Source organism: Lissotriton helveticus, chromosome 7, assembly GCF_964261635.1.
Source record: "Lissotriton helveticus chromosome 7, aLisHel1.1, whole genome shotgun sequence".
In the NCBI taxonomy this organism is placed as follows: Eukaryota; Metazoa; Chordata; class Amphibia; order Caudata; family Salamandridae; genus Lissotriton; species Lissotriton helveticus.
This window is the reverse complement of record NC_136068.1, coordinates 931384151-931456239: the sequence shown is the minus strand read 5'-3', so window position 1 is coordinate 931456239 and position 72089 is coordinate 931384151.

Genomic DNA, 72089 nt, shown 5'->3' with positions numbered 1-72089 from the left:
AAGGAATCTATCCGTTTTGAGGAGGCTCAGCACACACACCCATGCAGCTGCTACTTTCCTTGAGGGTTTTGGCTTATTGTAGGAGTCCTTACATGCATGGCATGCTAGAGCTGGAATCTGATAGGTGCTGTCCACTCTGCCGGTTTCATCTCCACTGGCCTCAGCAGGCCCGCGTTCACCCTTTGAGTCACGGTACGACAGCCAGGGATCTTGGCTCTGCTTTGTATCTTATTTGCTTCATTGGTCATTCGATAATTGTGATTAATCTTACAGAGAACTGTCTTTTCATCGTGGCCTTACTACCCATTTCCCATATGGAGCTAATGGACACGTGCCAAAGTGATCATAGTCTTATCATCTTGGGTATGGTGCTTGGTCAACGGAGGGGCATCAGGTGTGGCTAAGTCATATGTGCACTTCCCTACTTTGGACAAGCCTCTCCTCGTTACATACATTAGTTAGGGAGCTCGTTTATAGCATAACACTCATTTGTAAAGCACACGTTCACCCATCTTTGCACTAAATACAGATGTTTATTGATACCCAACTCAATGGTACTCAATTCAATTCAATTTCAAAATTCTTTATTCGACTGTCTAAAATGCAGTCATAAAAGCAAGTAAAAATACATATATATACAGTTCATTGTCAGAAAAGTGCAGCGAGAAGGATATAAACAGGTAATCACAAATAGATTAAATGATAACACAATCCAATGTAAGTATACTTATAAGAGACTTAATTATTAGGATAAAAACAGTTCAGCTGGGGGTCAGCCTTCCATACTTTGTCTAAATTTCAGGGCTGTTTTTAAAAAGTTACAAGTAAAAAAGTGCTATCATAGTGCAGCATTTGAAGGTATAGTAGAGCTGGCTTGATTTGCACAAAATTCAATTTTTTAAGTAGAGGTTTTAAAAATATATTCCGTGGTCTCGAGTAAAAAGTGCACAAGAATAAAAAGTGAGCCAGGTCTTGCGGAGACTTATTGTCGCAGCCGCAAGGTGGCAACACTTGACCTCTGTGGGCTCCGCTCGGCACAGCTAACAATAGGTGATATAAACCAAAACGGAATCTGCTCAACAGGAAACGCTCATGTCTTGATATATGCCAGGATAGATAGGGTTCTGAGCATATACAAGTCTTGGTTAAAATATGACTCATTACACTGCCCTTCTTCAACTCAGTTTCTTCCCTATCCAGTTGTCGATTTAATAAAAAAGTATCCTTTACATAGTTAGCGTCTTTCTTGGATATAAGCTGAGGTGTTGAATAAAGGTCCAACCTGCCCAGATCTTTAAAGCAGTTTCTAATATATTTCAGCCAGGGTATCTTGAGTTGCCCTTCCCAGGTGAGGGCCTCAAGAAGGATATTATGGGTTAATGGTATTGAGTCATTCATCCAACAATTCAACCAGCAGAGCAGGGGATTTACAGCAATTTTATCTCCTAAATGTGGTGTGCCGAGTTCCTCATGGACAGAAAAATTAGCAATACTTTTTGGTAAACACAGGACCTGTTTCAGGAAGTTATTTTCAAGAACTGTAAGGGCATCCACTGGAGCAAAGCCCCAGAGTTCGCTTCCGTAACAGGCAACCGCAATGCTTTTTGCTTGGTATAACTTCATTATGGCGGACACCGGTGTGTTACCCATTTTGCGTGCAAAGTCCATTATTCCGGCATTGGTCCTTAGCATTTCACCTTTCTTTTTGTGTATGGCGGGGCCCCATGATAATTTATGATCAAACAATACTCCAAGGTATGAAAAGGTTTTTGTAGATGGTATTTTTTCCCCGTTGACGGAGAAGGGGTAATGTTTTTTTGATCCTGAACCTACCATCATAACAAATGATTTGGAATTGTTGATATTCAGGCCACGTAAGGTCATAAATTGAAGAAAGGAATCTAATAATTTTTGAAGTCCAAGTGCAGTTCTGGATAAAAGGACGGCGTCATCTGCGTAGAGCAGAACAGGCACGCCCTTTTTTCCAATGCGAGGATAGTCCGTATCAATTTTTAAAAGGTGTTCCTCGAGTCCATTTATATATAGATTAAAAAGAAAAGGTGCTAAAATACAGCCCTGCCTGACCCCCCGGTTGATTTTGAAGTCTCTCGTTACTTTCAGATCTTTAGTGTAACGGACATTGGCACGTGTGTCATTATGGAGGTCAGCCAGAAAGTTGATCAAGTTGTTTTCAACGCCCATGTTCTGCAAGACTACCCAAAGTTTACTTCTATCGACACAATCAAAGGCCGAAGAAAGGTCCATGAAGGCCATATATAATGTTCCTTTTCTGGCTTGAGTATATTTGCCACTGATTAAATATAAGTTCACGCATTGGGTAGTTGTAGAATGCCCTGGTCTGAATCCATACTGGGCAGGGGCCATTATGCTGTTTTGTTTGGCCCAAGCGTTCAGCCGGTTTAAGAGGATCGCTCCCACTACCTTTGCAACTGAATTTATCAGGGAAATTGGTCTATAGCAAGCCGCTTTTGTTCTGTCGCCCTTTTTATATACAGGGACGATAGTGGATGCTCCCCAAGACTTGGGAGCCCCAATTTCGACCCCCGCGTTGATGACAGCTGTGAGGATAGGGGCCCAAAAGGGAATATTAGATTTAAATAAATCCGGTGGAAGACCGTCTGGGCCCGGGGCTTTATTACTAGTAAGACCATGGATCCCTAGTTCAACTTCTTTGATAGTAAAGTGCAGAGGTGTGTTTTCAGGAAGTTTGAGAGTTAGCATTGTCTGTGGGGCGTCACTCATAAAGATGGAACTGAAATGAGAGATCCATTCGTTCTCAGGTATGACGGTTCCGAGGCTGTCCGCATTCGGGTCATCAAAGAGTGGCTTGTTGATTATGCTCCAGAATTTCGAACTATTGCCCAGAATTGAAGGATCTAGCAGAGACTCCCAGATTTTAGTTTTTATAGTCTTTTTGCGAAATGCAAGGGTGTTTTTATATTCTGCGCGTAGGGCCTTGATAAGTGCAGAGTCTCTTGGCTTATTCTTGAGGGCAGCTTTTAGTTTTCGATTAACTAAGGAACAGGCATGATCGAACCAGCGTGGTTGTTGGGCGAATGTTCCCTTTACGGGTACAGAGAGCAATTGATCAATCTTTTTTGTCACCACTGTAAATGCAGATAGGATGGATTCCGGAGGAGTGGAGTTTTATCCACAAAGGTTGAGTTCTGGATCACAGTGCTTTACAACGGACTCGTGCAATTTATCGCTATTTATCAAGTTCCATTTCAAGCGGCAGTTGTTATTAACCGGTTTTAACACTCCCGGGCCCTTGATATTTTTCCGAAGTGCAAAAGGACCACGTTGTAGCTCAAGATAGAGAGGATTGTGGTCACTGTAAATACTTTCGAGTATATCAAAGCTGAGAACCTGATTAACCACACCAGCTGAAAGAAGGATGTGATCTATAAAAGAACCTGACTCTGAGCCTTTATAAGTTGGATTTTTAAAGGTAAAGGAGTCGACCTTCAGAGATAATGCCATGGTCAGGTTCAGGGCGTCCATTAAAGTGTTCAATCTTGTTCCACGTTGGCAATGAGCAAAGTGAGGACCTACTTTATTTCCACAACCCAAAGAGCCCAGAGATGTTATAAGAGGATTTCCACAGATGTGTGTGTTGTAATCGCCAACAATTATTTTATCCTGGGACAATTTTGTCTGGCTTTCACTTAGATAATTTTGAAGAGTGACGATATTACATTCGCCCGGTGAAGAAACAGAATTATAGAAATTGACCAGGGTTATTCCTTTCTTCCCCTTTCTAAGGTCCAGGATCTGGATGTTTCTACTTTCCAGTTGCAAATAGTTTATCTCAGATTTAAAGGACAGACTAATAAATATTGCTAAACCCCCCTTTGCCCTGCCATTGGGTGAGGGGGATGCATGGACAAAGAAACTTTGGAATCCCTCAATGAAAACATTACTGTCTACTAACCAGGTTTCCTGGAAACATAATATGGTGTAGTTTTTAACAAAGGATACCCACGTCGGGTCATTAGTTTTAGAAGCCAGTCCTGCGATATTCCATGTCAGTATTTTAATTGAGTTGAAGTCATTATGCTCTAGTGATAATGCAGGGATTAATTTGATAGTAGCTAAAGATTGAGAGACTATATCGGTAGGAAGGTTGCATGCTTCAGGTAAAGAAGGGGTAGGGATGTGGTCTGGGGAAGAGCTAACTGGGTGGGTAGAGCTCGTCATTGTGGCAGTATTGTCTAAATTGACCTCAGAGAGGTTAGAGGTTATTAATGAATCGACCTTGGATACTACGGGGTTATACACCATGTCAGAGCAGTAAACAAAGGGCAAGTCAGATGGCAGTCAATCAACCTCGTCCAGTTGGTCGTAGTTATAAATTACATCATATCTATTTGATGTTGAGAGCCCGTAATTATTATATTGAAAGTTAGGATGATTATGGGCTCGATGATGAGTGGGCCCTGCTCTCTCAGATGTTGCTGAGGGTTGATGATTATATGTTTTACTTCCCCAAGGGTAAGCATATGGGTATGGTTCAAAGCCCACTGGCATGCCTTGAGGGGGAACAAAAGGGGCCGACCAGGATTGAGGATATAGCTGCGTGTTATAGGGTCCTTCTTGAACATGGTGATGTTTATATTTATTCCTTTGGCTATTGGATCGAACAGGATAAAAGTAACTAAGACCCATTGTACGAATCAGACTGTTTGTCGAAGGGCTCCTCCAGTCTGTAATAAATTTCGCCACTCCTGCGTATTTAAAGGTGACCACAATGCAGTCGCCCTCTGTGGATTTAAAACGTGTGCCCACCCACTCTACTCTCTTAACATGCAAGATGGTTCCTATTATATGGGAGGGAAGAGGCCTGTTTTTAGTTAGCCATTGCATCACTTTGTTCTTTAATTCCTCGTGTGTTTCCTCCCTATTTTCATCTGCTTTAGGTACCCCAATCATAACTATTGTGTAAGGGTTAGACTGTGGTGGTAAATTTATATGTGATGGTATTCGTATTATGGAGGGTCTAGGTTGCTGTGCACCTGTTACTTTAGTTGAGATGTTAACATTTGGTGGAGCTGCGTGTTTTATACTCTCCGCAATGCCTATCTTTATATTAGAAGGATAACCCTCTGTTGCCCACTCACTATCATCATCATCCTCACATACCTGGATATTTTGCGTATTATCTATAGATGTAACTGTGAGCTTATCCATAGGATGAGCGTTTTGTGGGTTTAATGCTAAATCAATAGTGGGGGGATTCTGATGCTGTGACTCTTTCTTTTTATCTGTGTCCCTTGATGGACCACTTGACTTTTTTGCGGTTTTTGGATTTTTAACGTTGAGGGTTGTAGAGGCTGGAACAAAAGTAGGGAGTGTATTGGGTAATTTGCGGAGTTTGAGAATACTAGATGATATATCATTTTGAGCCCTCTCGAACTTGCTCAAAGCCTTTTCGATATGAGCGATCTGATGGCTAATAGGTTGTAAGAGTGATTTAATCAGGGTTTCAATCTCACTCATGGACGGTATGTTCGTAGTGCGATTCTTATCTATGTGGCCTGTTTCCTCGTTGACCAGAGAACTCCCTTTGTTGTTTTTGTCATTTCCGTGTGTATCGTAATCCTGTAAAGATATTAGGGAGGGCCCTCCACGTGTTGGTTCAGTGGGTTTCCCCAAAGTTGTTTGCTGCCACATGTCTTTAATAGAGCGTTTGGGTTTACCTGATAGGAGATGAGTTTTCCTCATAGGGTGTTTTATTTTTCGTTTTCTCCTAGTGCCCTTGTGAATATTGGTCTGTTTAGGGATTTGAGACTCTGTTAAGTCAGTAGCCAGTGGTTGTCTCTCCACTAAGTGGGCAACCAAAGCTGGAGAAATAGCATTTTCATCATTTATATTGCTTACATGGTTAGTTAGAATCAAGAGGCTATTGTCCAGATTGATTGTTGGGTCGTTAAACAAGGATTTAGATGTATTATCTTTAACGTGTGATCTTGGTAAATCCGAGAATGATTGCATCAATAAAGACTCCTGTGATGAAGCAGTATCATCCATATTTTGGGTGTTGTTAGTAGTGTGCGAGGACAAATTTGGAAAGCATAAGTCTGGTGTCAAAGAGAGTCGCCTCTCCGAGTCCTGGATGGCATCCGCCACGACATTAATAGTTTTTTGCAACATTATGTCTATTGCAGTTATGGTTGGCAAAGGTGTACTCACATTTTTCAATCTGCTGGTAGATCTTGTTGCAATCGGTGTTTTCAAAGTTTTGCTCATCCTTATGCAGTTTATAATGCCCCACACTCCGTCTGTTTCTTATGATGGCTTTAGCATGCTAATCCTGCCGGACAATATTGGGGAGGTAGCCCGACCCGGCCACTTCAGGCCCCTGAGGGCCCGCCCTTTGCCCGGGCTTAGCCCCGAGCACTCCCGCGCGCTCCCGCGACGCGGGGGTGACGCTTCCTTTATGCGCCGCCTGGCGCGATGAAGAGGCGGCTGGCGCCGCTAGGCCTGCTGGGGGGTGTAGTTTTAGAGTCCCCCTCCGCTCGGCGGCCGCAGGTCTTACTCAATAGCGGCGGCGGGAGGGGGTCACTGCAGGCGGCAGGCAGGCAGGCTTATGGGGGTCAGCACTCCTTCGTGGGGATCCTTGATTAGGCTCTCGGTCTCTGGCGCTGCTCTGGGAAGTTTCTCCGCGTCACCCGCTCTGCCGGGGTGACGCTTCCTTTATGCGCCGCCTGGCGCGATGAAGAGGCGGCTGGCGCCGCTAGGCCTGCTGGGGGGTGTAGTTTTAGAGTCCCCCTCCGCTCGGCAGCCGCAGGTCTTACTCAATAACGGCGGCGGGAGGGGGTCACTGCAGGCGGCAGGCAGGCAGGCTTATGGGGGTCAGCACTCCTTCGTGGGGATCCTTGATTAGGCTCTCGGTCTCTGGCGCTGCTCTGGGAAGTTTCTCTGCGTCACCCGCTCTGCCGGGGTGACGCTTCCTTTATGCGCCGCCTGGCGCGATGAAGAGGCGGCTGGCGCCGCTAGGCCTGCTGGGGGGTGTAGTTTTAGAGTCCCCCTCCGCTCGGTGGCCGCAGGTCTTACTCAATAGCGGCGGCGGGAGGGGGTCACTGCAGGCGGCAGGCAGGCAGGCTTATGGGGGTCAGCACTCCTTCGTGGGGATCCTTGATTAGGCTCTCGGTCTCTGGCGCTGCTCTGGGAAGTTTCTCCGCGTCACCCGCTCTGCCGGGGTGACGCTTCCTTTATGCGCCGCCTGGCACGATGAAGAGGCGGCTGGCGCCGCTAGGCCTGCTGGGGGGTGTAGTTTTAGAGTCCCCCTCCGCTCGGCGGCCGCAGGTCTTACTCAATAGCGGCGGCGGGAAGGGGTCACTGCAGGCGGCAGGCAGGCAGGCTTATGAGGGTCAGAACTCCTTCGTGGGGATCCTTGATTAGGCTCTCGGTCTCTGGCGCTGCTCTGGGAAGTTTCTCCGCGTCCTCATTTTATCGACCTCATATGGATGAAAAGCTGAGTGGACTGAGTGAGATTTGAACCTGTGGCTATGAGGTCAAACACAGGCCCATGAAGTGAATGCATTAGTCCACTAGTCACAGGTGGCCTCCTGACCCAGTTCAGGAGGCCACCTGTGACCGACGTGGTGAGAGACTGTAGGTGCTGCCACTACAATACATGAGAGAGGCTGCTTGGACACTTAGGGGCATATTTACAAGCCGCTATCACTACCACAACGTCACTTTCAGGGATGTTGTGATGGTGATTGGGGCCTTGCCTTATTTACAAGGCATCGTTAAGCCAATTAAGGTGGCTTAAAGCTGCTTTGTAAATAAGGCACCATTTCACGCTGTGTTTAGCGTGAACGGGGAGGGCAATGTGTGTTGGGGTGAGTTTTCCACCGCAACAACCATTGCTCTTGAGGCTGCCCCCTATTTACAAGGACAGCGTAAAAAGGAGGCAGCGCCAAAATTAACACCAGGGAACACTTGGTCTTAAACAGGCGGAACGAGGAGAAATTCTTCATTTCTCCTCGTTTTTGCTGTTTCCAAGTGTGCTGTGCAGCACACATAGAAGCAGCAAATTACCTATGGTTATTTATGTGCAGGAAGGACCCCCCTTCCTGCACATAAACATCAATTTAAAAAAAATCAGTTTTGCAACTGCTATGTGTGCTGCATTAAGCAGCACACATAGAAGTTACAATGCAACATTTAAAGATTGTTTATGTGTAGGAAGAGTAACCTTCCTGCACATAAACAATCTTCTCCCCAATGCAGACACCCTTGCACTATGTTGCAAGGCTTCCTGGTTGGCACTAGGCAGCTGAACTCAGCGCAAGTGCTACAGGAAACACCAGGGTGCACCGCATTCTTGCGCTTTCAGAATGGAGAAGCGTGGTGTTAGCAATGTTTACTTAATGTCAAGCTTCTCCATTCTGCTGTAAATGTACCCCTCCCAGTCTTTCTTGGGGTTGTGGGTGCATTGTAATGCAATTGTAATTGAATTCATTTAGCACTACATGCCCTTGTTGAGGCGCCAAAGTGCATTAGTGGACGGAAAGAACACTAGACTATACCACCCTCCACTGCACACTGCAGTGTGGGCATCACAGATCAATATGTTCAAATAACTTGATTAATGCCCACTCTTCCATATCTAAATCAATAACACATAATACACTACCTATCAGAGATGCCTATATATACTCTATATATACTCTATAAACTGTAGTCTGTAATTTCCAGTTCAGCAGCCATCCCATCCTTCATTGAAAACAACCCAGTGACTTGGTCACACTCACAGAAACATGGCTCACAACCTCATTCACACTTCTCTCTTACCTTCTTCTGCCAGTTACAAGATAATACACCTAGAAAGAACAGATAAAACCGATGGTGAGAAATAAAATTATTTCTACGGAATCACTATCCTACATATGATCTATAACCTCTCAGCTAAAACATTCTTATCTCTTACTTTGACATTGGTACCCACTACATTTTATTAATGCTAAAAAACAGATTATTTGTCATATCCTACCAACGTAGAGGCAAATTTACAAGCCCCTTGCGTCATTTTTGCGCTGCCGTTGCATCACTTTTTGAAACACAGCAGCTGCCCATTTACAACGTGACGCATCTAGGGAGATGCGTCACATTGTAAAGCCCTGCGTCACATTATACTTGCGTCAGGTATCATGTATGCAGGGTGGGTGTTCCCACTCACAAAAGCCTCCTAGAAGTAACGCAGTGAAATCTACAAGATTTCACTGCACCACTTCTAGGACACCACTGCGTCAAAACCTTACGCCTGCTCCAAGCAGACGTAAGGGGTGACGCAGCACAATGAGGATAGGCCTCCCCATGCATTGCTGAAGTTGCGTCGTGCTTGCGACAAGACTTCAGCAATGCGTGACTTTTGCGCCAACAGAATTTCTGACGCATCTGTCAGTCCTTACGCCATGGTGCGCTGTATTGTTATTTACGGTGCATTCATGGTGGCGTAAGGGTTTCTCAGGGTATCACTGGGAAAGTGACAAATCTCTTCAGATGCGTCACTTTCTTGTAAATCTGCCCCGTAATATTCTGCAGGAAGAATTTCCGACTTCATGAAACCTCAGCTACTATCAACCTGTAAACACAGCTTGAACCTCCGGCACAACAAACTGACAGACACTAAGCAGGAATTGACTTCCACCGGTATTTCAACAATATGCCGCTGTACCTCAAGACTGATAGCACAGAAGACATGGACACTCTTGCCCAATGTCTATCTGGCATACGTAAAAGTAACCATCAAAAGAATAAATTACTGTGATTATCACATAACAGATCTAAGATCCTCCCTCATGGCTGGATTGCTAAGCTACCTAAGTCTTGGTTAAACCCCCTCAATGACTTTCTCCACGCTGCAACCAGGCTGAAAACACACATAAACAAGCATTGGCATAGCCAATAGGTCTTGCCCTTGGGGCCCTATAACTGTTTAGCCATAGCTATTGACTTGCCAATGTGTTTAAGCTGTGCTGTACAGAAGTGTGGCTGCTGTGCAGCATGCTGAAAAGTTGTAATAAAAAAGTGCCAGAAGCATTTTTGGTACCTTATAGATGACCAAGAAGGCATTATCAATCAATTCAATCAATCAATTTAAGCTTATAAAGTGGCTGGTTGCACAGCCTGTGCGTCCCCGCACTGCGACAAGGTCCCATCCGAAGAAAAGAAGAAATAAAAATCAGACAATGCAATTATCCGCTGGAAAGAGCCATGTCTTAAGTTTTTGTCGAAAGACCCTCTCAGATAGTTCCAGTCGGAGCTCCTCCGGGAACTTGTTCCAGTAGGATGCTGCAAGGAACCTAAAAAAGCGACCGCCCATCCTGGCTCTTCTGATGGCAGGGATGCGTAATAGACCCGTACCACTAGATCTTAACCCTCGAGCGGGGACATACGGGATTAGAAGATTGTGTAGATAGGAGGGGCCTCTCTTCTGCAGGATCCGATGACTAAAGCACATGGCCTTAAACAGAACACGTTTCCTCATAGGAAGCCAATGTAGCGATTCAAGAGCTTTGCTAGAGGCTGCTCTCTTGGGAAGCCTTAAAACCAGACGGACGGCTGCGTTCTGAATGTGCTGGAGTCTCTGAACGCACTTGATATTAGCCCCCAGGTACAGAACATTCCCATAGTCCAGCCGAGATGTCACAAGGGCATGAACCATTGACTTTCTTGCTGACACTGGGAGAACATCTAAGGTCTTGCGAAGAGTGAGTAGGACCCCCACACAGTTACCCATCACCCATCTGGAGGGGTAGAGGGGTAGAAGAGGGGTAGAGGGGTAGAAGAGGGGCAGAGGGGTAGAAGAGGGGTAGAGGGATAGAAGAGGGGTATTAGAGTGGTACTTATAAGGTCCCAAAGGCGAGACCTATTGGCTATGCCAATACTTGTTTTTTAAGGACTTGAGCCCTGGGCCTGAGGGCCGGCAACAGAGGTAAAGCAGTCAGTAGCAAGTTGTAGCCATGAATCTGCTAGATGATACAATCTCTCCCAACTAACATTCAGCCACTTCACCGAGTACAGCCAAATGTGAATCTTTGATAACCGAGATAGGGATTAATATTAATTTGCCATTGAGATTACATTTTAAAGTGACAATAAATAACCGTCAAAATGCTCCCCGACTACGTGCGGGGACTAAACTGTTTTTAAATAAAACTGCGGCCAGGCTACTCCAAAAACAGTGTGAGGTACGCCTGTTTGTTGGGGTTGTGGTAGGATGGTCGTGTTGGCCCGAATGCACAGGTGGTTACTTTTGGTATATGCTGACCATCTGCGCCGTTCTTTTGACTCAGTGTGAAGTGCCCCCCTCGCCTCTGTTGGAAAGATGTCTGTTATATAAGGCACCCAGCTAGTGTACACTCCACTGCACTGAACTCCCGGTAGGAGAGGAGTGTAAAACGTTGTTGCATCGCCACCAACGTGCTAACTATTTTGTAATTTTAGACAGTGTTTACAGTCAGGTTGTGGAATGACACATAAGACACGATTCCACAGGCTCGCTAGCAAGCAGAGCGCCTAGTGAGTCGCCTCATAGACATATGACTACAAGATATTTTTTGTTCTGATGAAGGAAAGGGTACTTAGTCTTCTGTAACACTGTTATTTCTTGATGCACAGATCAGTATCCACTCGCACAAACAGGTGGGTGCACTGTAGGCAACGTCCATGTGCTGAACTTAAGGCAAGGGGGCACTTGGAGATTCACCAGTGATCTCACATAGAGAAAGACCCGAGGCACGGACGTCAATGCCCTAAAATGCAAGAGTAGCGAAAATAACATCACACACATTGTTACCCGCTATGACATCCGGATTGGCCCCTGGGTAAGGAGAGGAAGGTGCAGACAATAACGTTTGCTGGGAGCTCTGTTTGCTTTCTGTTCTAGCCGGTTAGAGATGAAAAGCAGAGCAGGGACTGCAGTTAAAAGCTATGCTGTTCCTCTTTCTTAATATTTTTATTAGTAGGTATGATTGTATTGGTAATAAAGAGATCTCAAGAATAGTTTATTCCTTAACGTCCTCGAGTCAACCTCAAATGCAAAATAAGAAGGTTATCATGGATTTCACCACGTATGAAAAAAACATTCCTCCAATCAGTGCACAATGTGTGCAAGAGACGCTGTGAAGTAAATAAATGTAGGACTGCGGACTATACAATAAATCCAGCATTCATGAAACGTGACTACTGAATTCATCGGCATGCATGGGTTAACTAATAAGAGTGATAAAAAAAGAATTACGACTTACTACGATCACAATAATCTATTGCAATATTTTCTGTCTCATTGAAAGCTTCTTGAGCACATAAAAAACAAGGAAGCTATCGGCTTCAGGAATGTGAAAGAAAGCTCTTGTATCTTGAAAGCTGATGATCAGAGAGGAAAGGAAAGCCATATGGCGCCTCTGCTGGTAAGCGCGCGGCTGCACACGTAACCACAAGCTCTAGGCCACAGTGGTAGCATTTTCTGAAGCCCTTACTAAAAGTCTCGCCTGAGCAAGCGTATGCATGCGCTGGCTCAGGCGAGACCTAAAAACCTTTAAAGAATTTCTCCAGTTCTAAACTTTCTGAAAAGGTTAACAGTTGAATCTCGCTTCCCTTATAAAACAGCTTCTATCACATACAAATACATTAAATTAAATTCACCTGCCTTCCCTCACCTCACATAAACCTCTGTCTTATAGAACCCAGAACCTATGAAACTGATGTAAACTACTTCTCAAAACACCTTGGGGCATATTTACAAGAAACTGGCATATCATGGTGTTATGTCAAAATTGGTAACGCAGGCTCCGTCAGTTTCAAAATGCAGGGGTGCGCCATATTGACAAGAATGCGGCGCACCCCTGCATTTCCCCTAGCGCCCCCGTGCGCCATGTTGCAAGTTTTCCTGTGCTGCAGGGGTGATTGTTTATATTCAGGAAGCAATCTTTACAGGCGATTCGCCGTTTCTCTGTGTGCTGCAGAATGCAGCACACATGGAAAGAGCAAAATACGAGGAGAAATTAAACAGTTCTCCTTGGAACCCTTGCTTAAGATCAGATATTCCCTGGCGATAGTTTTGGTGCAGCCCCATACCTTGTAAATATGGGGCAGCATCAAAAAGCAATGGGTGTTGCAGCGGAATTCCCACTGCAACACCCATTGCACAACCCTTTCACGCTAAGTGCTGCGTAAATAGGGGCATTATTTACAAGGCGCTGTTAAAACTCGTTAAGGGGCTTAACACCGCCTTATAAATTAGGCAAAGTATTTCATGCCACCAGAATGTCGATAAAAGGGATGTTCTGGTGGTGTTAACTCCTTGTAAATATGCCCCCTTGTTTCAAAGAAATGTCCTAAATTAAAACGCCCCTTCAAAGGGAATGTACCTAGAATCTGGAATGCCCTTCAATCTTACAGAATACTTGCCTCTCATTGCAAATCTTCAAAGTCAATCCAAAGCTTCACCTGTTATGCTGGCACCAACATTGATCACTTAGTTCATGTCAATAAAGCACCCTGCTGATGACCTAGGTTTCCCACTGTTGCGCTACAATTGTACTGCTGCTGACCACAAATGTATATAATCTCTGTTGCATCTTTTCTAGACACATTAGGGGCCTTACTTAGATTTTGGCAGAGTGGATACTCTGTCACAAACATGGCAGATGTCTCATTATGTGCATTGCAAGTCAATATAGCCTATGAAACTTGTGAAACAGTGGAAGGGGTATAAGCTACATTTTGGCAAAGTATCTCATCCGTATCAAATGCTTATCACCAAGCAGGGTTTCAAATGAGCTCCATGTCTTCTTTATGTGCTTAGAATACCCTCACCCCATCCACTTGTCCACAACTGCTGCTTTATACAAATGCATATATCTAGATGTTGTAAAAGTTTGTGTCCTATTAGCCTTTGTCATAAAATGCCCTGTCACTTATTGCGGTCTAGAAACACTATAACAAAAACTGTCAAATAAATAAATAAAGTGTTTCACAAGTGTTGAATTTCAGTGTTTGTTTATGTTGAACGGGTTTTTGTGCTCTGTGTGAATAACCAAAGTGGTACTCTCATCTTGTCTTAGGTTGCAGTGTGTATGCATGTAATGGCGGGAAGATGAGTGAAAGTTGGAATGCATGCAGTTTAAAGAGGAGCTCTTTAGAATCCACCCCAAAGGTTGAGAGGAGCAGTCCAGGGCATGCGCTGGGTTGTCAGTCCTGGTAGATGCTTTTTGTCAACCCTATGAGTGTCAGGTGTGCAACCCATAGGTAGCTAGCATGAGGAATTACCTACATGTTTGTAAAAGCAGTCATTGTAGATTCTCTTTATGGACTGCAAGAGCCTTAATTTTTCCAAAATGTTCCCTGCTGCACACATAGCAGACACTGGATCTGGTGGCCTTGTTGCCTGCTTTCGGCCTTGCAACAAGGCTGCAGTTTCATAAAGCTCCATCAGAGCACAATTGCTAATGGAGTGCAGCGTTGCTCCCCTTGCAATGTACTAGCAAGGTAGAAGCCCCACACCCAAAAACACTGGTACCATTCCATTGCACGCTACCAGTACCATGCAATTAAAAGTTAAACCCCACCCTATAGGGATTAACTGTGCAGATCTGGGATTACTAGGCATCATTTTGCACATAATTCCCATACCCTTGGGGTTTAACACACGCTAAGTAGGAAGTAACTTTGTTAGAGAGCCAAAGAGGGTGGGTGGTTGGGTCTTGGGTATGAAGGGAGGAAGAGAAAAGGGAAGAATGTTGTTTGCAGGGTGCATGCTTTCCTGTGCATTGGGAGGGGCGCAGGTAGGGGCATGGTGTCCTGCAGCCCATTCCCAAGGTAATTTTACTGGTCGGATTTTCTGGCTGGTAAATTAGGGTCTTGTGTTCCCACACCTGGAAAATTTTAAAAAACTCTCTAAATAAGTCCAGAATCGTTGGCCCACTTATAATATAACTGAGCAGCGCTCGGGCCTACGTGGGAACTATGGGGAGGGGCTAGCATCAGCAGAGGCGGCTGCTGTCAATCAATCCGAGATGGGGGTGTGTGGGAAAAAAAAGAATAATACAAATAGAAACTTACCTTTCCTGCCGACCGCCTCGATCTTCTCGTCCTACACCACGCTGCTTCACTGTTCCCGTCCGGACAACATTACAATTCTCATGGGCAGAGGCTGCGAAGCCCCACCCAATCCTAGCACTTCTCCCAGCATTAGAGAAATGCTGGGATTGGGCGGAGCAGGCCCGTTTTGCGCTCCAGCAGGGTCTTGGTGCCTGTGCCCCTGGGCATTAGGATAGCTCCAAGTGAATAGCCTTGAGATATCCAAGTGCCCATGTGAGTTTGCCCGGCAGTGGCAGGTCGGCCAAACCCACATGCGCACTTTTAGTGCCTGCCTACCACCCCCCCCCCCCTGCTGTGTGACGCTGCTGCCTGTTCCTGCCCTGCCCTCCATCCTGACTGGGCGGGCTGGAAGTGTAAATACTTAACAAACAAAGGGGGGAGAGAGAGATTAGAATGGATTCATTCTCCCTGGGCATACATAAATAAACAGTTAGAATCCACTCCTTGGAAACGAGGGGGTCACCTCCACAGTGGGGAATCACCCTTATGTTTTTAGGTCCCCTCACACACCAACAGGCTCCTTGGTGTCATGCTTCATCATCGGGGCCATCGTACCCCTCTACGGGGTACGGCGTGCTGCGACCTACGAAGACGCGGGAGCTCTTGTATGGGACTATATGTGATGTTGGTGTAGGTGGGGTTTTTTGAATGTGAGTGTTACGTGGGGTTTGGGGAATAGTGAAAGTTAAAAAGAACCTGGCTCGTGGGGTAACTAAAATTATTTAATAAGCCCCCGGGCTGGTGCTGTTAAAAAAAGAGGATAGGAGGTCTCTACGCTAACAATGTGCGTTACCTCCTTTTTGTGTGCGTCAGCATGTTTCGGTGCCCGAGGCACCTTCTTCAGGACGGGGTGCACAAATCCCCACCTTACTCACGTTTCTCTAACTGATACTAGAAAATTTCTAATAAAAGTGAGGGAAAAATATTAATAGTGCTGATTATGTGCCTATCAAGAAAAGAACGTTGTCTTTCAATCAACCTGCAAAGGAAAGGTGGTCTCTCTTTCCAACTCCAATGGTAAAATGTCCAACGGTTTACAGGTGACAAACTATAGCCGTATTATAGTGCTATTGGTGAAGAAAAAATGTTTTCTTTTATAAAAAGAACACACTAGACACACTAAGGCACAACATAAAATACACACACTTGATGAGGAAATTTTTGGTCCGGTGTTAAAAAACATCTTGTGGTCATAACACCCTTGTTGGTAAATACAGAAAGACACGGGCACTGCATTACCGAGGGGAGGTGACCCCCTCGTTTCCAAGGAGTGGATTCTTACTGTTTATTTATGGAAGTGTAAATAAACTGACAATAGAATAGTTTTGTTGTCATTTTATTTTTCTTCTCACTGCTCCGTTTTAGCAGTGGGGTGATGCCCCTCTGCCATTGCGAAGGAGCCGCGCCTGAGCATCAGAGAACCTGATTGCTTGAAACTACCTTTCTGCTTCTGAATGTCATTGGCCGATGAGAAAGTAGGGTTTGGCCTACACACTTACACTTGCCCTTCTGCCTCCCCACTCAACCCCTTTGTAATATGCACGACAGGCACAGGGGGCTAAGGGCTTCAGGGGACATGGACATCCCCCTGTAAAATAAGATGACACACCCTTATACTACTTTCCCAGTGACAACATGTATCCTCCCTCTGTACTCTCACTTTCCCACGAATATGCCCTTCTGTGTCTCAGAGCTTTTTTGAATTTTCAGTTTTTTGCACGATCGCATCTGCTGGAAGATATTTCCAGTCAGTCACGACAATTTCTGCGAATCCCAGCCTTTCAAACCGAGAAGCTCTCTTCTCTGCGCAGAGGCTCAGTGGTGGCGCTGATAAAACATGTTATTAGCCATTCCGCTTGCAAGCATACATTAAAATGTCTTCATTAATTATAAAGTGCGTATCTGTGCAGCAACACTGACTATTTCATCACTTCCACTTGCAAAGACGGTATCTGCTCATAATATCAAAGTGCCTGCGCCATGGCCCGGACAGAAGCTATTTTTGAAAAAAACATCTATTTAAACCTTTTTTTTCCGAGTCGAACACGACTTTATTTTGTATTGTTACACGATAAATAAACAGGACCAAACGACATAATCTTGAAAAATGTTACGACACATAATTGTACATCTATATTATCCTTGTTGTGAGATAAATGCCATTCTCTGATAACGAATGCAAGTGATAGGGACGCGAGGCACAGAGCAGAGGGCAGCCGATTATCAACAGGTTACTTAAGAAGCCTGCTGTTCATTCAAGTGGATTGCCATTTTTACATCATCTGTAATAACAGTATGAGTATACACAAGGAAGTAAAATAAATAAACCAGGAATTCCCACGGATTGAGCATAGGAGGCGCGGCTCCTTTGTATGTTCACTGGGGGGCTGTTTGTTTTCTCTGCAGAGATGCAACTCTCGGTAGCAGATCCAGTTTCAGCCCATCATCTCACTGCCATGAGAAATATATTTGTTTTCGTTTCTAAGCCATACTCAGAGACCAGTCGCCCTTTGTTTCTCATAATTACTGTGCATTGTAGCCAGATCCAATTGCAGAACCGCCTTACCTTCAAGCCACGTAGATGGTATGTATGAGCGCATTCACATCCACTGTAAAGAATCTCATACCTTTCAACTCACTCTCATTTGCAGGGACCGACAGTCACTCACAAGTCAGAGCTTGGCTTTGTGCTACTTGTCTGCAGTCCGCTCTATTGCTTTGTAACTCAGGAGCCTGTTCGCAAACAGCCCTTTGTAGTATGTTTACTAGTACTACAATAGTATGACTTGTACAGCAAAATGCTATTCACAAACATACATGCCAAGATCTTCGCCTTTCGTATATTTTTTATGCGGAGGTTAAGTAATGAATATTTGTAGAGCACAGTACTACCCGGAGGGGCATCCTGGTGCGGAGCAGGAGTGAGCCTTGCCAAGCATCAGGTCTAGTTGGACTACTAAATCCAGGTCTTCAGCTTCTTGTGGAATTCAAGAAGTAAGGAGGAGGCTCTTATGTGCATTAACAGGTCATTGTACGCTTTAGGTTCGAAGTAGGCAAAGGCTCGACCGCCGCAACTGTTTTATCATTTATGGGAGTCCGGACGAGTGGAGGTGCATGGAAGGTTGAGAAAGCAGATGCAATTGTTGAAGTATGCTGGGCCAGTGCTATGTAGTGTCATGAGGAGTTTGAATTGTGCTCGCTTCTGTATGGGGAGCCACTGGAGCTCCTCCAGGTGCAGTGCGAAGTTAGTGAGGAATGAGAACAGAGAGATTCTGATTGCTGAGTTCTGAAGGTCTGCAGCCTTCAAGTGAGTTTTTTTTTCTCTGATCCTGGCATACAGGGAGTCCAGTTGTCCAGCTTCCTTGTGACCAGGATGTGCGTGATGGTTTTATGGATGTGATTGGGAGCCATTTAAAAATCTTCCTCAGCATCTTTCAGGTATGAAAGCATGAGGTGGTGAAGTTGTTGACTTGGATAGTCATGTCTAGTTTGCTTTTGATTATTATTCAAAGGTTCTTGGCACAGGTGGTTGAGGGCAGATGATGGTCATAGCTCTGTTAGCCACCAGTTGGAGTCCCAAGGTGAAATGCTCTTTCCAACATCACTATTTCGGTCTTGTTGGTCGCTCTTCATCCAATGGGTGATTTCAGTCATGCAGGCATTGAACTTGATCGGGGTACTGAGCGTCTTGTCTGTGAGGGAGAAAATTAGTTGTGCATTGCCAACGTAGGTGAGTATGTAGATGTTGTGAGATCGGATTATGCTGGCTAGAGGGTTTATGTATGCATTGGAGAAGGTCGGTCTCAGGGAGGTTCCTTGCGGAATGATGCAGATGAGGTTGCAGGCGTTCGAGGTGTGTGGTGCCAAGCTGACTGACTGGATCCTTCCAGTAAGGAAGGAGCAGATCCATCTCCTTGGAGTCCAATGTAGTGTAGGCATTGAATGAAGATGGGGTGGGAGACCGTGTCCAAAGCTGCAGAGAGGTCCAGGAGGATGGGGCCAGTGTGTCTCCTCTGTCCAGAGTCATGCAGGTATCCTCTGTGTTGGCGATGAGGGCAGTTTCTGTGCTGTGGTATGGTCTGAACCAGACAGAGTAGTGTTGAGGAGTTGGTGGTTGTTGAGGTATTTGGTGAAGCATCTGCTGATTATTTTCTTTGAGACCTTGGCCAGGATGGTAGCGTTGCAAGGAGATCGGCCTGTAGTTGGTGAGCGTTCAAGGCAGTAGAGGGTTTCGCCAGCAGTGAAAGCACAGCCGTTTTTAGGTCCTGCCTAAGGCAGTACATGAGCTGTCACTGCGAGATCTATTGTTCTTAGAAGAAAAAAAATCTAAAACTTGTTTCCCACTGGTTGGCTTCCTTGTTACTCTCATTCTTTTGGTTTCCACTTGTCAGTGAATCAGCTGGTTTCATTTTTCCAGCCGTTCCAGATGGTTGCAGAAGTATTTTGGTCGCTCCTCTTTAGATTCTTCACACACAAACACACACACAAACATATGCACACATGCACACACACATCCACCCGTCATGGCCCCCTCCCTTTGCTGTCCTCCTTTAATGTTGCTTGCACCCCCTCTGCATTGATTTCCAATAGCCCGCTCCCTCCAGTTGTACATGTATCCCCCACCCACCATAAAAAAGGCGCTATGACAGTGCTGGCCGCTAAACCAGCTGATGTTATGGTCATTGTCGAAACCAGCAATGCTGCTGGAAGCAGAGGAGGAGAGAAGCAGCAGCAACACAGGGGCAAGCACAGGCAGGCTGTGTGGAGTTAATAATATTTTCTGTAGAGGCAACCACTACCATGAATTCTTATGAACAGCGCCCTCAAACAAAATGGTTGGTTATTTGCTTTGTAGAGGCCATGAGTGGTCACCTGTAAGGTGCAAGGATTAAGTGTTCTGATTACTTCCTTGCATTCTGGTACCAATATTCCAACATGCATTAGTGGTAAGGTAAAGCTGAAAGCACCAGAATGCAACAATAAACAGGATTGGCGAACTTCTTACGCCAGACGTTTGATACATTTAAATATCTGTGACACAGCAGCCACCCGTTATCATAAACACTAGAATTAAAGGAATGCTATAAAAATGCCTCTTATCTTAACATAATCAGAACTAAAAATGGTACTTCAAAAAGAATATTAAAATCACATATCGAGGATGGGGTATCCACAACATTAACACAATGGCCATGTGCACCCAGGGCTTCATTTATGAGAGGGTTGGGTCACGTTTGCTCCATGCAACATGGTATATGCGTGATGTAAACCTCTAAGTCAGATTTCTGGAGCCATGTAAAGCCACTTTGTGTGGCTCTGAGTGGCTTAAAAAATGTGGAGTAACGCAATACTGCGCAAATCGCTGTGTTCGGTTACTCTGCCCTGGGAAGGCTTTTTCATGGGAGTTCCCATGGATTTGGACGCTTCCCCAGATTTACAAAAACTTGTAAACCTGAGGATGCACCAACAACTTGCTCCTTCCCAGGGGAGGCGTAACTAGGAGAAATATCTCTATTTCTCCTTGTTTCTTCCTCTTTCTATGGGTTATATTTACTAAGATTTAGCACCATGTTTGAGGTACAAAAGCGATGCAAATCAATGCCATTTTCTTTTTACTAATTTACTTTATTGTTTTGAGCTCATAAATCCCTTGAAAGTAGCGCAAAGCAGAACACAGTGCTACTTTGCATTACTTAGCTCCAAGGGGGCGTTCCATGGGTGGTGCATTGATGTTCCCATGCAACCACTCAACGGTTTCTGTCGCAAAAGACTATTTACTGAAAAATAGTAGACAGGGTTTTACATTATAACATAGAGCCCACTTCAACCAGGCGCAATCACGGAGAAATGCTTTTATTTCTCCTCGCTTTTCCTACTTTGCATGTGAGCTGCACTGAACAGCACAATACAAGGTGGGCAAAGTTTTAAAGTTAGTCTAACCATAGTATTTTGTAGAGGAAAGATATCCTTCCAGTACAAGACCTATGCTAGACTCATGCAGGCACCCTTGCATTATGGTGCAAAGATGTGTGTGCGGCACACAGCAGCACATTTCTGTGGCCGCGCTGGCAAGAGGAGAGTGACATATTTCTGTAAATATGGTGCTCTCTTGCTCTCTCCTTTCACAAAGCGCAGCATTTGCACGCAGCATTTGCACGCGGCATTTGCATGTAGCATTTGCAGTGGAAGGTAACTTAGTAAAAAAAGATTTTGCGTTGATGTGCCTCACTCATGTGGTGCAAACACGGAGCTAAATCTTAGTAAATATACACCATAGAAAGAGGAATATGACCCCAACTGTTGTTTTTGTGCAGGAAGATGCCCCTTCTTGCACAAAACAATTCTGCATGCAACACTGGCACTCGTGCACCATGGTGCAAGGATGCCTGCATTGGGGATAGGCTTCTAAAAGGGGTGCCAGTGCACAAGAAAGGATAGAAATACACCATATTTCCTTAAATATGGCGCATTCCTTCCCTTTCCCTGTCACGCAGTGCAGAGCAACAAGGTGACTCGCTGCACTGCACTGCATGACTTCCTCATAAATGAGGCACCAGTGCATAAACAAATGCACCCTCTTGAGGAGTGTAAACTCTGTTATGTATGGGAGCTCAAGATCTCGACCTCTGGGTGTGATTAGTTTTCCCACCTGCATTTTGGTAGTTTCGCCTTTTCCATTTCAAATACAGATAACAGATTGCAAAGAAAACAGTATGACTGTATGTCCTTCTTCACAAGACAACGTGAAGTGTCTGATGCCAGGAGTTAGGCACAAGGTACAGTTCATAGAGCAAAAACGTTTTAAATAGGGTTCAGTCTATTGATGAGACCATTGTAGGGATATTGCTTATCTTCGTCTCAGTGCCTTTATTGATGTTTTTACATCTAATAAGCTGGATAGTTAACCTGCTCTTGATATTTATTTTTTGCAAAGGGTGTTTTCTTTTCGGCCACTAGTGGCATTTTAGCTCACAGCGCTTTGCATTCTGGTACTCATAGTGCAGCATTAATAATGTGAGCAGTAAAATGACTGATACCAGAATACAATGTGGCTCGAGCTCAGAAGTGAATGACTGGCAGAAAATCCTACCAGTAAGACTGGGAAACATTTTAATTGGGGTCTGCTTATTTTTAAGTACACGAAGGCTGGCAGTGAGGAGATCTCCTCTTTTTACAGTGGTTCATAGCACAATTTGTGGCGTGAGAGCAAAGTCAGCACAGGAGACTAACAGCCTTTTTAGGTCTCGTGACCTACAATGCGCGCAAGCGCATTGAGGGAGCGAGAATTCAAGTAGCCAAAATCCTCGTCAAACCAAGGGCTTTCTGCCGCGTTTTTCTTGAAGTTCACGTGAACCACGTGACCAAACAAGCACGCGCATCAGCCTCCCTCCCTCCTATCGGCCGTACTTTCAGTTTCCCGGCCGCTCATCTTCGCAGCACATCAAAGGGCTTCGCCCAGCGTGCGCTCTGCGGCTTCTCGGCTTCTCCTCCCCTAATTATTCTTGGATGGCCGGCCGGCCATACTTTCGGCTCCAGCACCTCCCCTCTCTCCCCGCACACAGCCTTCCTTGGATTTCTCCTCCCCCTCCCCAGCCAGCTTCCCCCAGGCCGTGTTCCCTCCCCTGCTACACCATCCTCACTCATCCCTCGCACCCCCTCCTCCTTGAGGCCCCCACCATTTGCTTTTGCTTGTTTTTATTTATACGTGCGTGCGTTCCCCCACCACTCGTGTTGTTCTCTCCCTTGTTATAGGTATTTTATTTTAGTGCTGATTTAACCATCTTTTTGCTTTAACTCTAAACTTTGTGCAACTCTGAATGTTCATGTGTTCATCTTGCTGCAAAATGTACATTTCAGTGAGTAATTGCGAGGAAACGAAAAAGTTTAATACTGCTCGGCCGGATCCCGCCTTTGGTAATCAGAACAGTCCTAGCATATCACCGGCATGTCAGGCAGGCTTGGCGCCAGGCGGTTAAACTGAGCATCGGATAATGAGGTGCCCTTTGCAGCCATTCTGCTGCTATCAAGCACCCATCCTGCCCTTCTTTGTCGCCATTTCCGCGATGACAAAGGCCGGTGTGGGCTGTGCCTGTCCAGAACATTCTTGTGTTGCACCCCTTGCCGTTAAAAATTTAAACCGGGTTCGCATTACAAAGCCAAAGAACTCGCCTCACAACTTTTAAAGGTCAAGAATAAAAACTAGCTTTCAGGCTACCTTCAGGGCCAATGTTGACTTCGAGATAATAAGAAGGCAAATAGTATTTTAAACGCATATGCTAAACAAATGCATATTTTTGTCCGATGTTTACATACGAAACTGTGTTTTCAAAGTGGATTTTTGGTGTCGCTTGGTTTAAACGTGTCACAAAAAATTGCCAGACCTGTAGCAACAAGTTGGCTTTAGGAGAACTACTACTTATATATAATATGTCGACGCCATGTTGTTTTAGTGAATCAAGAGATTCTAGTCGCCGCACCTCTTATGAATTTTTTGCCAACTTTGTATGCAGCACGATCTCCCCCTAGATTTATTATACTCGGTGTTTGTATGTACCGTGTGAATATATTTTACACTGGCGTGTGATTCATGGAGCTATTACGAAGGGTCAGTTGGTTGAGGTCCTGCTGCAGAGACCTGTACTTACTTTGCAAGTTATAGATCAAACCAACCACAACACGACCAACGCAGTTTCCCCCACAAGAGAAGAGTGAAATAAGTACCAGCAAGTTGGCTAGCAATAGGCCCTTAATGCATTAGAGCTTTGTGATAGTTTGTGAAAGGTTGATATTGCTATATGTTCTTTTGTATTCACTTGTTTTCCAATCACGGGGTCGCCTCAGGTTACAGAGAGTGCTTAAGCCTAATCACACATCTTCATACAAAGGGGTTCCAAGTTCAGAATGAATAATTTTTTTGTTTGAACTCCCATGTCAGTGAAATGCTCCCTTGCGAAAGCATACTATTATAGCCTTGCAGCGTGCTGCCAAGTGTATCGGTTATTAAAGGGCCTTCTGAATTCGCCTTTCTTCAGTTTGCCTGCTTTCTAGAAAATCACACAGATCACACAGCCGCACCTACACTCACACTCACACACACTCACCCTCACACACCCTCAGCCTCATAACACCTCACACACACACACCGTCACCATAACACCCTCTACATCATACAAAGGCACACGCACACACCTTCATCCTCACAACACCACACACCATCGGAATACACACACCCTCCCCCTCGCACCACCTCACACACACTCACCCTCACACACAATTACACTCAAAGACCCTTACACACCCTCAATAACATTCTCAAAAATCACACACACTAACACACTCACACACCCTATCAGCATCACACATCATATCACAATCAATCACCCTTTTCAAACTCACTCACACTCTCTCACATTACACAAATGTCACTAAAAGACGTTAATATTTCACTTCTGTTCTTTTATTTTCCTCACAATAAAATACACTGAACATAATCTTCACAAAAGGTATTTACAACAGTTTAAGCTATTGCCATTATAAATTACAATAACTTTTATTTAAGTATTAATTATTTAAAAAATGTCATAACCATTGTTATTTGTAATATCAATACATCTAAGTCACGTAAATACAAAACATTTGCATTACAAATACTATGAGTGTCACATTTGCAAAAGTTAAAAGTATTGGCATTGTAAATGACAAAACTATTAGTTTCGCGATTTTCAAAACCAACACATAAATATAACATGTGTCATTTACAAAACCAATAGCTCCAACTTTCCTACTGCGAGACCTATTGGCAACGCCAGTGCTTGTTAAAGTTTGGTGGAGTGGGACATCTTCCTAAAAGTGTCAGATGCCCTGTTTGCTGTACTTAGGAGTGCCTTTGACATCAATGCACTGATAATATGGCAGACATGGCGGATGTTCCGTATCCATCCATCTCTCGATAATACCCAAAGTATATATGCTGTTGTAGGGGACTGTGAAAGGGACTCCCTAAATATGTGTTCATTGGATTTCCGTATCTATAAATGTACAGTATACGTGGTTGTAAATCTGGTTCTGTAGAAGTTCTGTTTTTTCTTTTGCTTTTTTCACCTAAGGCTTTGTCTGGTTCACGTGTAGGGGTGTGAAAAATTAATGTAATTTGCTTTTGTTAAGTATACAACATTCCTGGAAAATTCAATGAAATTACATAAAATGCAAATCCATCATTTAGTGTTATATTTTAGCTACGAAAACAAGTGCCATGAACAAAAGGCGGTCGTGTTGAGGTTGTTCACATTGTTCTCACAATACATAATGGGCTCGATTCACAGAACTAACTTAAGACAAAATCCTAAACTTACTACCATTTTGGTAGTCACAGAAGGCACTTACTCATTTTGGTCTTTACAGGAGGCACTTACTCATTGATGAGTAAGTGCCTTCTGTAAATACCAAAATGAGTAAATTACTCAAAATGAGTAAATTACTCAAAATGAGTAAGTTACTCATTTTGGTATTCACAGAAGGCACTTACTCATCAATGATTAAGTGCCTCTGTGAATACCAAAACGAGTAAGTGCCTTGTGTGAATACCAAAATAAGTAAGTGCCATCTGTGAATACCAAAATGAGTAAGTGCCTTCTGTGAATACCAAAATGGTAATAAGTGTAGGATTTTGTCTTAAGTTAGTTCTGTGAATCAGGCCCTATATGTCAGCTGTGTGGGTTTTGCTTCCTTTTCGTCTGTTTGCCCCTCTCCTGAATTATGGACGCATTACTTGTGTTCTACCCATGCCCACTTTTTAAGCAGTACTTTTTTGGTCACGCTTACCAGTGCATTTCTCTAGTTGCAAAAAATATATTGTTGAATTACCAAGAATATACAGGGATATGCAGCCCACCAATTGCTTACCATTGGTTCACTTTCCTGTAACTCTAATTTGCTTGCTTTTTATTCATGGCATAGTTTATCATTCTTGTGTTTGTCTCTCCGATGTAGAATAGCCTTGTTACCATGTTTTTTGATTGGCTGGCTTCTATGCTTCCATTGCTTACTTTTCAAGTACAACTTTTTTTCTTTTTTTGGTCAAGCACTTCATAAGGGTGCATCTGTTTTCCAGCTGTTTCCCTTGTGCATTTCTCTCCCCCTGCATTTTGTGTTTCTGTCTGTCGTCTGTGTGTTTCTCCCACGTTTACTGTTGCTCTCACTTTTGTTTACTTCCCCCATTGTTTTCTTGCATGTGTGATTCTCGCCAGCGTCTCCTTGTTGTTGTCTCACCGGATGTATGAGGGAACCCTGCATACATTTACCACGCATGCCTTTACAACGCAGTCACCATCCCAACTGCGACGCTACCACACGTAACTTTAGCATGCAAGTCATTACAATTACTTTCCTTAGGGGGGCACTGGACTTTGGAATAGTATAAATTACTATTCCAACTCCAGTTGGCGTATCAGTAGGGAAGGTGTTGGAATTAAAATGTCACACCAGTCCAACAATGAGCCCCCGAAAGCAAGTCGTTGTAATGACTTGCAAGGTAAAGTAACACATGATAACATCGAGTTTGGTGTAGTGACTTCGTTGTAAAGGAAGGTTGTAGTTCTGACTGCAGGGTAAAGAATGTTTCCTGTTTTACCCATTACTTCCCCAATCCAACCCTGTCCTCTGTGTTACTTCCCCACCTACATCCTCCTCTCTTGCTTGTTTCTCCTCCCTAACCCTGTATGCAATTGCAGGATTTTGTAGGGCATTTTTCTCCCCTTGGGACTTGATATATTGCCCAGAAGACAAAACTGGGGCGTTAGGATATCCTAGCGGTCTGCCGGACCACATACGGGCAGTCCCTGGGCACCCCGGGACCCTCCATTAACAATATCAGTAGGTCCTCTGCATTCACCCACTCAGCCAAAAAACATTTCTCTCAATAGTCACCCATCACGAACCATCGCGGTGCATGTTGCAGCATGCAGCAAAGTAATAGAATCCTAATTGTGGGGCCTCCAACCTGACATCCTTGTATGTCCTTATCAGTGTTCTTCTAGCCACCCTACTATGCCCGCACATTTAAAGGATGTTAGGTATGTGAACAGCTTTTTAAATACCCAGCAGGGAGGGGGCAAAGAGTGTGTTGTATAGTGTAGAATCAGCGGGGTAGTAGCACCATTTTCGAGACCGCAATCCTGCCAGTGAGTGAGAATGGCAGAGTATTCCACAAATTCAATTCAATTCAATTCAATTAATTTATATAGCGCGCTACATACCCAGAGGGTCTCAAGGAGCTTGGAGAAGGGTGGGGAATTACTTGTCGAATATCCAGGTTTTAAGTTGCTTTCTGAATGCTAGGTGGTTCTGAGTGAGGCGAAGGTGAGTGGGAAGTGAGTTCCAAGTTTTGGCTGCCAGGTAGGAGAAGGATCTTCCACCCATGGTGGTTTTGTTGATGCGAGGTACAGCAGCGAGGGCTTGGTGGGAGGAGCGTAGCTGGCGGGAGGGGGTGTAGAAGGAAAGTCGTGTGTTGAGGCATTCGGGTCCAAGTTCGTAAAGTGCTTTGTGTGCGTGGGTTAGGAGGCGGAATGTTATCCTCTTATTGACGGGGAGCCAGTGGAGGTTTTTCAGGTGACCAGAAATGTGGTCTTTACGCGAATGTCTAGTATGAGTCTGGCTGATGCGTTCTGGATGCGTTGGAGTTTTTTCTGAAGTTTTGCGGTGGTACCGGCGTATAGGGTGTTTCCGTAGTCCAAGCGGCTTGTAACCAGTGCGTGGGTGACCGTTTTTCTAGTTTCGGTGGGGATCCAGCGAAATGTTTTTTTGAGCATGCGAAGGATGTTGAAGCAAGATGATGAAACGGCGTTGACCTGTCTGGCCATCGAGAGTGAGGAGTCCAGAATGACGCCCAGGTTCCGTGCGTGGTCTGTCGGGATGGGTGCTTTTCCAAGGGACTCTGGCCACCACGAGTCGTCCCAGGCGGAGGGGGAGGTACCTAGGATAAGGACTTCTGTTTTGTCGGAATTCAGTTTCAGCCGGCTGTGCATCATCCACTCGGCTACTTCTTTCATTCCTTTATGTAAGTTTGTTTTGGCGGTGTTAGGGTCTTTGGTGAGTGAGAGGATCAGTTGAGTGTCATCAGCGTAGGAGATGATGTTGAGGTTGTGTTGGCGTGCGATGGCCGCGAGGGGGCTCATGTATACGTTGAAGAGGGTGGGGCTGAGTGAAGATCCTTGTGGCACGCCGCAGATGACTTCAGTGGCCTCTGACTTGAATGGTGGGAGGCGGACTCTCTGGGTTCTTCCGGCAAGGAACGAGGTGATCCATTCCAGTGCTTTTCCTTGGATTCCGATGTTTCTGAGGCGTTGTAACAGGGTGCTATGACAGACTGTGTCGAAGGCTGCGGAGAGGTCGAGGAGGATGAGGGCGACTGTGTCTCCATTGTCCAGTAGAGTTCGAATGTCGTCTGTTGCTGCGATGAGTGCGGTCTCAGTGCTGTGTTCGCTCGGAAGCCAGACTGTGAGGAGTCGAGGGATTTGTTGGTTTCGAGGAAGGCGGCGAGCTGGTTGTTGACAGCTTTCTCGATGACTTTGGCCGGGAATGGAAGGAGCGAGATGGGGCGGTAGTTTTTGAGTTCGGTGGGGTCAGCTGTGGGTTTTTTCAGAAGGGCGCTGAGTTCGGCGTGTTTCCAGCTTTCCGGGAAGGTGGCGGAGTTGAGGGAGTAGTTGATGACATCTCGGAGGTGGGGTGCGATGATGGAGTCAGCTTTGTTGAAGATGTGGTGAGGGCATGGGTCTGTGGGGGATCCTGAGTGGATGGAGTTCATCAGGCGGATGGTGTCCTCGGTGGAGATTGGGTTCCAGTCATTAAGGATGTTCAAGGGGGGTGAAGGTACGGCAGAAGGTTGGGTGGGTTGGTCTCCGGGTTGGTTGTCAAAGCTGTTGTGGATGTCTGCGATTTTGTCGTGGAAGAACGAAGCTAGGGAGTCGCAAAGGGCTTGAGAGGGAGTGATGTCGTTGGAGTTGGCAGTGGGGTTGGTAAACTCTTTGACGATGTTGAATAATTCCTTGCTGTTGTGGGCGTTGTCGTCAAGTCGGTCTTTGAAAGCGGCTTTCTTGGCGGACCGGATCAGTTGGTGGTGTATGCGGATGGCGTTTTTGAAGGCGTCCCTGGTGTTGGTGTTTGGGTCTTTTTTCCATGCCTTCTCAAGGGAGCGACAGAGTTTCTTGGATTTCTTAAGATCATCGTTGAACCAGGGGGCGTTTTTGCTGCCTAGTTTGATTTGACGTTTTTTCAGGGGTGCTAGGCTGTCGGCGCTGTTGGTTAGCCATTGAGTGAAGTTAATAGCTGCTTGGTTGGGGTTCGAAGAGTGGGCAGGGGGGTTTTGAAGAAGCGATGAGGAGATCTGGTCGATGGTGATTTTGTTCCAGTTTCTTCGCAGAGTAGGTTGAGGATGGTTGTGGGTTGTGGTCTTTTTGTAGATAAAGTGAACGCAGCTGTGGTCCGTTCAATGGAGAGCTGTGGTGTGACTGAAGGAGATATGTTTGCTGGAGGTGAAGATAGGGTCGAGTGTGTGACCTGCGTAGTGAGTGGGGGTATTAACAAGTTGTTTGAGTCCGAGGTTGGCGAGATTGTCCAGCAGGGTGGTGGTGTTGCTGTCGTTGCTTTTTTCCAGGTGAAAATTGAGGTCTCCCAATAGAATGTATTCCTCGGAGGGGAGGGCGTGTGGGGTGATAAAGTCAGTGATGTCTTCACTGAAATGAGCACGGGGTCCTGGTGGTCTGTAGAGGAGGGTGCCTCCGAGTGCGGTCTTGGGGTCGGTGTGGATCTGGAAGTGAAGGTGCTCGGCGCTAGCGGGGTTGACGTCTGAGCTGGTTGAGATGCGGATGGAGTTCTTATGGACGATAGCGATGCCTCCTCCTGTTTGCTTGGTGCGGTCTTTTCGGATGATCTTGTAGCCTTCCGAGATGGCAATGGTGATGTCTGGGGCTGAGGAGGCGAGCTACAGAGCCTTCAGAGAATCCAAGACTCTGCCCATGCTATATTGCATTTGGGCTTTTTTTGAGTGTGCAACCATGATCCCCAGGTAACTGACCTATCGAGCTCCCAGAGATGGCCTAGATCAGGCAAATGCTCCATCCGGATACCCACCAATGCCACAAAAGGGAAAAACAATGATTTCTCCCGGTTCAATCGTAGACCACTCCAAAGTCATCAAAGGTACGCGGAAGTGGTCCCAGGGACTCACCCCGGCGCCTATGGTAAAACAGTGCATCATCTACATATGGCAACACCAAGGGACTCATCCCCCCCACTAGTATACCCTACCCCTGCATATCAGAGCAACCAGCAAGGGCGACAGCAGACAGCCCTGCTATGTGCCTTGACCCACTCCTGGCCCTCATATCATGGTGGGCCTACCCTGACCTGCGCTTCAGGGATTGTTCAGATTCTGGCACAAAATGTAGGGCCAAATCCAAAACTACCAACCACTTCTAGGAGGTAGTCCCAACCTACCATGTCAAATGCTTTTCCAACATCTGCAGCGACCAATATCATTTCCCCACTTTCACCCTCTACCTCATGCAGCATATGTGTGAGCGGTCTCAGGTTCATTCCCATGTTGCGGCCTGGGATGAATCCGCATTGGTTCTCATGGACCAGATCACCCACCACTGGACCCAGATGGAGGGCTATCATTTTGCAAAATATTTTCACATGCTTATTTATTATGGTGTGAAGCTGGTAGGCAGCTGAGTCCATCACATCTCCCCCATTATCAGACATATCTCTCCCTCCCTCATGGTCGCATGGTCGGGGGCTAATATCCCCTTGTTTTGAGCTTCAAGAAACACTTCTAGGACCCCCGATGTGAGTGCTGCTGTGTGAGTCTAATAGAACTTTGACAAAAATCCATCCCTTGCATGAGCCTTGTGTTTGGGAAGTAGCTGTAGGGCCCCTTACAATTACTCGAGGGTTTAGTCGGATTCCAGTTCTAGGCATGCCCTATCCTTCACCATGGGGAGATCAAGTCCCTCCAGGAAGGACTGTATCCCTGCCCTCGTGATCACTGGGTCTTTTGCATATACCCCCCTGGGACTTCAAGTGGACGACCGGTACCACCGCAGTCTACCTTCGTAATATCCAGGCCAGTAGCCTACCCGATTTGTCAGCAACCCTACGGAGGCATTGTCTGTATTGCTTCAATGTATACTTATCCAGCCTGTCCCAGAGTTCCACTATGCAGCGCTACATTGCTGCAACCTCCCTTTGAGCCTCTTCCAAGGTCATATTACCAACCTGCACTTCCACCAGGTCCGCCTCTCTGTCATCGAATTCCCTCCACAGATATCTTCTTACCCCACCTGTTAATCCCATACATTGTCCTTGCATAACTGCCTTCATGGACTCCCAGTCAGTGGCTCTGTCGCCGTACTTCCCCAGTTATGTTCCATGTACTTTGACAATTTTAGTGCCAGTGTCTTTCTGCCCTCTGTATCAGTAAGGATATCTTCCGAAAACCTCCAGTGTGGACGCCGTCTCCGTACATTCCCCCACCAGAGGTTACAGCTAACAGGTGCATGATCCAACAGAAACTTGGTCAGGTATGAACAAGTAACATCCTCATCCACCCGAATCCCAGCTAGGAGCACCTGGTGAAGTCTGCTGTGGGTATTATGGTTGATGGAACAACACAGGTACACCCGACCCTGTAGCGTAGTGTGCCCTCCACACGTCTACCAGTCTCATATTGTATATCACAACACTCGGTGCAGCAGTCATTCGAGGTTTAACGCCCATCGGGGGAGGCAGCCTGTCCATTTCCCCACTCAGCATACAATTAAAGTCCCTCATCCAGAGTAGCGGCACTTCTATATCACAACCAACCAGCTCTTGCACCCCGTAGAAGAGTTCACGATTGTCTGTGTTAGGCGCATAAGTGTTGACAATAGAGACCTCCCAAACATCCAGAAGTCCATGTAAATGCACATAGTGGCCCTCAACATCTGCCTCTGAGTATGTTAGTTAGAAGGGGACACCAGGTGCCACCTAAATCAGTACCCCTCTAGCATATATGGAGAAGGAAATGTAACAGACCATACCTTCAATTTCTAAGCAAGTTTACCAGCCTCCTTACCATTAAGAGTGAAAACTCTTGTGGTGCCTTTTTTAATCTGGTCCTTCACTCTGATAAGGGCAGAGATAATGAGCGACAGTCATTCCACACTGAATAGGACAGGACGGCTGTCACTGTGACCTGACAGTCCGTCAGTCAAAGGCGTTTACCCTAGTGGAGCCAGTAAAGGCTGTGCCGGAGTAAACCTGGGACTTTCACAGACTCAGAATTGAGTGGGAGAACTGTAAGTTTACGGAACTGTTCTACCATCCCTAAATCAGCCACTCCGCAAAGTTAAAGAACAATATTTTTGAAAGCTCTTTGAGAACGGATAAAAACTTCTAAAATAAGCAAGAAAAATATGCACCATCCTACGAGACTACAGAAATATAACAGAAATGGCTGCCGGGTATGTTACATCTTGTCACCGGGCTAGAGATGAAAACTTAGCTTAGGCATATACACTCAACAGTATTTCTGTTTATGTATTTATCTTGGGGCAAAACTGAAAAGTAATTAAGCACAGGAGTTGTTGCTTTTGTCTGTTGGCAATATTTCATATATTAACTTTGGCTGAAGAAGCATAACATACCATGCCTGTAAAGCTCATATGGCTCTGAACTGGATTGAACAGGTTGTACTCTGCTGCTTTTAGCATAGTTAGCTTTTGCTCTTCAGATAACTGCTTCAAATGTACTCAGCGGGAGATTTACGATTTTTTCACGTAGTGCACTGCAGCAGCCGCAAATGTTGTGCAGCTTAAAAAGGAGAGAGGAGGAGAGTGCCCAATTTACTAAAATAAGGCACTCACATCCCTTCTCCCTTGCGCTGATGCTTAAATCAGCTGCCATGCGCGACGCAGACACCTTTGCGCCAGGGTGCAAGGGTGTCTCTGTGAGTCTAGAATAGGTTTTGTACTGGAAGGGAATCCTTTCAGTTCAAAATGCTGTGCTTAGACTAACTTGAAGCCTTTTCCAACTTTGTATGTGTGCTGTGCAGTGAAGCACACATGCTAATTCGGAAAAGGAAGGAGAATGTAAAGCATCTCTCCTTCCTTGTGCCCACTGTAAAAGGCCGCAGTTTTCTAATTCTTAGCCCTGTTTACTTTGTTTAGTAAATTGGTTTTAGCATGAGAAACCTTGGGTTTTTGCATGGGGAAGCCCATGTCTACCCATGGTACAGCCCTTTGACGCTAAGTAATGTTGCATTACTTTCATGTTATTTCCAGCGCTAGACAATTTAAGCACTGAAAAGTAAATCGAGAAAAAAAAGAGTTTGCGCCAATTTGCATAATTTTTGTGACACAAAAACTGTGTAAAATCTTAGTAAATCTCCCCCTAAGACTCCATTTGCAAACTGTCGTCCCAAATTCTTCACCAACTTTTTCTAAAGGCCTCTGATTTTTTTCAAGCAAGATATGTATTTGCATCACAAAACTGCCATTTGCGAGACGCTGCAGAATGACATGCCTAATTCATTAATATTAATTAGGCGGGTTGCAATTTGCAACCTCCTTTGATTGACTACAAACACATAATAGTGATCTGCACAGGATAACATTCTTATGTTTTCATTTCAAAATGGAAAACTTTTTTTTTTTGAAGCAGCCCTTTATATATGGAGGAACTGTTGCGGCTTTAAAAAATCCCCCTTCTGCCCAAAGAATTCCCAAAGGGGAAGGAGCCCGAAGAGGTCAGTTTCCCCCTTTATAAATCAGTTATCACATCCTTTAAAGTGTCATTTACTGTTCACTGGATTGCATCTGCCATTCAAACTGTTGATACATTGCATACTGAATCTCAATTTGGAAAGAATGCTCCTTTTACATCTCTTCCAATGTGGTATGGGTCACAAACCACAATTTTAGACATTAGAAAATGTTTTATGACTCATAAAATGAGTTTTGTACATTAATAAAGGATAAACCCAGGGATATCGTTAATCACACAGTTTGCAATTGCAAAATCATTTGTTTGTATCTCTGGCTTCTACTACTCAATCGGAGAGGGCGCCACTTCCTGTGACCCTGCTTTTCTCACGTATGCAGAGACATGCTTTATTCTTGCTCTGCTTCCCTAAAGGTAGTCTTGGATTGGCTCGAGAAAGCCCATGTCTGCCCTGCTAATATCTAAACCTTCCAGTATGCCTGAACACTACGGAAAGGGACAATTTATGGAAGTTGTGATTTGATTGAATGAAGGAGGTCTGTGCTTACTTCCCTTCTCCTGCTGCCTGCAGGAAGCTGCCACAGTGTTGTATGAAGAGAGTAAATATCCTCTATGAAAGGTGGTAGTAAAGATTGACTTGATGTAGCGCTGGTCACCTTTACACAAAAACAATGACTCATGTCTGAGAGGGATAAGTGCGCTCGAAGACTGGTTTGTAAATCTGCAAATTGCTCAGGTTATGGGTAAGATACAGGGAGACACATTGGGGCATATTTACAAGGGCATTGTGCCACAGGAACGCCACTTTTAACAACCTTCCTGTGGCGCAATGCCCTTCTTTATATTTACAATGTGACTGTAAGCCACTTTTTGTGGTTCAATGCCGCTTTGTAAATATGGTACCCTTTCACGCAGGTATCTGAGTGAAAGGTGTGCAATGGGTGTTGCTGGGGGCGCTCCACTGTATCACCCACTGCTTTTTGATGCTGCACCAGATTTACATGCTGGCAGTGCCACAAACTAACACCATGGAATACCAGGCGTTAGAATGGCAATACTTGTCTTTTTTGCTCTTTTCATGTGGGCTGCATTCTGCGGCACACATGGAAAGAGCAAATTGCCATTATTGATTGTTGTTATGTGCACAAAGGTGTTCCTTCCAGCACATAAATAATCGTCCCTGCAGTGCAGGCACCCATGCAACGTGGCAGCAGGGTGCCGGCACTAGCGCTAGGCAGCTTTTTTTGCACAAGCACTAGGGGAAACACATAGGTGCTCCGTATTCTTGTGAATATGGCGCATCCTTGTGTTTTAAAAATTTCAGAGCGCGGCGCTGTCAAATTTGGTGCAGCTCTGTGCTCCAACTTTTGTTTTGTAAATACGTCCCTATGTTCTTTCTCCATTCAAACGTCCCTACTTCTAAATGCCAATGAACTCTGTTTGCATGAACACTGAAATGGGTATTTGATATATCACTGACCTAGCTTCAATGAGCTGTTGAGTGCTCTCCAAAAGTATTTATATTTCCGCAGAAAAATCTCAGATTTGAGGGGGTTGCACACATAGCTGTCAAACAGACATGGCTCTTGTTATGAGTGGATATTTCTGTGAGACCAGCGCTTTTCTACTAAAAGCAATGAGCATTCTGTCAATTGTAGGCCCTGATCTGTGAGGGGGATAATTACACTACAGTTGAAAGCAGACTTAGTGGTGTTGATTGAAAACACAAGACAGGCTGGAAATTAATCTCAGCACGTCGGGCCAGTTCACATATCAAAGGCTGTAAGGTTGAGGCTTGATTATAGTAACCAGTAAGTGGTGAGAATATAATTAACACTGTACTAAATAACGCATATACCTACAATTCGAGAAGCCACAAGATATCATCATTTGGGTAGAATCACGCACATTTGGCTAACTGCCAAAGCTGGGGAGAGAATACAGGCCTTCATATTAAAAGAGTGAAATGTCAAATTTAATCTCCTAGCTTTACATGGTGTATTCACTTTGAAAATCCCACAGATGGCAAGAAATGTACAGCCATTTTGGTCGTGCTAGATCTGAAACAAGTGATTAAACCTTTATTTTACCATACAACTAATTCAACACTAATCCTTTATGGGTTCCGGAGCAGCGTGCTACTCACCGAAAAAAAAGCCTTGATGCCTCGTCAGGGGTAGTAAGCGCTAGATAAATGCAATCACAATACAATATAAGACAGTAAATCTTAGAAAACGTGGCTTTGGAAGCCTACCTCGCTGATTGATTTAAAACAGCCAGAAAGTTCTACAATATGTCTTACTACAAGCCACTACAAAAGTAAAAAAAAAAGATGTTGAAATGGTTCTTTCCCAGTCTTGGCAAGCTTCTATGTCTGTCCCTCTGCCAACTTCAGTCCTTCCCAGCCACTATTATCTCCCCTTTTCTTATTAACAATCAAGCGTGTACTGCTTATTAATGAGGGACACTGTTTACCTCAAACTGGTCTCCCCTCCTTTTGGCCTCATTAGCCATTGGCGAGTCATGCCAGGAAATGATGTCAGGAAACAGAGGCTGACTTAAACAACACATTTATTCTCATTTAGCAGACACAAGGCTTGCCACACAATTTTCAACAAAATCGAGCACTTATGTCCCTGAATGCCTGAGCTGCTGCCTCGCGTTGTGTAGAGCAACTACTCCAGCTGGCATCCCAGTTCCTTCAGCATCACTGACTTGACCCAAGGGCATTTCATTAATGAGTCTGAAAGATACTAAGGAGGGGGAGGCACCGGATCCGAGTAGGTTAACACGCACAGGGCGCTCCTTTCAGTGGAGCGAGCCTCCTCTAGAATGCACTTCCTAGTGCTGGATACATTATGATTATGTACCCAGGTATCTGGAGTGTTTTTCCAGGCCGCGCTTTCCTCAGTGTCCACTCGTGGAGGCTGCGTTTTTAGGTTTCGCCTGGCCATAGCACGCAGTGCTCCGACCAGGCGAAAACTTTTGTTAACAGTATGGATGTTCGTCCCGCCTCTGTTTCCCATTGGCTAGCTCCATAAATGGACGCTAGCAGTTGGCAAACAGAGGCATCCGTCAATCTGCGAGGCGACTCGTGGGCGTTTCTGAGAATTTTTCTCATCCGGCCCCTTTGGACACGTCAGTGCGGCGGTGGGCGTTTACTTTTTTTTTTTTTTTTGCCGCCTTTATTTGGTCATTTGCCCCGACCTCTGGCGAGTGCTTGCTGCTGTCCTGCCTTCCACCGTCCCCCCTCCCGCTGTCTGTGTGCCCGCCCGCCCCCCCTCCCGCTGTCCGTGAGCCCGTTAACCCTCCCGCTGTCCGCCCCCCCTCCCGCTGTCCGTGAGCCCGTTAACCCTCTCGCTGTCCGCCCCCTCCCGCTGTCCGTGAGCCCGTTAACCCTCCAGCTCTCCGCCCCCCCGCTGTCCGTGAGCCCGTTAACCCTCCCGCTGTCCGCCCCCCCTCCCGCTGTCCGTGAGCCCGGGGCACATTCTTGCGTCCTCCAAAATTCAGCCCTGAGGAGGTTCTTGCTCCTGCCCCAGGGTGTAACCATCTGCGAGTGCGACCCTCCCACCGAAATTCGGGGTTTGTGCTCGGGTTACTTTGGATGCTGAGTTAGAGCAGAGCGTAGCCCATCCGGACATAGCGCCTTCCTTCTCTCCCATGGGGCTCCTCCAGGCGCCGCTGTGCGGCTTCATTGGTAAGAACTGAGCGGTAACGATGCATGAACCGGGGTCCCAGTGAGAGAGAGCGCATGCTGAGCTAATGCTGCCCGTAAGGGCCGTCCTGCAGTTGGGTTCGTGGCAGTGACTCAAACCATGCCACTCTGTATACAGTTGTTTACACATGTCTCTGCCTTAGAGATAGGTACAAATGAAGCCTAAAAATATAAATGATGCACAAAGGGCTTGATTATCAGCCTATATAGGCACGTCTTCCCGTTCCTGCCCCCCCGCTGTTCGTGTCCCTGTTCCCGCCCTCCTCCCGCTGTCCGTGTGCCTGCCCGCCCCCCTCCCGCTGTCCGTGTGCCTCCCGCTGTCCGTGTGCCTCCCATTTTATGTTAAGTCTCAAGTACTGCTGTTTGCCTGTGTGTGTCAGCTATTCCTACGTATGTGTCTTATGGTATTCCCAGCTTCTATGCCACATATTACTCATTGACTCATGATTGCATGTGGCTGTGCCAGGGGTTTGCAGTGACTCAAACCATGCCACTCCGTATACAGTTGTTTACACATGTCTCTGCCTTAGAGATAGGTACAAATGATGAAATATAAATGATGCACGAAGGGCTTGATTATCAGCCTATTTAGGCATGTCTTCCCGTTCCTGCCCCCCCCGCTGTTCTTGTCCCCGTTCCCGCCCCCCTCCCGCTGTCCGTGTGCCTGCCCGCCCCCCTCCCGCTGGTCGTGTGCCTGCCCGCCCCTTTGCCTTGTGACATCGTCAGGAGAAGGTCGAGGAGTAAAATCCCCCTGACTGATGGGTTGGGCCAGTGCAAAGGATTATGCCGTCCTTGAAAGACTAAAACCAAAAATTCACAACACGCAACACCACCCTTTGTTTGTTGTATTCAGGTGGAAAGTCTGCCCCACCTCCAACCCTAGCGCTGCTCTAGTGGCATCCTAGGTCGCAGGCGTTGCTGGCACTCCATTATCATTACAATTCTAAGGTTTATGCTGGCTAGTAAATGGTATGTGTGTGTATGTGACTGATCCCGAGTGTGTGTGTGTGACAGCTCCTGGGTGTGTGTGTGTGACTGCTCCAGGGTGTGTGTGTATGTGACTGCTCCAGGGTGTGTGTGTATGTGACTGCTCCAGAGTGTGTGTGTGTGTATGTGACTGCTCCAGAGTGTGTGTGTGTGTGTATGTGACTGCTCCAGAGTGTGTGTGTATGTGACTGCTCCAGAGTGTGTGTGTGTATGTGACTGCTCCAGTGTGTGTGTGTGTGTGTGTGACTGCTCCAGTGTGTGTGTGTGTGTGACTGCTCCAGTGTGTGTGTGTGTGACTGCTCCAGTGGGTGTGTGTATGTGACTGCTCTGGTTGTGTGTGTGTGGGGGGCTCTGGGTGTGTGTTTGTGGCTCTGGGTGTGGATGGCTCTGGGTGTGTGTGGCTGGCCCTGGGTGTGTGTGGCTGGTTTTGGGTGTGTGTGGCTGGCTCTGGGTGTGTGTGGCTGGCTCTGGGTGTGTGTGTGGCTGGCTCTGGGTGTGTGTGTGGCTGGCTCTGGGTGTGGGTGTGTGTGTGGCTCTGGGTGTGTGTGTGGGTGGTAGTAATTGCTGTCTGCTGAGCTCGTCCGTAGGGTACAATAGTTCTCACATTTGCGAGAGATTAAGCTATTGGTAATGTAAATGACCATGCCATTTATTTATCTGTTTCCAAAACCAACATATAAATACAAATTTTGTCATTTACAATGCCAATAGCTCTAACTTCTCCAAAGGCGAAACCGTTGCATTGTAAATGCTTGTTAAAAACATGCCCTCAGTTTTGGAGGCCGTTTCTGGAGATGTGTGTCCAACGCTGGAGCCAGATTTCTAGGTTTTGTATCTAGTTTAGAAGGCCTTTTCCAGTGCATTGTGTCCACCATGTTAGCACATTCTGAATAGTGTGTCCAGCTCTGGAGAACAATGCATTTGTAATGTTTTTAGAAACAGCTTTCTCCGTATTGTGCCCCGGTCCAGAGGCTTCACCAAGAGAAGTGTTTCCTTTTGGGATAGTGCAATTGGAGTGTTGAGTTCATTACTAAATGACACATTTGGAGAAGTGAGTAGAATTTTGGAGAACACTTGTTCAGAAGAATGATAACAAATTCATGAGATTCCGGATGCATTCCACCTAATTGTTTACGATTTTCACAGAATTCCTTTTTAAAAATTTTTTTTTTACAGAACTATTTTTTTTTTTTAATTTCGAAGTATTTTATAAAAAAATTTTATAGGCAAGTACATTCACTTTACCGTTACGGGGTACCAGCCAAGCTTGGTTGGTGTTGCCATAGCTACAGGAAGTTGGTGTACATGTTTGGCTGCACCCCTTTACAATGTCTTGCTAGGAGATTAAGGACAGATGAAAGAAGGAGAGAGAATAGAAAAGAAAGGGAGGCGATAGGATACAAGAAGAGTACTATAGCGATAAGCCCATTCTGGGTTTGTAGCGTTTTATTTTGTGGACAGCCGTCCCCCTCAAGTGATCTCATGGGGGTTCATAGGAGTCCAGATACACGTCAAGCGATTTCCACATCCCCCTAGTATCTGGCCTGCAGGGTGAGCTTTGCAGTGCTGTGCTGTCTGCGCCCCTGAGGTACGTCACCCAATTGATCCAACCTTTGTATGACGTCTTAGCTGTATCCTTCCAGTTGGACAGGACCATTTTCACTGCCGCAGTCAGTAGGAGGTCTAGCAGATACCTGTCATGCTGTGAGGGAAGTCCTGCGGTCCTGAATGCGGTGGTAAATGCAGAGAATTCTGAGTTTAGTGTGCATCCCAGCGCCTTTTTGATGAAGACAAAGATTTTTTCCCAGAACGTTTTGATTTTGGGGCAGTAGAAGATGAGGTGTGCTAGGTCCCTCTTTACGTTGCCGCAGTTCAAGCATAGGTCGTTTTCTCTGTGGCCTAGCGAGGCTATGCAAACCGGGGTTCAGTAAGTCTTGTGGAGTAGCCAAAATTTAGTTTGGGATAGTACTGGGGAGATTTTGTTACGAGAGGGGGAGGCCCAAAGTAAAGCCAGCTCTTGCTCACTTAGTGAGGTGTTGACTTGTTTTACCCAGTAGTTAGATGTCTTATTGTTAAGTTTGGTGGCGCTTGGGCATAGAAGGTTGTAAAGGTGCGATACCTGATGGCCTATTCTGTTGAGTTTCGTCATATACTGTATAATTGATGGGTTGTGTTGTGATAGTTTGGCCTTTGTTAGTGCTGTTCTGAATTTTAGGAAATTGTAAAACTCGATGTCTGGTAGCCTTTGTCTATCTTTTAGTGTGGCAAAAGCGATGGAATGGCCCTCCTACTCCAGTTAGGCTGGGTAGGAGATGCCTTTCGCTTTCCAAGTGTCTATGGACAGTCATTTCCCCTTGTATTTGATCTTGCTGTTGGCCCAAAGAGACTCCATTTTCGAGTTCCTTACACTGTTCTCTATTTTCTTGTCTATTTTGAGTAGGGCAATTTTTGTGTTTTTGAATATTGGGCTTGAGGCGTGTGTGGATATATTAGCTGTTAGTAGTAACAGGGTATTGAGGTTATTTAGAATGGCTCACTCGATTTATAGCCATACCGGTGTGTACCCTTGAGGGGGTGACATCCAGCAGGCTCCCTGTTTTGCTAGGAAAGCAGTTTGGAAGGTTCTGTAGTCTGCTAGGTTTAGTCCTCCCAGTATTTTGTCTAGCCTTAGCTTTTTAATACTTATACATGCTTTTTTGCCTCGCCATAGGAATTTACTAATCAGGTTATCCACCTTGCGTTGGAAGTCATTAGTGAGGAGAAGTGGTAGCATGCTCAGCAGGTAATTAATCATTGGTGTGATCATCATCTTGATCGTTTCTATTCGGCCCCACCAGGTTATAAATTTGGGAGACCAGGACTCCAAGAGAGTCCTTATTTTCCCTAGTAATATCTTCTTATTTTGGTCTGTTGTGGACCTAAGGTCGTTGCCGAAGTGTATCCCAAGGTATTTGTGGAACCCTGTTTGCCAGGTCAGGCCCGACCCACCTAGAGTGTCCCTAGTAGTGTGGATGTTGAGGGGTTTACATTCTGATTTGTCCCTGTTGAGTTTATATCCTGAATGCTTTGAGTATATTTCTATAGTTTCTATCAGGGCCTCAATGGAGGTTGGTTGTTCTGTCACAATGAGGATGTCATCCGCGTAGGCAGTGAGTTTGATTTCCAAGTCATTGATATTCATCGCCTTTATTTCCTCGTTAGTCTTGATATCCCTGATCAGGGGTTCCAAGGACAGCAGGAAGAGTGAGGGGGACAAAGGGCAGCCCTGTCTAGTTCCGCGTTGTAGTATGAAAGGATCGGAGAGTGAACCATTAACGACAATGCGTGCTTTTGGGTTTCTGTACAGTGCTAGCTCCTTCCGTATGTATGCTTCCCCAAGGTTGAATGTGTGCAGGAAGGCCCATGAAACTCTATCAAAAGCCTTCTCTGCATCTAGTGTGATAGCCACCGCTGGTTCTGCCATTTCGGAGGTGTGTTCTAGTAAATGGCATAGGAGTCTGGTATTGTCATTTGACATACGGGTCTTTAGGAAGCCTACCTGTGAGTTACTTATTAGTCTGGGCAGGACAGGGTTTAGCCTTGCAGCAAGGATTTTCACATATATTTTGCAGTACACATTAATTAAGGATATGGGCCTGTAATTCTTGGGTAACAGTGCGTCCTTGCCTTCCTTTGGGATAATGCTTATGTTGTCCTCAGACATGGATTGTGATACCAGTCCATTCTCCGCACAGTGGTTGAAAACCCTTTTCCTGGTGGGTTTCAGGTGGTCGAGGAAGGTTTTGTAAAAAATGCCTGTGTACCCGTCTAGGCCTGGGGCCTTGTTGTCCTTCAAGGACTTGACCAACATTTCAATCTCGGCCGTACTAATTTTTTGCCCTAATCTTTGTGCTTCTTCATTCGCTAGTTTGGGAAGGCCGAGTCTGTCAAGGTATTTTGTACACGCCTCCAGGATTAAGGTCTGTTCTTTTTTATAGAGTTCCTGGTAAAACTCTTGGAAGGTTCATAGGATTTCTTTGTGTCTTGTGTGGGTTTTGTTGTGTGAGAGGTGATGGATGAGATGGTAAATTGCTTTTGTTTGGGCTTTAGGAAGGAGGCTAGGAGTCTCCCCGCTCTATTAGCCTTGCAAAGGTTGATGGCCTTGTATTTGTTGACCCACAGTCCTGCCCTCTCAATCAGGATTTTGTTGTACTCATACTTTTTCCTGGTGAGATCTGTTAGGGTACTAGTGTTGTGTATGGCTCTGACGTGGTCACTTTCTAGTCTTTTGATGTCTTGCTCGAGCTTGGTCAGTTGTTGGTTTGTGTTTTTGTTGATTTTGGACTTGATTCTAATTATTGTTCCCCTGACAGTCGCATTGAGTGCATCCCATAAGGTAGTGGGGTCAGTCTCTTGTGTGTCATTGTGTCTAAGGTATTCTTTTATGGCATCCTCTATCTTTGTTTTGTTTACTGGGTCAGTCAGGACATGGCTGTTAAAACGCCATATTTGGGGGATGTCTTAGTTGTGGCACCCGCTCAGCTTTAGGCTGATACATGAGTGGTCTGAGAGTAGCCTGGGCGCTATGTCAGTATGCTCTATTAGATGTGTGTGTGGGCCTGTGCTCAGTATGTAATCTATCCTGCTGTACGAGTTGGGCGGGTTGGAGTAGAAGGTGTAATCTCTAGTGTCCGGATGTTGAAGACGCCATGGGTCTTTAGGTTGAATCTGGCCAAGATGTTCTTTAGTGATGAGTGTGTGCTTGAGGGTTGGGAATGGCAGAGTGATTGTCTGTCAAGTATGTGGTCCAGAGCAATCTTAAAGTCCCCTGCCACCACTGTAAGGTCGTTCTGTGGGAGGCCATCTAGTCTGTGTGATACTCCCTCCCAGAACGCGGGGTCATCTGAGTTAGGGCCTTATATGTTGGCAACATGAATGATCTCCTCCCTCCTTCTCAAGTGTGTCACCAGGACTCTTCCTGCCTCGTCGTGCTGATGCAATTATATTCTTAGATTGGAGTTTTTAGCTATCGGTGTAATTACCCCCCGCTTCTTCCCTTCTGCCAGTGAGCATGCCACCTGGGATATCCAGTTGGCTTTCACTAGTTTGACATCCTCCAGAGATAGTTTGGTTTCTTGTAGCAAGACAACATCCCCCTTACTCTTAGTCAGGTAGTCGAGTATCTTTTTCTTCTTGACTGGGTGGTTGAGCCCCTTGACATTGAGGGAGACTATCTTTAGATCAGACGCCAAGTTAAGTTTGTTGGTGGGCGTCATTGGCTATGATGCGCTGGTAGCCCTATTCTGCGTCTCCAGCTCCCATTTGTTGCGCTCATCCCCCTCCCGCTAGGCCCTGTTTGCGGGTGTCTGACCCATGGATGTCCCAGTGTTAGGACTGCCACATCTCCATCTTGTTCGGGTCAAGGTGTGACTTATTGTAAGGAAATGTGTAAGTAAGAAAGTAAGGATAGCATGGAAGACAGTGGAAAGATAGAAGGAAGAAAAACAAGACAACTGTGCCCCAACTTGCCCCCCACCCTTACCCCCACCCATCTCCCTCGCTACATAAAAACATCGTGTGCGTAACGTGCGTCGACAGGGTCGCCGTTCCGTCTCCCCGGGAGTTGTTAGTTACTGTTCTGTGTTTTGCTCTTCCCCTAGAGTACACCTTTACAGTTTTTAAGTAGTATATATATATAGTCTCTTTAAAAAAACTTTTCGCACAAAAGTCTGTGTTAGTCCCCTCCCTTTCCCTCCCTCTTAGGTCGCACCGTCAGGTTAAGCAAAAAGGATACGTAGTTTGTGCTTGGTTACAGCTGCTTCTTGATCCTACGATTGTCTGTTGTTCTGAATGTCCACACAACTTGGTTTTGTGGAGAGACCTTCATCGGGTAACCGTTGGTTGGGACCATTGCAGCTGCGCAGGATGATGTTGTGGTGTACAAAATATGTCCTTTGGAAGTCATTTTTTTTCTTTTATTCCTCATTTTGCGCATGAATGTATAAGGAGTACAGAGGGGAACTTTAAGACTTCCACTTTTGTTCCTTCACTCTTGTTCTTTACTTTGCCGTCTACCTAGAGTATCCCTTTGGTGGATCTGTCATATTTAGTCCTCTTATATCCTTTTCCATATTCAATAATTCATAGCGAAAGGGTGGGAGCTAGCCATCTTGACCACTCGGCAGGAATTATTCCCGTCTGAATTATTTTCACCGCATTAATCATCGGACATGTTGGAATGTTGTCAAATTTACCTTACATGTTACTAGTGCAGTGATTTTCCCAAATTTCCCAAAAGTAAAATTTTTTAGAGGGTTTTCCCTTCCTGTCTAGTTTATGAGTCGTTATTATGGAGTTTAGCCAGTTCTCATGAAGAGGTGGTATTGGTTTAACCCAATTCAGGCATATCTCTCTTCTAGCAAGAAGTATCAATATAAATAATACATTTTCTTGTATTCGGGTTAACCTCTCGTTACTTACATTAAACTCCTTGGAAGTCTTACCCATATCCGAAGGTCTTTATGGCTCCTCAACTCTCAGGCTATTCATCAGGTCCCACGTAGACAAGGCCATTCTCTTAGAGGTTGTTTAAACCTTCCTGCACATAGCAGTGACTCCGGAGTCAACGGGCCCATACCTTTTACAGTCAACATGACTTTCAGCCCCCAGAGAGCCCTTCATCAATTCCCTCCCCCAGTTGGCATCTTTCTCTTCTTCCCATGCATCTCTTCACAGGATAGCCTCGCTTCAGTGTAAATTCATATACACCCTACTCCTCTTCTTTCCTTTGTATGTCCAATTCTTGATTTGTGCACTGCACTCCCCTCGCTGAACTAGTAAAACTCCCACACCCAGCCTCCTGTGAAATACAACCCCTTCTTATTTCAAGCCACTTAGACTCACTCCCACTACACTGCTTTACCTGAAATAATGGCTACAAGGCAACAAAACTAACACGCCTTTATTCACACACATCAACCATGCCACATTCAGATACCAAAAGCATCCCACACCGATAGATGTATAGGTTTCATGCTAACATAAAGTCTCATCCAGTGATTAATTTGTAACATAATGAGTGCCGGTGCCCAAAGAACTGCTCAATAGTCAGTGTCCGGTGCTATTAAATGTCCTGCGCCGAATACCGAGGCTGCCTAGTCCAGAATCCACCTCAGACCCTCTCCAATTCACTGCCAGACAGTCCATGCCCCTTTAATTCCCTCTTGAAGGCTCCTGCGTTCTACCTTGTGGACGGCTTTCCATCTTTTCTTCCTTCTTATTTCCCGTTTGTGTGGTTTTCCAATATTTGCTCTCAGGGAATGTCTGAAAAACAAGTGCCAGTGAGCCAAACCAGACCCAAAAAGTGGTACCCATCAGTAACCACTGGCTTAAATTAAGCACTGTTCATGACCTTCTCATCCAATGCCCACCCATCTCCACAGATACTTTAAAAACCATCACTGCTTTTCCCCTCCCATCTCCATATAACGCTTGTAGTATCCTTTGGCCCACTGAGATACATCAAATACCCGGACACTACCCCCACTCAGGCATTCTCTGATATCATCCATACCGCAACAGCTTCAAACGGGACATAAAGTCCACATTTGTAAAGCGCACAATCACCCGTTAGGGTCTCTAGGCGCTGGGGGCCGTCGGGAAGATTAAGCGAGCTATTGCCCAGAGTCACATGGTGCTGGGCTAACCTGCCGCCGGAGCCGGGGATCGAACCGTGGTCCCCAGATTCCAGCGTCAGTCGCCCTGGCCGCGGCACCACACCTCCTCCCAGACATGAACATCAAACACCACCAACTCTGCCTGAATATACTTATCTTCTAGAACATACTCAAAGGCAAGTCAAATTTGCTTTGCTGGCCATTGAAGGATTTGATCTGGTCATCCCTGAATAGACGATCAGCAGTTTCCTTGAGGCTCAATATTCTTAGTGACAGGGGCATTCTCTTAATCTAATGCCACGCTATTACTCTTTCAGAAACACTGCACAATGACCACTTTTCTTCTTTTACCAAATGCTTTCCTTTACCCCTCCAATCTTCACCCCAGCCGTTTAGGGACCTGTCAGACATTAGACCGTATCAGCCATTAGACCGCATCCGTCATTAGCTCTGGACAGGAGAGACCAGCCTGCCAATACTGGAAATCAAGCATCCGGACACCTATCAGCATAATATTGGTGTGGGTCTTTTAATAGAGCCGGAGGTCCTCTGCCCAGAGGCCAAGATACATATGATGTCCTAAATACCAGCTTCTATGTTAGTGGGGATTAATCAGTCCATGGGCACACTAGGCCACGCGGGTGCCCCTGCCACCCATAAATGTCATTCATGGCCAACAGAGTAAGAATACTAGCCTCTAATTTTGTTTTGGGCCAAGGATATCAGCTGTGACTGCTACATCCCCTCCTAGCACTGGTAATCCTGTTATTTAAACAAAGATTAAGAAGACTGAGGCTGTTATTGGTATCCCTATGAACAGATGTACCTGCCATCGACCACCAGATGTTTAGTTAATTGGACAATAACACTTTTTCTTTCAAAACAATAGTATTAAAACCCTAAAACTAGCACCCTTGTAGATAAGCAAATCTCAATTCACCTTTGGTATGTGGTCTTTCAATTTTGTAGTTATTTTGGAGCGTACCAGCCACCATGGTTCACACCCAGTGGTGACTCCTCCGCTAAGGCTATTTCAGCAGTGCAAACATTTTAAATAAAATTATATTAATATAATGTTATTTTTCTATGCAGGAGTCGGGACAGGGCTGGGCTCGGCTTTGTGATGCCAGAGCAGGGGAGGAGTGGTTTGCACTCCTCTAAGTGTACATGACGGTTTGGCCACTCTCCAGGGCCGGCCAAATCGCCATGCGCACTTTGCTTGTTCTCCATTGGGCTGTGTTGCACAGCTCTGTGGAGAACATGCCCAGGCTCCCAGGCACTGCCAAACAGTACCCTCATCTCAGACCAATCACGACACTGCTTCTCGCAGACCGAGGACTAAAGAGGTGTGCGCGGTGGTGGGAGAGGCATGCAGCAGCGCTGCGGAGAATGCAAGTTTATTTTCTTTTAATCGATGCCCCCTGCCTCACCACTTCCATTCTGAGGCATCCGCCACTGTTCAATCCACAGAAACGTCCTGACTTGCACCCAAGGTCTCTGTGAAATGATGAAAGATGTATCATCTTGGATCATCAGTAAACGTTGCAACAGTAAAATAACTAAGACTGGTAGGTTTTATGATGCTATCCCAGAACTACTGATGCTTTTCCTGTAACAAAGCATATCCACAGGCCCTACTATCATTTCGATTATAATGTCTTACTATGTAAGCGCTACAAAGCCGCTTGGGATGCCAGAATCTTGGAGCTTGCTTTGTTGATCATTATTTTAAGTGTCCAACCTTTACTGTATCTAAATAAAGGTAAACTGTTTTATAAAGTAATAGCTCAGATTGGGCAGTAAGCGTCAGTAGCGGCTCCTGGAGGGAGTGCTGGTGGGCGGTGACGCAGGGCAGAGGAGGGGCAGGATGGGGGGTAGTAAACTCCATAAATAAAATTAATTTAGTTGCAGGTGCTGCATCGCCAAATACGATGCAGCACGTGCAATGAAATTTGTTTCATTTATTTATTTGTATACTTACCTCCATTCGGTCATAATCCCGAGTTTACTACCCCCACCATGCCCCTCGCCTGCCCTGCGTCACTGCCCGACAGCACTCCCTCCAGGAGGCGCTACTGGTAAGTGTATTGAGTGTTGTCACTATGTCATTCATAGCTGTGCTACAACCTACCACCTCCTCCTGGAATAAGCTAGCTACCCTTGCAGCGTCAAGAGGACAAAAAGAGTTACTTGGTCATCCAATTGGAGTAGAACGATAACTAAGGCCCTGAGCTGAGACTCACTCCTTTGTCAGGCAGTGTGCAGTGCTGCTTGAAGCCAAAGCATTGGCCAGTAGTCCCCACCCCGCCACACACTGCTACTCTTTTGATCCTGTTCTTCCTATAGTGTTACAGGTTGAGCTGAAGAGCATAAGGCAAAATGAGAAAATATATTGTATAAGAAGCAGTTTTGCAACTGGTCTAGCCCTCCCCTTTCACCCTGTGAGAAGGACTAGATAACTGATGATAGTATTCTTAGTTGCAGGGTTGCGATACTGGGTTAGAGGGTGCACTTCTGTGCTGCCCAGATTGACGTAGCACCATGAGTTGGATGAGCCGTAGCTCGGTAGCTTGCCTGCACCATCAAGGACAGCTAGGTGCTAAAGGAGTGACATGCAGCCAGTTGGCTGTTGAAATAGTTGAGTGCAGATAATCAGTAAATAGGCTAGTTTCCAGCAGAAGTTGGCTATGAGCTGGTGGGGTGGGGTGGGGGGATAACAATGCTACATAGGAATAGTAAAACAGCATTCCAGTGATGCTTGCCTAGACAGGACAGAGTGTAACTACCTACCTGGCTTGTTTAGAAGATGCCAACAATGAGCAAGAGCAAAAACAAGTTGATGGACAGAATGCAGAAAAATGTCATACATTCACCCCAGTACAGAGATCTGGGCCTAAATCCATCGTTTTTTTGCTCCCCACGCCACCTCAATTCAGACATGGCCATATGCAAATCAGCCTTGACCCTGTGCCTCATGGGAACAGTCCAGCCCGAACTGCCAAGCCATGTCTTCCTTGGACCGGAATCAAGCATCCTAGGTCCGGTTTCTGGCTATCAGCCGTCTTCAGCCAGGGTAGCTTGACTCCAGTGGTGTGGAGAGCACGGGACTCACGTCTGAGCATACCCGTCCCACTCGGGGTGACAAATGCAAAAACAACAGTTGATGGACAGAATGCAGAACAATGTCATACGTTCACCCCAGTACAGAGATCTGGGCCTAAATCCATAATTTCTTTGCTCACCACACCACCCCAATTCAGACATGGTCATATGCAAATCAGCCTTGACCCTGTGCCTCATGGGAACAGTCCAGCCCGAACTGCCAAGCTTATGAGCAAGAGGGCATCAGAAGATTGAAGCGGCTGAGCATAATTGTGTTGCCGAAACGTTGCTAATAGAGAATCAAGGCATAATGAACAAGTTACGTACCTTTGCAAAGAAGAACGGGGAATGAGGTCAAGCACAATTGCACCTATCCTTAGTACTACTTTGTAAAGATTTTAGGTGCCACGGACCGGAGATTCAAAAGCCCCTAAATCTCCTAAGACAAAGATTGTCTTTCTCTCAAATTACAGCACACAATGGTCCACACATTGTGTGCTGTAAGTTGCGTACCTTTGATAATGTACTTCCTGGTGGATGCAAGAGCTCCAGCAGACAAACCCTTTGTCCCAGGCACCAAACAGGATCCGGAAACTTTTCCTCAGCTACATGCGTCACCACATCAGGTTACATCCCATTGTGTCACAGATGAAACTTGCATTTTTGACATCCCAACTACAGAGAGAGCACCTTGCCATTGGTAATCATGATAGTTCCTCACCAGTTTTCAATGGCTCTACTGGGGCTAAATTAGTGGAGGACAAAGCAATAAACAGAAATAAATAAGCCCAAACCAATCACAACAATCATACATCAAGTGAGGATGGGGGAGGGCCTCAAGGCGTCTAGGAGCTTCTGCATCCATCAGTAAGAATGTTCCCAAAGCCAAGTAACTTGTTTTTCTGACCCACTCCAGCAGTTCCCTTGAATGAACTATTCCAACAGCAACAAACAGGTGGTGAGTTCAGTAACAAGACCAGCATATCACAAAAAAGAAGACCGCAACACCTCCCTAATGAATTGAAACGGTTTTCTCTCCACACTGACCAAACCATAGTGTCTAGTATAAGAATATATGAGGCCCATGCTGCCACTGTACAAGTAGATTGTGCATAAATCCCTTTCAATGCTGTAGAAACAGTGTAGTGTTTTCCTTTGTCTCCTGGGCAAGGAGAACACAAATGATGTCAATAAGGGCGGTACAGAGCGGCTACTGATGGGAAAATTCACCCATGTCCTCGAGCTTTAGCTCACATATATATTCTTGTCACACGTGGGTGCATACTTGGGTCTCCGCCTTAGCTAACATACTTATTGTTTTTCCATGTTGAGGTTTTGTTTTTCACAGTGAGTTTCTTTCTCCTTGACTCCTAGATATAATTGTTGTCTTGCACTGACACCATTTGTTTCACCATATGCACAGCCTGATAAAAAGGAGTGCACAGCAGTGGTTGGGCTGGTGTTCCTGAGCTTTAGCATCACTCCTTTATTTTTGTATATTTTTTACATTGTTGGCAAATGTATTTTGTATATGTATACGCAAAAAAAAATGAAGCTATCCATGCTTGCCAAGGCAGACCTATCGGCTTTCCCAATGTTTTGTTTACTTTGTGATAGCTAGGTGCTTTATTCTGACTTAGTTATTGTACACACTTTGTTTAGTTACTCGGTGTGCATAAATTGTGATGTTCCTAAAGATACATCTAACCGCCTCTTAGAGGACTTTTAGGTGTGTCTCACATACAATCATTTGCAAACACGCACACACCCAAATCCCTATGACAAGTAGATACAAGTCTGGGAAGCAATGCAAATGCTACCTGTTATGCTATGTTATGTTATGTTGTTTTATGCTATTGTTATTTGTATTACAAAAGGGGGGGGGGTGATGGACGGAGCATCTGAACCAATCAAACACTCACACCCAGTCAAAAGATCTGGGTTTAATCCATCACCGTTCTTTAGCCCACTCTGCCACCCCAGTTCAGACATGGCAATATGCAAATCAGTCTGACCCTGTGCCTCGTGGGAACAGTCCAGCCCGAACTGCCAAGCCATGCCATCCCTGGACCGGAAACAAGCTTCCTGAATCCAGTGGCAAAGTGAGCAACTTTGCTCACTTTGCCACTGGATTCAAGCGAGCCTGGCTGAAGACGGCTGGAATGCCAGAAACCTGTCCTAGGAAGCTTGTTTCCGGTCCAGGGAAGGCATGGCTTGGCAGTTCGGGCTGGACTGTTCCCATGAGGCACAGGGTCAGACTGATTTGCATATGGCGATGTCTGAACTGGGGTGGCAGAGTGAGCTAAAGAACGGTGATGGATTAAACCCAGATCTGTTGACTGGGTGTGAGTGTTTGATTGGTTCAGATGCTCCGTCCATCACCACCCCCTTTTGTACCGCTTTGTTCGTCATAAGTTGGCAGGGTATGCTCAGACGTGAGTCCCTTGCTCACTTTGCCACTGGATTCAAGCAAGCCTGGCTGAAGACGGCTGAAATGCCAGAAACCGGTACTAGGAAGCTTGTTTCCGGTCCAGGGAAGGCATGGCTTGGCAGTTCGGGCTGCAATGAAAAACAACATTCCCAGGCAGTGTGGAACATAGGCAATGTAAGACAAGGAGTTCACGAAAAGGTTATATTAAAAAAAAAACTTTGGATTTTAATGATTATGACAATTATTAAAAACAAAATCAATAATTTTCAATGGTATATTTGAGAATCATTATATGTTAAACAATAAAAGAAAACGAATGATGATAGCTTCGTGGACCGGAAACAAGCTTCCTGAATCCAGTGGCAAAGTGAGCAACTTTGCTCACTTTGCCACTGGATTCAAGCAAGCCTGGCTGAAGACGGCTGGAATGCCAGAAACCTGTCCTAGGAAGCTTGTTTCCGGTCCAGGGAAGGCATGGCTTGGCAGTTCGGGCTGGCCTGTTCCCATGAGGCACAGGGTCAGACTGATTTGCATATGGCGATGTCTGAACTGGGGTGGCAGAGTGGGCTAAAGAACGGTGATGGATTAAACCCAGGTCTGTTGACTGGGTGTGAGTGTTTGATTGGTTCAGATGCTCCGTCCATCAACACCCCCTTTTGTACCGCTTTCTTCGCCATAAGTTGGCAGGGTTTGCTCAGACGTGAGTCCCTTGCTCACTTTGCCACTGGATTCAAGCAAGCCTGGCTGAAGACGGCTGAAATGCCAGAAACCGGTACTAGGAAGCTTGTTTCCGGTCCAGGGAAGGCATAACTTGGCAGTTCGGGCTGGACTGTTCCCATGAGGCACAGGGTCAGACTGAATTGCATATGGCCATGTCTGAACTGGGGTGGCAGAGTGGGCTAAAGACCGGTGATGGATTAAACCCAGATCTGTTGACTGGGTGTGAGTGTTTGATTGGTTCAGATGCTCCGTCCATCACCACCCTCTTTTGTACCGCTTTGTTCACCATAAGTTGGCAGGGTATGCTCAGACGTGAGTCCCTTGCTCACTTTGCCACTGGATTCAAGCAAGCCTGGCTGAAGACAGCTGAAATGCCAGAAACCGGTCCTAGGAAGCTTGTTTCCGGTCCAGGGAAGGCATGGCTTGGCAGTTTGGGCAGGACTGTTCCCATGAGGCACAGGGTCAGACTGATTTGCATATGGCCATGTCTGAACTGGGGTGGCAGAGTGGGCTAAAGAACGGTGATGGATTAAACACAGGTCTGTTGACTGGGTGTGAGTGTTTGATTGGTTCAGATGCTCCGTCCATCAACACCCCCTTTTGCACCGCTTTCTTCGCCATAAGTTGGCAGGGTATGCTCAGAAGAGAGTCCCTTGCTCACTTTGCCACTGGATTCAAGCAAGCCTGGCTGAAGACGGCTGAAATGCCAGAAACCGGTCCTAGGAAGCTTGTTTCCGGTCCAGGGAAGGCATAACTTGGCAGTTCGGGCTGGACTGTTCCCATGAGGCACAGGGTCAGACTGAATTGCATATGGCCATGTCTGAACTGGGGTGGCAGAGTGGGCTAAAGACCGGTGATGGATTAAACCCAGATCTGTTGACTGGGTGTGAGTGTTTGATTGGTTCAGATGCTCCGTCCATCACCACCCCCTTTTGTACCGCTTTGTTTGCCATAAGTTGGCAGGGTATGCTCAGAAGAGAGTCCCTTGCTCACTTTGCCACTGGATTCAAGCAAGCCTGGCTGAAGACGGCTGAAATGCCAGAAACCGGTCCTAGGAAGCTTGTTTACGGTCCAGGGAAGGCATGGCTTGGCAGTTCGGGCTGGACTGTTCCCATGAGGCACAGGGTCAGACTGATTTGCATATGGCCATGTCTGAACTGGGGTGGCAGAGTGGGCTAAAGACCGGTGATGGATTAAACCCAGATCTGTTGACTGGGTGTGAGTGTTTGATTCGTTCAGATGCTCCGTCCATCACCACCCCCTTTTGTACCGCATGGTTATATGTATAGCATACAAATCAACTGTATGGGTATCCAGTTGCTTTAGCAGGTGGACAGGTGGCTTACGCCTGTAGGGTTAATTGAAGAGCTGGGTTTTAAGTTTCTTGTGGAACTCGAGAAGCGAAGAGGAGGTAGTGATGTGGGGGGAGAGGTATTTCCACGCTTTGAGGGGAGAGATAGAAGGCACAGCCACCGACTGTGGCTTGTGGATGCATTGTATGCTTACCAGTAAATTGATACTTGTAAATTGATACTTGTATAGCGCACTACTCACCCGCAAGGGTCTCATGGCGCTTGTACGAATACCGCTGTGGAACCCATCCTTGCTTTCCCTGTGAGGTGTCCACTCCTGGGCACCCCCAAGGTGGAGGCGAGGCATCCTTAGTGTTGTGGGGGCCGTTGTGGAGATTAAGCAAGCTATTGCCCAGAGTTGCAGAGTGGGACTCCATGATTGGAATAGGCACCGAGGCGAGAATTATCAGGTCCGTGGAATTTTGAGCCCAAGACCCGCCGAGGCGGGGAATTGAACCCTGGTCCCGGGCTAGACCTCTGCATCAGGGTGTTGCCGCTCTAACCATTGAGCCACACTTCTCCAGTGAGAGTCCGAGTGAGCAGAGTGTCAGTTAGTTATGTAGAAGCGTATGTAATTATTCAGGAATGCAGGGCCTGTTTTGTGTAGTGCTTTGTAAGTATGAGTGAGCCTTTGGAATTGAGTGCGTTGTGGATTGGGAGCCAGTGTAGGTCTCTAGGTAGTGGGGTGATGTGGCTGTGGTGAGGGAGATCGAGTATGAGTCTTACTGCAGTGTTTTGAATAGACTTTTTCTGACGTCTGTAGCTTGTGTAGATTTGTAGATGCTCCATGTAGGGTGTTGTGGCTTCTGTGGTCGTAATGCAGTTGAAGGAGTACTTGAAAATTATTGCGATTCCTACTCCCAGCCTGTGTTGGCAATTGTGGTAAGCAAGACTGTATCCTGAAGGGATAGCCGTGGAGATGTTGGTACTAACTCTGGGATCAGACATGTTTCCGTAAGAAAGAGGAGATCCCAGGGCGGGGTTGTTTAGGATTTCCTAGATTTTCCAGGGTATTTGCAGAGTGAGCGGATGTTGAGGAGCATGCATGCAAAGTCCTTGTAGGTATGTGAGGAAGGTGCTCTTGTGGTGTGAGCCTGGTGGGTTTTGTGGTACAGGTGTGGGTGAACGGGCTATGCATTCAGGTGAATGCTCATTCCATTCAATGCAGCACGATAGCAGCGCATGGATGGGTGTCCCAGGTTCAGGGATTGGAGGCGCTCAGTGGAGTAGCGTGTTTGAGTGGAAGGGCCAGGATTTGTGGCACTGGGCGCAGTACAGTACTGGATTGGCGCAAACAGGTGTACCCATGTCATGCGTTCGTCCAACTGCACGCATGCTGCACACATCCACTGAACGTCCATGCTGCAGCTGCTATTAACTCAACTGAGGACATTTTAAACAGAATAAAAAGGAAACAGGTGATTACTTCCTACATATGTTAGACAAGGCAAAAACATGATGAGCATACTACGGTTTATTTTATGGCTGGCTGGTAAGTTACTAACTTTATAGAGTTGCTACCTAACACCTTATTCAGGACACAATGTATCCAGTCCTTGGCTTGGATGTATTCTGGGAGTAGTAGCCATGTACTGCTTCCATTGAATAAACTAGAATGCCACACCTGATAAAAGAGCTGTGTGACAAAAACCCCAGCACTGGTAGCATGTGCTCACATTTAGTGAGGATTTAAAGGATGCAACATAATTTATTGCAGTACATACTGGCTTTTAAAGTGGTTAGTAAACTGATGGTGTATTTTGTGTTGAATTTTGCAAGTGCCAGATCAACACTTTAGTAAATAAGGGCAATATTGTCCAGAAAACATGAAGTGTGATCGCAAACCTAACCACTTCTCATAAAATGTGTTTAAAATGTGCAACTCTTAGCATCAGTTAAGATCCATAACACCTTTGTCTACCCTGCACATTAGAGGCGACTGAGTGAGAGGAACTGAGGACTAGTTCAATAGAAGGCTCATTGGGTCACCTAATGTCGTTTAAAATGAACATGCTGTATTGACTGATGAGCAGAAATAAAGCGGTCAAACTTCCAAAGTTCAAATATAAGCCTAACTGGCAGATTCTGAGGCCACTAGAGTTTAGAGGTGAGGCATTCTGTGAGACAAGGCATAAAGTATTCATGTAGGAGATACACAAGATCATACAATGAGAGTATGCTTGGTTGGAGGAATGAAGGAAAGATGTATTTTTTTTTTAATAATTTGTAGAAAGTTAGTCAACCCCACCTTCTGGACTTGGGCAACAAATGGAGCTCCTGGTCAGAAAGCAAACCTAGATGTGTTATCTTGGTGCCTGGGCTGGGCAGTGCATTCAGCTCAGTGGATCAGAGCATGGAGGTCCAGCTTTTTTTGTCACTTTCCACCACCCGCCCTATTGCCGTGTAACTTGGGAAAGTTGTATGTTATCCATCTCTTTATTTCATTGAGGAGATCCCTTAGCTAGATAAAACAAAAGGTTTGCCCCTCGTCGAATCCTAGCTGAAGTTGAGTGTAACTGTTGTACAAAATAGCATTAAAATTGAAGGAGCAAATAACCTCTCTCAAAGGTTTATATCGATATTAAATAAAAGAAGGAAGAAAGCAAACCCCAGGAGAATATCAAAAGTAATTGCAAAGTTTAACAAATGAAATGAAGGGAGGGAGAAAGTCTGAGTGTGGCCCTCCAAAAAGATCTAAACCAGTTCAAGACTGAGCTGGCCCCCAGTGGGGAGAATGTAGATAAGAATGAATTGTCGAACGAGCCAAACACTGAGGATGGGTCAAAGCGAATCAAGCCAGCAGGGTCTCCACCCACTCCCCGTGACCTGAAGCTCAGTAAGGCTCACTATCTGACCATAGTCTGTGTTTAAAGTCTTTTGGAGGGGTGTTCTGGCATCAGTCAAGGAGCAGCGAGGAGTCAGAAGTGGCTAGCCATTTTGCAAGATGTTGTTCCATAATCTTCGCAATCGGTTGAAGTAAAGTGATAAGATGAACATTTTTCAAGTTGATGCGGTGCAGATAAAGTTTTTTATTATAAGGAAACAAGAAAGTGGTCGTCCAGCCCAGTGGCTCTAAGGTCGTTTGGACATGGCAGATTGGTAAGTGAAAGGTAGATCAAACGTGTCCATCGCACGCATGACTTCCTGATCCATTGTTCAAGCCGAAGGATCCCCTAAATCATCAGCAGCCGGCAGAAATTATTATTGTATATATATCATCAGCATGGTAGTAGAAGTCCCCTCAGGTCACTACCTTCCTGTCATCCTCGTGGAGGGGCTACTAGATGTCCTGAATGCCACGTCCAGTGTGGCCTTTGTTGTGGTATCTAAATGTGGTAAACAACTCTTATCTCCTGGTTGCTCTCAAATGAAAGTCAAATATTTAGGTAGACTGTAGAGGAAGGATTGACAGAGCAAAACCTTTGGCATGGAAGCTGTTTAAATAGTCCTAAAGTGTGGTCTTTTCAGTGCCATTGACAGAAGAATACTTCAGAAGTTTTGATGCATGAAGAATGTCTGGTGTAAATGAGTTAACATCTGTTACTATACACATCTCCCTGTAAGACTACAACCTACTGGCAACTGGGATCTCTTGGGCACTTATATATCTCAGTCTTTAAATGTGTGTATGGAATGTTACAGATGCAAATCCTGGTGGGTCCACACAGCCTTTCAGTATCTTGAAGTTGATAAATTGAGTGCCTTTGAATTGAGCAAGATTTAACATCTGTTGTCTATGGCAAGTTGCAAGAAAAATCATAAATTGCGCTTTATATGTGTACAAATTATTATTAATTATTCTCCTCAAAGAGCACCTTTAAACGGGAGATCGTTGTCTTGGGGCAGAGTAATGAGTTTTAGTTTAAAAAGCTTCTACAGAACATTGAGGGAGAAAATATACTTACCCTAAACACTGCACATAAATACAGAAGGACAGGAGCACATTGCAAGATGTGAGCAAACAGGGTGCTCAGATTGTGGTCATCACTTGAGAGTGAGAGACATCGCGAGTGAGAGAAAGATGGACGTTCATGATGGGAATGCATAAGGAAGATGTGACGGTCAGGGACTGCTAAGGAGAGTGGGTTGGAGCAGCAAGAAGGGAGGAGTGACAACCAAAAACTGATGAAGAGGGGTGTGACAGGTGTAAGTGCTGCTAGTCACTCCACTATTCTGAGAGACAGTACGTCTTTCGATTCTGCTTATTACCACCTCTCTCCTGCCAACAAAAAGTTTCCTAGTCTAAAACATCATACAACACTCAGGTTAACAGAACAGCTACAGGCTGTTTCTTGGATTAAATTGTCACTTAGAAGGTTCAGAAGTACAATCTGGTCCACACCAGCTACTAATATCTAAACCGTGGCTTTCTGAGACAGGGAACCTCTGGATAGGAGTAAGTTATTAGGCTGTTTAGGAGTTCTCTTCCGCAGTACTTTTCCCTCACCAAGCAGCATTATCTATTAAAATCCGAACATCTGTGCCGCATTTCCTGTTGCCCGCTCTCTCTAAGGCTGCTCAACACTGCTCCCAAAGAGGAAACTGTGTCTGGGCACAGCCTCCGCTTTGCAAATCAGATACCAGCCCCTTGAGATGTCAGAATTCGATTCATGTTTGCAGCAGCAAACAAGTAATACATGTCATTGCGAACCAAAATGACGATAGGACGCCCTTTTAACGCACCCTGCCAATTGTGATTTGTTATTACTTTCAAACCCCCTTATATGAGTCAAAAAGGGGGTTTGACTCACAAAAGGGAGTAATACCCACTTGAAAGCACTTTTTGTTTTCACAAACTGTGATTTTACGAATTGTAGGGTTTGCAACCACAAAATTGTTTTGTACATTAGGGCCACAGACCGCATCATATGGCTACCCTCAGACTCCACAACCACCTCGGCGCGGCTGGCAGGCTTAGCCTTTAGGTACAACAACCACTTCTGTATGAAATCAGGCAGACCTGAGATACTGGAACACGGTTCCTTACTGACAGAAACACCTTAAAAGAGCAGGCGATACTTGGGACACTCCAGCACTAGCGAACACTGTGAAAAAACTTGAACTCGTGGGAAATGGCTAACCAGTCTGTGGTTTACATTGTCTACTCTAGGCCATGAATGCGTCTTTTCTCGTGTGCTTTGCTGTGTGCTGCATTGGGCATCACATTACGTCAAATGATGTGCTTCTGTGACTAAACTGTAAATCCCGAAGGACGGACTTATTCCCAAAGAATTTCCATCTGCACATCTTTCACTGCGCAAAGAACGGCACGCCCCGTCCTCCACCGTTAAATCTTCTTTAGTGGAGGGTGTAAATTGTTAATGTGACATAAAAAAAGTCCTGTTCCGTCGAGCTTGAACAATCGCTCCCTCCCATGAGACAGTTCTGCGAGCTGACCCTAGCCCAGATCCTATGATTCCTTTTATTTCTTTTTTTCTTTGTCCATACGCCATGTGTCTCACAGCCTGCCCCTGTGGTTTCTTCTTACTTCTGTTGTCCTTTCACCCCTCCCTCTGGTGCCATTTCCTCCCTCCCCCACCACGTCCCTCCAGAATCATTGCTTTCTTTCTCAACATCACATTTAATTATTTTTTTTCACAACTACAGAACACAGCCCATACTCTGGGGGGCGCCAGAGTTCTGCGCATGAGAGGAGAAGCTGCAGAGTCACTTGGTAGCGTGGGGTGTGCACATTTACGGAGACGTGATGTATGATGGTTAGAGCATAAAGGTCAAACGTTATTCGCTCCCTCCCACTCGCTTCCCCGTCAGCAGTAGTGGGGGCGACGGGGGATGGGAGGCCGCATGCCGACACTATTCCATCCCATTGCACGGGTTGGTGAATATGAAGGTTTAAAGCTTTTCCTGGAAAGAGGTAAAACCTATCGCCAGGTGCAGACATTTTTTTTTGTTAAATTGTAGCTGGGGAGACACAGACAGTCCCCTGCAGTATTCGAGAGGCCAGATGGAGCACAGGCCGCTGACCTCGTTTCGTCTTGGAGACAGGCCCATTTGTTGGGCTTGGCAGTGTTTGTCAATGCAAATTGGCTGGGTCCGTATCTGAAAACACCGACACACACACAATGCTTCTTTATACCTGGAGGATCGCTGGCAAAATGTGTGGTTGGACACAAAAACATCTTTCTATTTCGGAACGGGTTCATAACACGAGCGCGCTCCCTTCCCCCACGTGGTTTGAGAGACACAAAACAAACAGACAAGGTAGACTCTTTTCCACGCGAAGCCCACGGATTTGCCTAGTAACTGGCACTAGTCGCGAGCGATTTTGTTGTTATGGCAACCTGGGTTTAACGAACAAAAATAGAGCAGAGAATTTCTTTTCAACTGAAGCCGCCTTCCAGCCAGAAGGCCTGGAACTGGAACAAAGAGCCGAGCTGAACACTGTACTGCACGTGTTGCAACAAATTCGTCCCGCGAACGGGTTTCTCTTAATAAAACTGTACATTGTCAGGTTTTCTTTTCCTTCAGCTTATTGTGGAGCTGAGAGAGACTGTTTGACCGAAAACTTGGCTCAGTTACATTTATATGCCTGCTCTTAGCAGTGTAAAAGCTCTTTGCACGAAGTATCCGGGTTAAATATTTATTTCTTCATTTAATTATTGTCTAATACAGCATGGCAAACTCCCACCGGCGTTGAGACAGCGCCAAAGTTCATATTGAAAACGGCGAATCACTCAAACATGGACTTTGGAAGCATATAAGCCAACATTTGCAATTATTGCAAATATACTAATTCAAAAGCAAGGGTAGCATGTAGAAATAATAAAGCGACTCAAAGAAATGTATTTTGCAGGCGGGTCATTCAGGTGAGGGGACAAGAAGGCGCAAAGTTTTGACCACCCGGTATCAGAGTGTTGAAGAAAGCAAGTTAAAAACATGTCCATCATAAATAGCAAAAACAACAATTGATGGACAGAATGCAGAACAATGTCATACATTCCCCCCAGTACAGAGATCTGGGCCTAAATCCATCGGTTTTTTTGCACTCCACACCACCCCAGGTCAGACATGGCCATATGCAAATCAGTCTTGACCCTGTGCCTCATGGGAACAGTCCAGCCCGAACTGCCAAGCCATGTTTTTCCTGGACCGGAATCAAGCATTCAAGGACCGGTTGTATCAACTCAGGGCCAGGAGCTTAACCTGCTTTCAATTTACTAATTGCTGACACAGTATCCTCTAAGCTAAAAACTAGTGATACGTTATTTACAGTCGCATCAGAGACAGTGGCTTCCAAGTTTAGGGCAACCCGGTCAGTATGTGGACTGACAATGACCTCCTCTTCTGAGTATAATCTAAAAAAATGATCCACCCAAGCCACCGACTGAATGTGATAATTATTGGAGGTGACACTTTCTCCATGCTGCCCCTGGATACAATGTGCCAGAACATGCGGCTATCTCTAACTTGAGCTGTTGAAACCAGGTTGTTCCAATTTGTATCAGCATAATCGTGCTTGGCCTAACTCAGTGCTACTCTGTAAATATTACGAGAAGAAATCATATCAGATCTAGAGCGCTCTCTAACTGCTATTTGTAGTGCCTTCTTAGCTCTCTTACAATCGTTAATAAAACAATGGCGATCCCTTGCATTAGCAGGGCTTCCACCAGAGCTATGTTTAGAAAAGACTGATTGTAAAGCATCCAAAAACTCATTATGTGCTACAGTAACATATGAAAATTCGAACAAATCAGTACTACCCTTATGGTTTACACAAATTAGTTAAGGGGGCCACAAAGAGCTTATATATTCTGGTGTAAAGGTCCTGGTCAGCTTGGACTTTAGGCCATGTGACTCGTCTACGGTTATTAGTTGCACACAGCTCTACTATTTTAGAAGTTTGGCAGCGGGCATCCCTGTCCAAGTCCTTACTCTTCAGTTTTAGTAGCAGAGAATTATGATCATTGTCTGTCCTGGGTTCGAGGTTCATGTCTTCCACTAGCGACCATATTCTAACGTCAACAAGAATATAATCTATGATACTTGTGTAGGCACCCCTCTTAAAGGTGGCATATCTTCCTAGGTCTGATGGAGTTCTCCCGTTGCAGGCCCTCAGACTCCTACCTGCGGTTAGGGAGGCAATCTGTAAAGAGACATTTGAAAGACGTTGGCCATATTTGCCAACAACCAGATTGGGATTGCCGCATATCTCGTCCTCCTCCTAGAGCGAAGCACTTAATAAGGGGGAAGATTCGAAAGCGGCATTAAAATCCCCCGCAACTATAATTTTAGAGTTTAATTGGTAACCTCCCACCAATTCGTCTAATAGTGAAAGTACCAAGGATTCGCTGCTAAAGGGTTCTGACCTGGCATAGACATTGAACAAGGTCAGAGTTAAACCAGACAAGAAAATAAGCTGAATTCTCATAAGGTCAAGTGAATTTGTTAATAGTTGCTTGTACCTATAAGCTAGGGTATTTTTAACTAATATTAACAGTCCGCCACAGGCCCTACCTGTTGTTTTTGGGGCATAGCATCCACACAATATGTGGTATAACCATTTATGTACACCTTGTCTACGGCCCAGGTCTCTTGGAATACACAGATATCAGTATTTCCTATGGCAGTAAACCATTCAGGATCTAGGAGCTTGGAATGTATTCCTGCTAGGTTCCAGGATATTAGAGTTAGGCTATTGTTTACCTCTTGTCTACTGGCGGGGGCACCCCCATCAGTATCTGCACTACTTGGTGGAGCATTATCAGTGGTTTGAGCGAGCGAGCACTGCAACTGGGGTAAAAATGTTGCCCTGTCAATTATATTGTTGGTTATCTCCTCAGTAACTACGGTCGGGAGTTTCCCAACAACCGATTCGGTAGAAAGGTTAGCACCGTGGAGCCCAAAAATTAAAACATTATCAGAGCTCAATGAATCTACAGACGATGCATTGATATGTGTATCCAAAGTGTCCCTTAGCTCTATATATGGACTATCAATGATAGATTTCTCAATAAATCCCCTTGCTGTTTCTCTAGAAACAAAAGTTCCCATATCTTCTGAGCGAATATTAGCTTGTGATACGGACAAGTTACCCCTTGCCAGGGCTACATTCTCAGCTTTTCCATTCCATCTCATTCACAACTTACCCCATATATTTTGATGTGGGTTTGAAAAGAATTGTTGACCTGGCTGTTTTAAACATTTTAGTGTACTGGGTCTGCCTTTGGACTACACCGGAGTTAGGAGTTTATAAAGACTCACGTATAGATTTATTTAAAGTCCCAAGAGCTAGGACTCTTCCTTGGGTTAAACTTTTTTTCTGCTTGGCTGGGAAAATTGGGATTACAAAGATACTGGGACGAGCCAATAATAATTAGCAAAGAAGACCTTAAGGTTTTGAAGGCTCGTTATTGGGGTCACATAAATGATGGATATACAACAACAAAACCCATCAGACTCACCTGTTACCGCGTGGGGCTGCTGATTTTGAATTTGTGAGGCTGAGGCTGTCCTTGCAACGGCTCGAGCAGCCCGAAGCCTGATAGCGGCAGAGCCGTGAGCACCACCCCAAAGCGGCAGGAGCCGCGAAAAGTCACTCTACAGCAGCCGGAGCCGCGAAGCCACTCCACAGTGACCGGAGCCGCATAAGGCATTGCACAGCGGCCGGAGCCGCAAAAGGCATTTTCCACCGCGGCCGGAGCTGCAAAAGGCCTTTTTCACCGCGGCCGGAGCCGCGAAAGACATTCCACTGCGGCAGGAGCCGCGAAAGACATTCGTTTGCAGCAGAGGTCAGACCAGAGTTGCCGAGCGGAGTGCCGAGCCGCCGACCTGGTGAGCCCCTGCACGCGCACATCGCTCACCTGCCACCCCGCACACCTGCCGCCCACTTGCCGAAGGTCTACGGCTGTCATATCTTTACGGAAGCATCTGGGGCACAGCGAGGGTGCAGCGAGTCAGGGACCCGAGCCTAGGACCTGGACGGAACTCGGACGGAAGCGGGAGGAGCGGTCAGTGCGAGCTGGGAGCTGCTGGGCAGGAGCTGCGGTTGGTGCCGCGGTCAGTGAACCAGCGGCCTGCCCCTCCTCCCCCCTGGTCACCACGGGAGTACGGAGGCAGTGGGGGACAGTGGCCGTATCAGAGGCCAGAGCCCGTTAAAGAGCACGAGTTGCAGAGCCCCAGTAAGGAGTCCAGTACAGTTTAAAGCAAGCAAGGAAGGGCACAGAGCCACACAAACTGACAACGAGCAAGTTCTGGAAAATATTTGGTGAGGAGTTGATGCGGGGGTTGTTGCGAGGGGCTTTGACTTGGACCAGGTTGCGCCCCCCCCACTTCTCTGACTCTGTGGCTTGTCTTTCAAGCAAGGTCAGGCTAAACTACACCAATTACCTTTGCATATAGCCTGACTGACTCAACGTTTGATTCATTTGAAAATTGCTACCTAGAAAAAAAAGTGAGATAAACTCAATTTTATCTCTCAATCTTCCTCTCTCATACCTCAATTAAAGCTTTTAAACTTCAGCTGTCCAGTCGGGGAAGGGCAACTGTTTATAACAATTCGTCATGAGATCAGGAAAAATCAGAGATGGGGAAAAAAAAGATAAAAAGCCTAATCCAAGTTCAAAGAAGGAGATGATGATGAATGAACCCACAGAGCCAGTTAAAGCGGATATCAGTACTTCACTTAAATTTACACCAGAAATTACATCCGGAGTAACACTAGAAGGGACAAATGCAGGATGGGGGCAAGCTGATGGTGACGGTGACAGGCCGCAGGTGTTGGGAGTTTCCACTTCTGTCATGTCGGTTACATCAGTAACCCCTGGATCGGCAAGTGTGAAGCGAATCACCCACAGCAGTAGCAAAAATGTCACAGAGTCAGCCCCTCATGCCACCCAAGAACAGAGGCAAGAAAGGAACTCCATCAGCTCCACCAGTACTATCAAGGCACCATTCATGCCCTAATAGCAACAGACTGGCATTGATCACAGATTTCCTAAACGTGGCAACCAAAACAACTAAGGAAAATAAGGAAACCAAAGTCCATAACGACTCCAATACTTCAAAAGATCTTATAGGCTTAAATCACAAAAATCCCAATAATAAAATTATAGAAGTTCAAAATGTAATGGAAATAAATGTCTTCCAAGACATAAATGATAAAAGCAGCAAATCATCAACTGAAGAACTTGGGGAGACACGACCAGACATTCGGTGCACATTAGATTTTGAAGTTCAAGGCTCGCAATTTCAAACTCCCACAGCACTCCTAGAAAGCGGACAAAGTTACAATGTAAAGATAACGAAGGCACTAATTCATAATAATCCTTTCTTGTCAGAAACATAACTGCTGCAGAAGCATCAACAGCCTTTAACTGGTCCCAGTAGTAACAATGAAACCACTCCAACAAAACAGACGAGTCCAAACATCTCTAGTGCTCACGGAAACAGATATAAGCAGCAGGAGGTCCAATCTGCAAAAGAGCTGGTTTGCGAAGAAATGCACACAAACAAGCAGAATCAATTCCCCTTGCCATCTCGGTTATTGGAAACACACCATCCAAGTGGTCATGAGCTCATGATCTTCAATCAGCATGATGATAAGTATTTTAAAGACAAGAACCTTGATAATTCTTTGACGATGCCACCGTCACAAAGAAGGGCGCGATCAAGGGAGCTCTCAGGCGGACCGGATTTTTCATCTCCAGATGTCCACCGCCTTCAGGAACAGAGAAAAAGCTCTCCACCATCAACAGTATGGACACACTTGCTAGACACTTTGGATACCATTGGTAAAGCTATGACTTACCATGCAGATAAATTAGATACCCAAGTGGATCTCCTAAACACACTTGCCATTTATGTTCAGGGGGTGGAACAAAAGCTGCAAAAGTTTAATGAAATGATCACAAGGGTGCAGTCAGACAGAGAAACAACCTTCCAATCGTGTCACTGCCACTGCGCCCAAATAATAAATCAATTAGCTACTGTTCCAACCACAATGACCGAATTATTGAGGGTTATTAGGGTTACCCCTTCAAAAATCAACTCACCAGCAGAGAGATCAAAAGAAACACAGAGGGAAGAGGATCAGGCCCGCCTGAGCCCTTGCAAGGAGGAAAATGTAGGAGTCGTAGAGATTAATGCAGCCCAAACACCGGGTATTATCAACATACTACAGCAATCAAACGTTACGGACAAGAGACACTCCTTGGCAGTTCCACAAGCAGATAACTGTCACGAGAGAAAGGCAAACCAAACAAAAAACAAGGCACCTCTAAGCAAGCGAGAGAGAAAACGCATGAGAAAGGCCAGAAAGGGAAAACAGACAAGACAGGCCCAAAACGTAAACTACACCACGTTAGAGCCAGAAGCGACACAATACGAAGATAGTGCTACAAGCACAACCACTGAGAACGCAAGCCCAGTGGCTCCTCCGACCATATCAACTCAAAAGCCCATCACCTCGAAAAATCTCAGTCAATCAACAATGGAAAATTGCCAGACAGCAAAAGTCTACAGCATATTCAAGCCTTTAGAGAAGGGAAAGAAACGGCTCTCAACAACTCAGGCTACACAAACTATAAGAACATCACCCCCACTAGGGCCTAGTATGATGGAATCTACCGTAACCAGCATTAAAGGAGTCAACCTGCCTAAGGAGGGCGACAAAGAGGAGGAGGGGAGTAACCTTGAACTTACAAATAGACACCATCTGGGAAGTCACCTTACACCACCGGCTTAGGCCATTGACACGCATTTACAAAGAAATACATGTAATGTACAGCAATTTTGTGGAACGTCCTCGAAGCGTATTGCGGAGGTGAAACAAAGTGAAATGAGCACAGATTGCAAACAAAGGCCGGACAAGGTCGACAATAACATTAAGTTGGAATTTATCCCCCACTATGTCTCGAGGGGAATTCAAGATATCCTCAACAGAGGCGTACTATTAAAATTATACAAGGCACTTCCTTCACTGAGTCATATCGACACCTGTAATTTGGAAAGTATAGAATTCAGACACAATTCAGACTTAACAGGCCATGAAATCACTAGAGCTACTTTTTCCGATATTTCCATCGCTGAGCAGATTTGGCAGCAACAAGACGCATTTGCCAAATGGAGTATAGAGATAAAAAAGCTTGCTCCGCCCCGTTACCCAACACCATTACAACTACCAAACCTACAGAAGGGTATGCTGAGAGGTGCGAAAGGTCCGGATCAACCTAGCCCAAGCAATGATATAGTTCAAACTGGTAGGAAAATTACCATCACCATCGTTCACCCCGCAGCGGACAATCCCCTGGCACACGGGCAGAGGAATCAAACTGGAACCAGTTACGGCACGGCATGAATAAACCCATCCAAAGCATTAAAACTAGCTAATTACTGCAGCATCTGCTCTTGGAATGTGAATGGCCTAAGCGTAAAATTAGAAGATCCAGACTTCTTGGAATTCATTACTCAACATGACCTACTCATCCTCCAAGAGACATGGCAGACAAATCCAACTTCAATTGTGGGATATAAAGAGTATCTCAACCCAGCTAAGAGGGATTCCAAATATGGCAGAGCAAAAGGAGGTCTCTCCATCTTTGTTTCGACCGACCTTTCTTGGGAAGTCTCCGTAGTAGATCTCGACCCGACCTGGATGTCATGTATCAAATTAGTGGTTACATCCTCTTTTAGCTTTATTATATTGAATATTTACATCCACCCCTCATTCAAACAAAAGATGTCAAGGATAGAGAAACTAACAGAAAAAATAGCCACTCTTAAACTTGCGCATCCACATGTTAACATCATTTTGTCCTGAGACTTCAACATGAACCTTTTAAATGTCAGGAAAGGAAAATCATCAGGCTACATACAACGAAGCAAACGAAGCAACACACACGGCGACAGATGTGCACTCTTGCTGAAAAAGCTTTCATTGTGTGCGCTCAAGGGACGAGTTCCATTAGAAGGCTCCCCAGCATATACCAGGGTTACTCAAAAATCAGGCTCTATCCTTGACTACACATTTATAGATCAGGACATTCTTCCATATATTGCAAACTATTTAATAAAAGAGAGAGCTGAAAGTGATCACTACCCCCAAACTTTCACCTTGCTTATAAGCATGGCAAACCCCAAAACAGACAATGCAATGTCTTTACCAACGCAATGTTACAATCTAAGACGACTTACTTCGAACAAGGGGAAAATAGATGACATCATGGCTACATGCATTACTCTTCTCGAGAATTTCAAAACTGAACCATTGTGTCCAAAGGCTTGGGCATCCTTCACTTACGACCTAAACAATGAATTCTCAAGAAAAGGTAACGGGCGCAAATGAGGAAGATCAGTAGGGGCAGCTTGGTTCACGAATAGCCTAAGGAAACAAAAAAGACAACTAAACAAATATTTAAGACAACTCCGACTCCGAGGCCCAGATCCCTATCGCGACATCTTTGCCCTAATTTCAAAAACAAGAAAAGAGCTAAAAAGAGACATCAAGGTAGCCAAGAATGATTATAGTGAAAATCTCTGGGCAAAACTTTTCTACGCCAGTAAGCAGAGAGACTCTAAGCTGTTCTGGAAAGTTATCAACCAGTTATCAAATGGCAAGAACCGGCACTCCAACTCAGACATAACGGAATATACCTGGAGAGACCATATTGATCAGACATATAACGCCATTCCACTCTTAGGTGCTATAAAGCAGGAAGTTCTTACACCAGAAATCACGTACAAAACACAAAAGTCAGAATCTTCAGAACCTCCGTTACAGATTACACAAGACCAGGTTCTTAAAATTATAAAAAATTTAAGATCTGAGGGAGCACCAGGCCCTAATGGCTTGCAAATGCACTCTTCCGCCACGACCCTTCATTTTGGACTGGCATTCTAACTCCATTGTTTATGCACGCGTTAACAACTGGCTCGATCCCTGACTCCTGGCGAGGAAGCATTTTAAATCCTATATACAAAACGGGTTCACGCGCAGACCCTGCGAACTATAGATTGATTGCACTGATTGATGTGGAGGCCAAGATATATGCTGCAAATCTTTTGGCAGATCTAGAGGATTGGGTCAAACGCATAAACCTGATACCGAACACCCAAACTGGATTCCGGAATGGGCACCCTTACCAATATCTCTGCTGTGACACTACTAGCCAATCAAGCCTACGCAAAATCTCGAACCGTGTATGCATGCTTTATCGACCTTAAAGCAGCGTTCGACAAGGTTTCGAGAAAGAAGCTGTGGGCCAAAATGCAAACCTGGGGGGCACCACCCAAACTTTTGGAGGCAATAATCAATCTTTATTCAAACACGTGGGTGCAGATAAGGAAAGGAGATGGCCGCACCATAACAAACAAGATCCCAACATCAAATGGTCTAAAACAGGGGTGTGTGTTGGCCCCCTGTTTATTCAACATCTACACAGCCGATCTTGAGAAGTACCTCCAACAAGTGCAAATTGACCCATCAAAATTAGGCAAAACACCGATCAGGAGCCTTCAATACGCAGATGATATTGTGCTCCTAGCACAAACACCAATAGGCCTGCAGCGTTCAATGACACAACTAGGATCTTACATCACTTCTGCTCAATTAATAATAAACCTTAAGAAAACCAAGGTATTATGCTTTAGTAGTCATCACAAAACAGGGTCAAAGGGGAAATTTACCTGGAAACTGGAGGAAAAACCAATATCCCAGGTGGACTCATACAAATACCTAGGGTTCCTACTTGACCACACACTTAAATATAAGCAACACTTGGACCAAGGGAATACTAAAGCAAAACAACTCCTGTACGCTTTCAAAATCTTACGGAAGAAGCTAAAAGGTTGTCCAACAGGCCAGTTGCTTAAGATAATCGCAGCAAAACTTTTACCCTCAATATCATATGGGTCAGAAATTATGAATACCAAAGATGCAGCCGCCTTAAACCTAGCCCAATCGAGTTTTTTCAAGCGCCTGTTTTTAATTCCTTGGCACATTTCTCAGGCACAAGTTCGACTGGAATACGGGCTGAAAAATCAGAAACCTGCCAGACAAGGGGCGATGGTAAAATATTACTGGTGGATGAGGCAAGCGGAAGACGACACTTTAGCCCACTGCTGTTGGGAAGAAATCGAAAATCAGGCGAGGCAAAAAAACTCCATTGTTGCAGTCCTAAAAGAATCACTCGTTGATTTACATCTTGAAGAGGCATGGCATACAACAACATCATATTCCGGGTTCAAAAATATGGTAAACAGCGCAATAAAGCGAACTTCGCTACTAATTGATAAAGCTGCCTTTGCTAAGAAAAATCATGCATGGGCAGTGATTCAATCATATCAGTCTCTGAAACCCCAACCGTACTTGTCCGAACACTTCTTGCATCACAAAAAGCACTATTTGACGCTGTTGCGGTTGGGTTCGTTCCCCACAAAGGATTTAACCCCGAAGTGGAAGTCAACATGGCCTACTAAAGAATGTCGCCTGTGTGAACAAGGAGAAGAGTCGTTATTACACCTTTTATGCATCTGCCCCGTGCTTTTGGAACCTCGAAAAATAGTTCTTCGGGAGATTTTTAGGAAGCACCAATTGAGATCATGCAGAGCTGCAGTGATACAATGCCTTGGTGGACCGTCAATTCAGCTGTCAGGTCGAGCCATCACCTTTTGGAAAATAGCAGCCAAAGAATTGGACAAAAAAGACAAAAGTCCACACGGCAAAGGTATATGACTGACTGGTCACTCCCTTTCTGCACAGACATCAAATATCGCTTCTTTCATATCGAACTGTAATGAACTTCTTACAATGTTATCGTTTTAACTGTTGTTGCGACCAAAGCTTACGAAAGGATAATGGTTTTTACTTGTCTACATTTTCATAGATTTTAACTTCAGTTAATTATTATGTAATATGTGTTTTTCTCATGCTTTTATGATTTTTAACGAAATCAAATAAAAGTAATACTTACTTACTGATATACAACAACAAGCTCAAATGGTTCCTTGATCAATTTGTTTTTAGATTTTAATCCTTTTCTGGTCTTCGAGCAATTTTTAGATTTAAAATCCTCTCTGCTAGCTCGAAGCTTGTATATACGATTTCGCCATGGGACTCTCCCTTTTAGATCTTTTACTAATAAATGGCTCTTGGAACAAGACTCTATTATTTGCCCATCATGTGGTTTGAACGAAGACAATGAGTTACATACAATGTTTTTTTGCCCTGAGTACTACAATTCCCACCGTAAATGGATTCTGCCAATTTGCTGTGATAAGGGAACAAACATACAGACATTTGGTAGCTTTTACAATTTTAAAAAGTGATACTACTTCAAAAATAGCATTTGCAGTGAGCAGGTTCTTACAGGCAATCTGGTCTAGGAGGAACAAAATCCTAAAGGTTGCCATTTAATGCTTGCGCCCATTGTACAAATATCTATAAATATCTTTCATAAATTATTTTTGTAAATTTCCCTTTTTTTAAAGTTATCTAGGATTTTTTTATAGTATATATTTATATTGAGATATTTTATTGGGATACTGTAACTGTAAATCATTAGTCCTTTTTGCACATGACTGCTGGTCGCATTATGCACGGTCTCCAATGTGGAGTTATTTACACTGACTTTTTCTATACCGCCGCACTAGCGCGGAACGTTCAGCGCAGGCAAGGGGTTAATAGTGAAAAAGAGCAACAAATATAGCTCACTGACCCCTCCCACCTCTGTACTGTGACTCTGCACTTGCTGCACTATTGATAGGTACTATCTACATACTAAAGAACAAGTTACTTACCTTCGGTAACGATATATCTGTAAGAAACAGTAGTTAGTATTAGATTCATTACCTTAGAATATCCCCAGGCGGCAGACTGGATCCGGAAATTTTTGCACAGCAGTACCCTTGTGCGTCGGTAGGTGTCGTCTGCGGCTCTGCGTCCGTCGTCGGCGTCATGGGCACCGTGATGACGTCGTCGGAGTACTTAGACGCCGCCTACGCGCGCTGACGTCAGTTCTTAGACACAGCTTTTCCGCGCCAGAAACGCAGAGCCATGTTAAAAACTAACACTGGTGCCATTGAAACTAGGGCCCTGAAAGGGGATGACCTTACCCCTAGATATGGGTTCGCAGAACGGAGAGGATGGGTGGGGCGGGAAGGAATCTAATATTAACTACTGTTTCTTACAGATATATCGTTACCGAAGGTAAGTAACTTGTTCATCTGAAAGAAACAGGTTAGTATTAGATTCCTTACCTTAGAATAGATACCCC